This window comes from Pinus tabuliformis, chromosome 4_1 (assembly GCF_031772625.1).
Source record: "Pinus tabuliformis cultivar Carrire ecotype Pingquan chromosome 4_1, CPIR1, whole genome shotgun sequence".
NCBI lineage: Eukaryota > Viridiplantae > Streptophyta > Pinopsida > Pinales > Pinaceae > Pinus > Pinus tabuliformis.
The window spans coordinates 233,010,085-233,082,173 of NC_142303.1; positions in this window are offsets into that span (position 1 = coordinate 233,010,085).

Consider the following 72,089-nt stretch of genomic DNA (forward strand, 5'->3'; position numbering starts at 1 on the left):
TTCAAGTTTACTGTTTATTTATGGCGCGAACTTATATGAATGTGCTGAATAAGTAAATCTAATAGAAGGTATCTATTTATGCGAAGATAACTAATTGTTATAAGAAGATAAGTAAGATCCATGGGGTGACTTGGGGAAATAGTGCAGATTGCTGCTCTAGCAGTGCGAAATCCCCACAACCCCTAGTTAGGGCTACGCGAAGGCGAATATAACAGGGTGCGAAGGCCTCATAGGCCAGGGAAGGGCGCAAAGTAACATGTACGAAAGTATTCACAGTTGGGCTATATCAACCCCTCAGACATCTCAAGGGTGTGGAAACCTGGTTCCAGCATCCCCCCATACTACTTCGGGTGAGACCTCAGTTCGCGCTCCGCAGACTGTTGCCGAAAGGGCCGGTATTACATGGATTTGTTTGGCTAATTGACTCTAAACTTCGGTCAGGCCCCAACAAGCCAACAACAACATTGGTTTACCAACATCCACTCGAAGGAGGTGACAAAATCCTAAAGGAAGATATAACTTCCTTCCCTAGCACCACCTTTGCAACCATATAGAATAAAAGATAAAATAAAATATTCTTGGGCTATCGTACTAAGGACAATAACCCATTTACAATAACATTCAATAATTACACAATCTCGTCATTGTCCTCTTACTCACTACTTCTCATCAACTATTGCTAATTAACTTGTACACATGGAAATATCTGTCCTCATGGTGCTTTCTCAAAAAAAACTCAATGTTCCTTTGGTCTGTCCTTTGACCAACTTTTAACTACCTCAAACTCAACTATTGGAAATAATACTGAGAGGGGGGGTAAATCAGTATTAGCAAGTCAATAATATTTCATTTCCACAAGCATATTCATATACGCTACTTCAGTTAATGGAACTTGCGTGTATATGCAACTGTATTTAAGGCGACTAGCGTATATCTTGCAAACTTATGATTTAGTTAATTCATCATATGTTGATCTTTAATCAGTGCATCAGAACCATATAAACAGTAACCAGGGGCAGCAAAAACAGAACAGACAATCACACACATGAACACAAGATATAAGGTGGAAACCCAATGTGGGTGAAAACCACTTGCTGCGATCATCTCTATCTTCTTTTTAATAAGAAACTTCTTTTTAAAAAAAATTTACTGGTGTAGTCTTATACCAGTACGTAGGTTTCTACCTGCATAAGGCTACAACCTTCTCTAATTCTCCAAATTCTTCTGGAAGGGAGCCACAACCCCCTAGCTCTTGTACTAACCGATATGTTTACTAGTACATAGGTGCTAGCCTACAGAAGGCTAAAACCTTCTCTTTTCTTCCAGGGACCACGTTTCATAAATTTTCAAACTGGATCCATCAATAACATCATTCAATCATCAAATACATCTACATCAACCAATCTCCTTTGCACCAACCACAACTAAATCAATCAATCACTTTTTAGAATGTTGTAACTAGAATACAGTAACCAGAACCTATAACACTGCAATAGCAACTAGAAGTAGCTAAAGTATATTTTATGAGGTATACGCTACTTCAATGTGTTGAACCTGCGTGCATACGCACTTTTCTCAAGGCGAACCTGCATACACATCTGCAAATCAAATTTAAAATGTATACGACATTTTGATATGCAGAACCAGTGTGTATATGTACCTTTTCTAAAGTGAACCTGCGTATAGATCTATAAATGATGATTTAATCTTTACAACAATTCCAGACTTCAGTTATACCCATATCATCATATTTACAGTCTACAACATGCGCCAGTTATTCAGATAAAAGATCAAAACCACACAAAGATACTTCACTTCAAGCCTTGAGATCTTGACCCATCATTAGATATTATCCTTCATCAAGCGCTAAGTTTCATCCTTGATTCAGATCTAGCTATGCACCATAACCCAATAACTTGTATTCTAGATCTTTCTCTTCATTATATATTCAATACTTGAGTGCATTTTTCTAATGATCTTCTCCTCCTTTTATAGTCTTAGGCCTTACTCAATACCATGGACCAAAACCACTTAGAACCAATACCTTGGACCAAATACCTGGGGTCAAAACTTCAGACAAGATACCTTGGACCAATACCATGGATCAAAATACCATGCACCAAATACCTCGGACCAAAACTAAGTTTTCCAACATGTACACGCCTTTCCTTCCGTGAAAGTGAGTGTGTGCGCTATACGCACCTTTTGGTCTGTGAACCCACGTGTACACGCGGCTTGGTCAATGGGGAACCTGCATATACCTCTCTTTCTTCATTCTGTGAGTCTGAACTGTGATCTGTCATCTGAGTGGGTTTCCATCAAGGACAACACATGTGTCGTAGTGCCAAATCTGTGTCATAATGCCAGCAATCTCCCCCTTTGGACTTGATGGAAACCCCAAGTCACTCTCCCCCTTTGTCATCAAGGGCAAAGGGTTATGCTCCCCCTGAGTACATGCTAAATTATTTGTTATGCTGAAGTGTGCTAATTAAGCTCCATGCTCAAGTCCATGCTCCCCCTGAACATAAGCAAGCTTTGCAAAAAGATGTTCTAAAAGAAGAACATGACTCTATACATACATCATAAGTGACCTTCCTATCACCAATGACTCATACATACATCCATCTCCCAACCAGGTGGGGATATACCAAGTTTGACTCATCCACCCAACCAAGTGGGGATATACCAATTGTTTATACATGTCAAAACAAGAACATTATGTCATCCATCCCATGCATAGTGGGGAAACAAAATAGGTCATTTCATGACCTTGGCATTAAAATATATACATGACATAGAGACCAAATATCTGAAACAAAGACCATGATAGTCATTAGCAACTATCATCAGCAGCATCTGTCAATCACCATCCAGACCAGCAGCCATGATCTGCCCCTGAACTTATTCCACCTGAATCAAAAACAATTGTGAATTTGTACCAAGATCTTCTAAGATAATGCCAACAATGCATTATTAGAATTATATGCTCTCCCTAAACCTGTGCCAGATGATCACTCTCAGACCCATATCAGACTCCTTTCATCCTAAGTCTGGCCCATTGCTTTTCTTCAACCAACATATACACGACTGTATCCATAGAAACCGGCATATGTACGTGGATATGGTTCATGAAACTTGCGTATAACCACTTTTCTTTGAAACAAATAAGTTTTAACAACGGGATGATGCATTGACTACTCCCAGCTTCTGTCTGAGATATTGAAATATCTCTCTGGGCAGTGGTTTGGTAAATATATCAGCAACCTATTCTTTGGAGGGAACATACTCCAATTTTACCATTTGTTCAAGCACTTGTTCACGTAGAAAATGATACTTGATGGGTATGTGCTTGGTCTTGGAATGCATGATTGGATTCTTTGACATACTGATGGCACTTGTATTATCACATAGAATGGAGATGGGTGGAGTACATGTGATCTGAATGTCTTGCAATGTTTGCATCATCCAAAGGATTTGTGTGCAGCAAGATGCAACAGCCACATATTCTGCTTCAGCTGTAGATAATGCAATTGAACTTTTTTTCTTGCTGAACCAAGACACTAATATAGAACCCATATAGAATGCACCACCACTGGTGCTTTTTCTATCATCAACGCTTCCTACCCAATCTACATTTGTATATTCATTAAGTGTAAGATCTGTATCTCTAGGATGCCATAAACCAAAATTCTGTGTTCCTTGAAGATATTTGAAAATCCTTTTGACTACCTGAAGGTGTGATGCCTTTGGATTGGCTTGGAATCTTCAAACTATTCCCATTGCATGCATGATGTCTAGTTAGGTACTCGTTAGATAAAGCAGACTGGCAATCATGGATCTGTAGGTTGGTTGATGTACTGCTGCTGATTCATCATTTTAGCTAAGACTGCATCCTGTTACCATAGGGGTATATACTGGTTTAGAATCTTCCATGCCATATTTTTTCAAGATCTGCTTGAGATACTTAGTTTATGACAGAAAAATACCATCTTTATTTTGTTGAACTTGCAGACCAAGAAAATATGTGAGCTCACCAAACAAGGACATTTCAAATTCTTGCTGCATTATCAAAGCAAAGTTTTGACTCATGGCTTCTTCATTGCTGCCAAAAATGATATCATCAACAGACACACCAAGTATTAGCAATTTATTATTGTCAATATTTGTATATAGATTGCTATCAGTTGATCCTTTTGAAAAACCTTGTTGATGGAGGTATTTGTCAAGATGGTAATACTAGGCCCTTGGAGCTTGTTTTAGACCATAGAGAGCCTTTCTGAGTCTACATACAAGTTTTGCATCATTTCCAAGGATGAATCCATCTGGTTGCTAAATATATACTTCTTCTTCTAAGTCTCCATTAAGAAAGGCATATTTTACATCCATTTGCTATACTTTGAATTTCTGAAAACTAGAAAGAGCAAGGAACATTCTTGTGGCTTCCAGTCTAGCAACACGTGCAAAAGTTTCTTTAAAATCTATACCTTCTTGTTGAGCATATCCTTTACAAACAAGTCTGGCCTTGTTTCTAATGACTTCACCATTTTCATTCAGCTTGTTTTTGAATATCCATTTGGTTCCTATGATATTCTTATCATGAGGTCTAGGAACTAATTCCCAAGTATTATTCTTTTCAATTTGCTCAAGTTCTTCATTCATGGCCTTGACCCAACATTCATCTTTTCATGCTTCATTTACATTTTGAGGTTCGATGGAGGAAAGCAATGCTAGATAGCTTGAAGCTTCTGTAATATTTCTTCTTGTCTGCACACCTGCCTCTTTCTATCCCAAAATTTGAGTCTCTGGATGATTTTTCTGAACATACCTGGATGGAGTCTTTTCTTCTACCATTATCTGTTCTTCTGGTACTTCATTGCTTTCTTCTTTAGAATTAGTCTGATTTGATGTGGAAGGATAATCCTCATCTTCTCCACAACCTTCGGTTTTTACCTGCTTTGGATTTTTGCATGCTTCATCAACCACAACATCAACACTTTCAATAATTTTCCGAAGTCTTTTATTATAACACTTATATCCTTTACTTTGGGAAGAGTAACCAAGGAGAATGCCTTCATCTGCTCTAGGTTCAAACTTGCCAATTTTTCCATCGGTCCTTTTGATGTAACATTTTCTTCCAAAAACTTTGAAGTATTTTACAGTAAGAGTCTTGCCATACCAAAGTTCATGTGGAGTTTGAGTGTTGTTTACCCGAACATTTGCTTTGTTGAGAATAGTGACGGCAATGAATGCAGCTTCACCCAAGAAGGTTGCAAGAGTTCAAGACTCATCTAGCATAGCATGAGCCATTTGTTGAACAGTTCTGTTCATCCTTTCTACCACTCCATTTTGCTGAGGAGTCCTTGCAGTGGAGAATTACCTTTTTATTCCATGTTCTTCACAAAAGTCAAAAAATTCATCCGAGGTAAATTCCCCTCCTCGATCAGATCTGAGGCATTTGATTTTACGATCTGATTCATTCTCAACCAATGCTTTGAAGGCTTTGAATTTTTCAAATGCTTCATCTTTATGCTTTAGAAGTCCTATCCAACACATTCTAGAAAAATCATCAATGAACAATATAAAGTATTCTTCTCCATGAGGTGATGTTTTCCTTGATGGACAACATAAATCAGTATGAATAAGTGTTATAGCTCCAAATCTCACTCTTATGGTTTGTGATGCTGCACTCATGGCCTAGGGCAACCCCTCCTTCCAGACCTGGTCCTAAAATTTAAAAAACCGTGTTTTATCCCTTATACGCGACATTGCCTTGAGTTAAACACGTGTATACGTGGGTCTGTGTATACCCAACCCGCATATATGTATTAAAACACTTAAAAAAATATAAAACTTCTTATTTTCGGGCGGAGATCGCGGGTTTTACCTACTAATCACTTGTTAGTCCCCGCGGCCCAACTGTTCCCAACCAACTTTGTTATAGGCATTTTTGTGCCCTACAACTCCAAGCATGAAATGTCCATAAACCAAGGGCTCCTAAGTCCCTAAAAGTGTTGTTCTAACCCCTAAAGGAGCAAGGTCAACAGATTACAGCTTCTCCCAGAAGTTCTCCATGAAAAATTACTCAAAATTGGTCAAAACAGGATCATTGCAGCTGCTCCACTGGCTAGGTGTGTTGCTTCTCACCCAAATGCACTATGAGGGTGCGGTGCATTTCAAAACTCCCTTCTGTGGGGTGCGATGGGCGAGAAATGACAAATGGCAGTGTCATTCCGCGAGGTGGAGAGGCAATGGAAGCTTCCAGAATCTTCTCCTGTGACACTTGCCTCACTGAATTCGACCAAGGATGAGTAAGAGGCCCTCAGTCTCCAAGTGGAAGCAAGAACTGACAGAGAGAAGACACTAATCAAATCACAAGCTGACTCATCCTCCTTACAGATATCTATATATGGATCCCTCATCCCAGAGATCCAGAGGCTGGAATTTTGCATATTGTAAGGAATTGTTGTTGGTTTCTAGAGATAAAACATCAGATTGTTGGGTGATATATGCTTTGTTTGAGGTGAAGAGGGGCTTCTTTGCTGGGAGGTTGATGCTGGGTCGGAACAACTGGTTGTAACTCCTCCTGAATCTTTTCTTACTTATCAATAAAAGCTATTTGAGTTTTCCTCCATGCTTTTGTATTATTGATGCTTGTTACACTTGTATGGTCAATTTAAATCTGATCCTAAGTTGTTTATGAATATAGATCCATGTCTTTGTATAGTGCTATGCTTCTGTGATCTTACAGGTACTTTGTGAAGCTGGGCGTGCAAGGGAGCAGGTAGCTGGAGACTATCAAAGAAGAGAGGGATCGAATCAAAGGATTAGCGCAAGACAGAGGTTGGTTCTTTCTATTCCTCTCTATCTATAATTCATAAGGGAAATACAAAAGTAGCTTTTCTCTGTTTGTTTCTAAGGCAGCTGTCACACCTTAGTGGGATAGAGCAGTTCTAAATAAACACTTTTCCCTGTAACAAAATGGCAACTCCGCTGGGGAGATAATTAGTTTGTTTGTTTATCATTCTTTGTTGTTTGTTTCATAAACTTACAAGTAGCATTCGAACTGCATTTGCCATAACAAATGCAAAGTAGATAACTGCTGCTTCAATCCATTCACTGGATCTGTTTATGATTTAAACAGCTGATTCACAAACTATCTGATTGCCCTCGTGATAGCTCTTAGATCCTCCTTAGATCTACCCCTGATTGTTGAATTACTGATTGCTTTTTACTCGGCCAAAAACCAAGAACTGAACTGCAAACTGTGACCCGGAACCTGGACAGAGTCTCGTTTCTGGCCCAGCACAGGTACTGTTTAGAGATTCTGAATTTCAGCGCATTTCCCAAAGGGACAACCTGCACTGCATTTCAGATTCTCTGTGTTACAGGTGCGCTGATCAGACTAGCTCTATGCAGCTGTGGCTTCTGTGCTTCATTCTTCCCAGTTCTATTCCTGAATTTTGCTACCTGTGATCAGTATATGTCTGTCTGAAACTCCTTTTCCTTGCTGTTATTCTGCCTCCTTTGTACAAAAGAACTGTAGATGTTTTTTTGTGTTTGTTGAGTCGTTTACAGTTTTCCTTTGCAAAAGTAGCATAGTCGTGCTGTCGTCCTTTGATTTGAATCTGTCGCAAGTGTCGATTTCAATCGTAGGAAAGAGTTTGATTGTTGTTGATGGTCGATTATCCTGTTACTATTGCTTTTGGTCTGAATTTGTAATTTTCTAGTGTCAAAAACAAGTATTCATTTCAAAATCATAAGGTGTCGTAATCATCTCTATTTTTTGATTTCGAAAAGAAGCTTGTTTATATTTGCCACTTGAAAAGAAATTCAGATTTGTGAATCAACTTTCTTTTTAGCATCTATATACTAAGAAAGTCGAAAAACAAATACATGCATGTGCATTTGCATATAGACAGTCTGTTTGGCTTGATTTAGGAAAGTGCATTTACAGTGTGCTCTTTGTTCTTTGTGAAAAGATCCTGTCTTTCTTTTCCCTAGTAGCTAGGATTTTCATTGCACAAAAGAGATAAAAAGTTTGTTTATCATCTTTAGATTGCATTTTAGGAATTACATCTACATCTCATGGTGAACCCGAAAGGCAAACTTCATAAACAAGATCAACTTAAAATAAATTCAATGAATCTAACAACGCTTTGGAACTTAACGCACAACATTTAGAGGTCTAGGCTAGAGACGTATTCCGACGTCGTAAAGCCTGGTAACTGTTGTTCTCACTGATGGTTGGGTGATTCCTCCACTTTGAGATGATAAGTGCCAGTATGGACTTGTGCTCCCACGTACTGTCGAGTATATTTTGGGAGACCCCTATAGGCTTAAATCCTTTATCCATAGGAAGCCGTGTCTGCCGCCCTATCGATCGCAATGCACTGAACACAGCATTCGGGAAGATTGACTGCCGTACCGTAAAAAGTATTCTGCAGTTTTGCAATTGGTTTGGTACTCCCTCTACCTAGACTTCCAGAGTAGTCCCTTTCGTTCCTTTTCAGACTCCTTAACGGAAAAGGTCCATCTGAGCACTTGTCACTTCAGGCTCATTAAAAATTGAAGGAGACTAGAGTCATCTTTTGTTTTTTCTTGACTCTTAAAAATTGAAAAAACAAGTTGTGTCAAAGTGTCTAAAATTTATTTTAAACGGAATAATCATCACCTTTCCCTTGTTGGTCTTCGAAGTTAGTCTCCCTTCATCGCAAGTTCTTGTAGAATCGCTAGGAAATCTTTTGGATAGACTAGATATGTCTGAACAACCGTCGACATCTAGGACTGTGTCATCTGACACAGCAACAACAGAACCTCCTGCTGCTACTCCAACAATGTTCGCCGGTATACCATCTGTCCCGGCAAGTTATCAACAACAAGCCGGAGTCCAATCAGGGACTGTTTCGACGACATGGTCTGTTCCTATTTCTTCATCCGGATTATCATCTGGTATTTCTTATGTTGAAACTCAACAAATTGATCCAATGTGTCTTCAAAGGCCAATTTACCCTTTAAGTACTGGATTGCCACCATATGGAGGGCAGTATGCCTTTTCATTGTTCCCTCCTGGAGAACAACCATATGGGAGTTTACAACAAAGTTCAGGTCAAACTGGAATTACATCCAGCGGTTGGGTACCAATACTGCCTCAGCAACCAAGGGTTGTATATTCAATGCAACTAGTCCACCCTGTGTTGAATATTCCCACTATACCTGCTGTGGTGACTGCGTCGCAAGTACAAGTGCTACCTGTTGTATGTCAACCCCAAGTTTCTCAGGTTGTAATACAACAGCCTCTTGTCTCGACAGCTCAATCACAACCTCAGGTTAGTGCCTCCTTATCTGGAGCGACTCAGGCTCAAACAAGTACTATGAAACCTCATCTTGGTCAATCATCCAGTATTGGGCAACAACAAATGGTCCAACAACCATGGCTGGTTCAATCTCAACAACCCCCATTCCAGCAATCATATCAAGGACCTGAGCAACAAGTCTTTGTAAGTAATGGGCAATCACATTTTCAAAGCGGTTATCAATAACCATATTATAATGGTTATGCCCATCAACCTTGTCAAAGTTGCCAGCATCAAATACATTATGCTGGTATGCAAAGACCCACTGCTCAGGCGATTCCATCTTATCCTGGGTATGCTTCGCCTAACCTGAATCAACAGTTTCCCTTTGTAGCAACTCTAGAATTACCAGATCTAAACTGACTGACGAATGATCCAATTGCTTATGCCCCTTGGTGGCCGGCGATTCCGCATAAACTTCCGTCAGATATTCCTAAATTTAATGGAAATCTGGGTGAAGACCCGTTGAATCATGTGATGACATTTCATCTGTGGTGTTCATCAAACACCCTAAACGATGATTCGATTACGCTTCACCTTTTTCAGAGGACGTTAACTGGTCCGGCAGCAAAATGGTATATTGAATTGCCTAGAGCTTCATTCGACAACTTCAGTACCCTAGCCACAACCTTTTTAACCCATTTTCAGTTACCGATAAGGTACGAAACTGGAACGGAACTTCTTACCAACTTCAAACAAACGACAACCACTCACATATCTGATCATATACATGAGTGGCAACGTTGTCGTAGAATGGTGAAAACGTATGTTCCCGATTAGCTCTTAGCTGAATGGTTTATCAAGTCATTACTGCCTTCCATCACAGAAGATGTGGCAAAAGGGGGAGTCGTCACCGAAGAGTAGGTTATCGCTCATGCGCAATACTTGGACTTGATTTACACTCAGTTTGGCACGCTCTATGATAAAATACCTGACGCTCCTAGACCAGAATTCTTAGTTCCTCCCCCTCCTAAATCAAACAATGACTCTCATGCCGGTGATGGCGTGATTGGCGCAACAGACACGAAATCGACAAAGGCTACATCTAAAAAGGCCCGTAAGATTTCCAGTCAAAATGCAAATAAGGAACTTCTTGCCTCGGAAGTAAATGCCATGTCGGCCGACAAGGGCAAACAACTAAAGCAACCAGGGGGCAAGAAGAAAAAGAAAAGGAGAAAAAAGAAGCAGGATGAGTCATCTCCTGAAAAATCTTCTGCAAACCTTTCTGGGCAAAGGAAACCCCCTGTGGGGTGTCACATATGCGATGAGGATCATCGGACGAGAGATTGTCCACATAAAGCTGAAGTTAAGAAACTCTTTAAGAGTTCAAAAACCTCAGCGGTATTGATTGATCCGTTTCCAAACCTGAGAACCAAACTGGTTGCTAATCAAAATGCTTCCCGATCCCAAGTGCTTATGTTGTCTATCTCAAAGCAACAAAATGATGCTTTGACAAGGAATAAGGATTACGGGAATCCACAGCTGTCGAATAACAAGGCTAATGAACAACCTAGTAGTTCGACAATAACTTTGGCCAAAGTTGTGCCACCCATCATTCCTGAACCAATGATAAAGCTGCCAAAGGGGTAGTACACAAATCAACATTTAATCCTCATGCCAAAGTAGCACATAATTATAATATAGTAGAGGACCTGGCCCAATCGCCGTCTGCTATGTCGACACTTGAGGTACCGCAAAATTGCCCCTCCCAAGAGAAAGCTTTATTATCAACAATAGGTGGGATTGACCCAATGGATTCCAATCTTGTGGCCTTTGATCATAAAGGATATGACCCTCAATTACCAGCTCAACTAGCTTTCCTTATTCAAGTGAAAGCCCTCAACAAAACTGTTCATCGAACAATTATTGATGAGGGGGCATCTACATGTATTATGTCGATGAGTTGCTGGAAAAATTTAGGCTCACCACCCTTGTCGAGATCGTCGATGACATTAAAAGCATTTGATGGACGATCATACACTCCATACGGGATTTTGAGTAACTTGCAAGTTGAAATGGGGGGAAAAACAGTAGAAATTGATGTTAAAGTAATTGACGGAAACCTCGATTACAAGATCCTACTGGGAAGGCCCTGGATATATGCCATGGCCGCAGTTGTGTCGACCTACTTCAGGAAGATTGCATTTCCCTTTTAAGGAGGAATTACAATCGTCGACCAACAAACATTTCTCCCCAATAGTTCACAAGTTACGGGAAGCATTCCAATGATCCAGGGAAGTAATCATTCGCTTCAAAATATTGGAGTAGGCCTCCTAAAAGACCCTACCTTAATGGGTACTTTTGCCCTACCGCCTCCGAGTAATTTGGCAGAAGTGGCCACAGTGGAAGCCTACAATATGAAATCTTCTATATCTAATGGATTTGGAAGATTCCTAAACATTTTGTCAGCATCGATCATCGCCATTTTAGAAATATTGTAGCAATCAATTTTCTTGGCCTGGGGGGCAAACCCAAATCAACGCTCATTGAGTGTTTGGATAGATAGGTCTAAGGAATATGGCACCTCTTAAGATGCTTGGTCGCATGTACATTCTACAGACAAAGGGATCTTAGGAGAGGCACCATGGGAAGATTACCACCATTGCTCCCATCTTCCGATTTACCACGAAGATTATTCCAGCAACCTTAATCATCCATTAGTTTTTGATTTTCTATCAAATACTGTAAATACAGTGGATTTCGAGGATGGTTCTTATCTCGTGTCGACCTCGTTAAAAAATAAAACAAGGAGTCTTGAGGATGGTTCTTTTACTGTGTCAACCTCATTAAAAAATGAAACAAATCCCCTTTCTAAATCTCAAAGGTAAACCTTCATTCCAACCACCAAGTTGAATGCAATGAAGCTTGGGGGGCATGCACCTGATTTGCATTATTATGCTGGGGGCATGCAAACTTATCACGAGCAGTGTTACTGCAGGGTTCAAGCTCGTTAAAAAATAAACCCGCATCGAGCAGTTTTAGCACATAGTTCAAGCTCGTTAAAAAATAAACATTAGACATGAGCAAATGTTTCCCCCCGTGTTTAAGCTCATTAAAAAATGAACTATTCCTCGGTAAATAACCACCGTGAATGTAGTACTTCAGCCGTTAAAGCCTTGGTCGTGTTTGCATCGTCACCTCCACTTTTTCATTGGCCAATCATTCACCTCCATTTGATTGTTTACCCATTTTGAGGAACAGCTGCGAAGAGTGATTTAACTAGCCATCCTTGTGACACTGCCGTGATTGGAAAATTCCAAACCTTACCTGGAATCAGCTGCTACCCGTTTTATCACTCGTTCTTCAAAAGACGAGTCTCCTTTAAGCTCTTTTCAACTGACTCGTAAAATATGAAAATATTGCCGAGCCATTGGCCTCTCCAGCTCGTTAAAGGGACAGGAAGTGTTATCCCTCCTCTAGATTTTAATCTTTTTGGACCTGAGGGATTATTACACAAAAAGATCAAGCGCTTGTTTTGTTCGGCTCATTAAAACTATCGAAAATTCATCCCTTCTATATTGTTTTATACTTTTTCGGACTTAAGGGATTAGATGACGAAAAAGGAATTTTGGAGTTACCTTTACTTTCCTTTTCAGACTCTCTAAAATTAAAAAGGACCTAGTTATCTTTGTCATTAAACTCGTTAAAAAGATTAATAGCGACAAACTTGTCTTTAGACGAGAACGAGTTTGACTATCGCTAGGCTCGTTAAAACATAGCGATGGGTTTGCCCGAAGGGAAAATTATAGAACAAGCATATGTTATCCTCCTCAAGCTTGACAAAAATAAAGAGGTACTGGTCACCAATGACTGGGGAAAAATTGGGAAGAAAACTCAAAGAAAATTTGTTGGTAGCAAGTCGCTCTTGAACATGACACTTCCACTCCGTGTCCAAGACGGGTTGGGTTGTTTCATTCACCGATCACATCACCATGGTCATGCCATACCATCCACATTTGGGGTTAATGCTACCAATCCATCACATCAGTGTCACTGATATGTTCAAGAGAAGTCATCCAGAGAAGTCACCTGTGTCTCACCCACTACCATACATTATACTTCATTCTTTCATGACCGCCACCCTGAACCTTATATCACCAAATCGTTTTCACCTCAATCAAAATCATTTGCTCCGTTCCGTGTCATTGATGTGGGATTCATTAAGGCCCTCCTGTGATGGATCACTTCTTGTCGACATCAACTCATTATCCAAGAAGATCTAGGAACACCCCATTCAATACTTTGAAGCTTGCATGCCTCAATGGCAAGTTTCTCACTTCCGGCGACAGGTATACATCAATGGCCTTCGACCGAAAGATTTTGCGTGGTGTTCGACGCCAAGTCCTTTATTCACACCATGCGAATTGTACTGCAGTACCTTGAGGGTCATTATCATTATCGGTTATTCCTCTCGCGCTTGTTAACAGTGTACATCATTGACTAGTAATCAAGCGATGTCTTTCCATGTTCGACTTCAGAACATTTCTCACATGGATCGACTTGTACTTCGAGTGAAGATCGGACAAGATTGAAGACCCTGGATCTAGTTTCATCCATCCGGGATGCGATATATATTCAGGGAAATAAAGACATTAAATGTACAACATTGTAGCACAGATAATCATCCTACCAAAAGGATGATGGCTCTATCAGGATCATCAGTCTACACTCAGATGATTGTCTATCCTATGTACATGAAAATGAATTTATAAAGCTGAGCATGGGAATTCCTGCCTCATCTAGATCATGAAAATATTATGAAGATAATGTATTGTATTGTATCTTATTACAGGTCTCCTCCCAGCATTGAAAGAACTTCGGATCCTCATAATAAAGCATTTCACCCGACACCAAAAGGTTAACGGCCTCATACTTTAGGGGGCAACTGTTATAGGCATTTTTGTGCCCTACAACTCCAAGCATGAAATGTCCATAAACCAACGGCTCCTAAGTCCCTAAAAGTGTTGTTCTAACCCCTAAAGGAGCAAGGTCTATAGATTACAGCTTCTCCCAGAAGTTCTCCATGAAAAATTACTCAAAATTGGTGAAAACAGGATCATTGCAGCTGCTCCACTGGCTAGGTGCGTTGCATCTCACCCAAATGCACTATGAAGGTGTGTTGCATTTCAAAACTCCCTTCTGTGGGGTGCGATGGGCAAGAAATGACAAATGGCAATGTCATTCCGCGAGGTGGAGAGGCAATGGAAGCTTCCAGAATATTCTCCTGTGACACTTGCCTCACTGAATTCGACCAAGGATGAGTAAGAGGCCCTCAGTCTCCAAGTGGAAGCAAGAACTGACAGAGAGAAGACACTAATCAAATCACAAGCTGACTCATCCTCCTTATAGATATCTATATATGGATCCCTCATCCCAGAGATCCAGAGGCTGGAATTTTGCATATTGTAAGGAATTGTTGTTGGTTTCTAGAGATAAAACATCAGATTGTTGGGTGATCTATGCTTTGTTTGAGGTGAAGAGGGGCTTCTTTGCTGGGAGGTTGATGTTGGGTCAGAACAACTGGTTGTAACTCCTCCTGGATCTTTTCTTACTTATCAATAAAAGCTATTTGAGTTTTCCTCAATGCTTTTGTATTATTGATGCTTGTTACATTTGTATGGTCAATTTAAATCTGATCCTAAGTTGTTTATGAATATAGATCCATGTCTTTGTATAGTGCTATGCTTCTGTGATCTTACAGGTACTTTGTGAAGCTGGGCGTGCAAGGGAGCAGGTAGCTGGAGACTATCAAAGAAGAGAGGGATCGAATCAAAGGATTAGCGCAAGATAGAGGTTGGTTCTTTATATTCCTCTCTATCTATAATTCATAAGAGAAATACAAAAGTAGCTTTTCTCTGTTTGTTTCTAAGGCAGCTGCCACACCTTAGTGGGATAGAGCAGTTCTAAATAGACACTTTTCCCTGTAACAAACTCCCAACTAAAAAACTACTTTGGGAGAGGTATAAAAAGACCTCAAAGGGAAGGCCTAAGGGAGGAGAGAAGAGAGAGAAAGGTTATTATGCTGAGATTTTTCCCCTGACCAGGTCTGAAGTCCCTTGTGCCTTCTGCACTTCCCCCATTTGTACAGGAAACCCTTGTTTCCTTGTGTGTTGATGTTCATCCACCATTTATGACATCATGGAGTGAGTCATGGAAGGAGTTTGTTAAAGGCTTGAGGCTGGAATGGATCCGGAAGGAAGCTTTGAGCCTGCTGAAGGTGACTCAGGTGAAATTTTTCCTTTTTATGTACTTTATTTGTCTATGATAAAAGAAATACATGTCTTGGTTCCCGATATAAATCTTCTTTATGTTTATGATATTCATGTTTAGAATTCATATGTAAATGGTTGTTTGGATTTCATAACTAACTACCTTTATTTATAACATGAAGATGGTTTCTTTATAAGGTTTTGTCCATATATTGTTGTGTTCTTTGGAATTGGTTTTTTTGTAGGACAAAAGAGAACAAGGGAACTCCAAGAAGGGTTTGGACCCTAAGGGCCTTCTCAAACGTAGGACCTAAGGTATGTACACTTTACAATAGAATTTCCTTATAATAGCATAATGGCTATGTGAATGTGTGTCTCTTTGAATAGATAACTTTCAGTCTGCCAGGGTTTCAACCCAAAAAGCCCTAGGGAAACATTTCCCTCCAACAGAATTGGCGACTCTGCTGGGTACGACACTCTTGTTGTTCCTAGTTTGGGTGTTTTCAAGCCAATCAGGGCTCAGCTACCTGTCTGCTTGCTGTTGCTATCTGGTCTGTTTTTCAACTTTAAGCTTTGCCAGTTTCTTCAGTTTGTTTTTTATTTTTCTTGAAACCTGTTATATACACGGTTTTTCTTAGTTACAGAGGCGTATGTACGCATGTTTCTTTAAGTGAACCTGCATATACGCAGGTTTCCTTAGTTACAGTAGCATATACACGCAATCTGTACATAATTACAGTCACGTATATCTTGCAATTTTCAAGATTGGTAAATCTTTTTGTCACTGAAGGTTTGTCTGGTAGTTTGAGTCAGTGTGAAACAGTCATTTTCCAATATCAGTTGTTCTTTTTACAGCAAGCATCTTGTTCCGAATTCTCTCTGATTATAAGGAGTATTGGTCTTGTTTTTTGTTATTGGAAGCGTCATCTTTTCTTGTTCAAGCACGCAAGATTTCTTGTTTGGAATCTTGGCTGCTTTGATTCATCAGGGTAGGGAGATTGATCTCAATCGTCATGTCAAATCTTGCTTTTGGTGACTTTTTGTTTGCTTGACAAAACCGCTTTTGTGACCATCCACTTCTTTGTTTCATGAAAGTTGTTGATTGACACTTTCTTGAAATTTGTCCTTTTGGTCTTTTTGGTTATTGTTGCCAAAGCTTTCATTGTTGCTTTTGATTGTTAAGAGCATTCTTAGACACATCTCTTTTTGTTGAGTTTTCATCCATTGTGTGGTGTCAATTTGCGAAAGTGTTTGTTGCCTATTCTTCAATCACAAGTTTCAGTGTTGTTGAGAGCATTTTCGAAAAGACTTTTTTTTGTTGTTGCGTTTGAAGAAAATCTTTTTGAAAAAACTTAGTTTTGCTTTCTTGAACTTGGTTTTCATTGGTTTCCTTTTAGTGAATGAAAGTGCTTTATGTTTGTCGTAGAACTTGTTTTTAGTGTTTAGACGAAATGAATGGTAGCATCCCATATTCCATCTAGACATTTTAAGTGGCAAGATAAAGATTGATAAGCAAGCAACTTTCATTTTTTGTTTTAGAGTAGTTTCGAATCTTGCATCGGCATATATTTGTTGCATTAGGATAGATTTGCATACCCTTTTAGGCATACATAGCTTTGTTAGCTTTTGTGAGTGTGAAGCGTAAATTAACGAAAAGAAAAGAAAAATTTGTTTTATTAGAAGTTCCTCTGAACCCTATAGAAATTGCTCTTCATCGAAAAATGAAAAAAGTGCATGTGCATGTAGTTAAGTTTTTATTAATTTATTTTGCATCAAAAAACACCACTAGTTTCACTTTCGTTACCTTGTGAATTAAAGAACAACCTATTTTAAAATCAAGTGCTAACTAAAATTCACTAGAACGTTTTGTTTAAGTTAGTTACACCAACAAGTTTATGATTTTAGGGCCTTGGATTAGGCGAGTGGAGAGTTAACTCTCTAAGGCCATTTAAACGTCAAACGTAGGAGTCTGAATAGCGAGTGAAAATCCAATAGTGTTAGGAAGACCAGGAAAGCTCAAGATCTGGGAGTTAAGCACGAGGGTCTGTGAAGACAGGGAAGTGAGATACCCCCTCTCCTACTTTTCTGAACTTACCTCATGACTATTCCGCTTGGCTTCTGCGACGAGTTGGTATCCATAGTTGCTACACCTAGGGATCTACATAGGTGGCTGCAGAGGGGAATCCCGTGGCACCTGAGGTCAACGTTGCATCACTCTCGACAGTACTACTGGAGGGCACCCTTGCGAAGCTTGGGGGCTTGCACCGGCGCAGGCTGTTGTTAGGAGGTCAGTGTAACTTCCTCTAATACCTTCGCTGATAGGACTGGGGCCTCATCATCCCAGACTATCTTCGGAAGGCCCCTTAATTCACTTTCTTGTATTTTGGTGTCCGGTCCTAATCACTCGGAGCGAAAATACTAGGAAGTTGTTTGACTGGATGTTATATTTAGGGACTTTATAGTGTGTGCTCTGTGCTCTTAGTTGGCCTAGCTTTCAATTTTTTTTGAGTCTTTAGTTAGATCATAACAAAAAATTCAAAGTGGCTGGCCAATCTCCCAGACGGTCTCGAAGACTTCGTGGTCTTTCACCACCAAGTTTAGAGCCTTCTCCTAGAAGGCGCAGAGGTAATACTATTGGTGGGTTTTGTCCCACGGCAGTTGACGCATCGGGGATTGATCCTCCTCTCGGGGGCATTAGTGTTCAGGAAAGGGCTGACACTTCCGAACAAGAGAGGGACACTCCAGTCCTTTCTCGAGTTCTCTTTCAAGCGGAGAATAACATAGAGGTAGAAGAACTCTCAGAGTCGTTAGTGGCTCTGAATTCTCCACTACCATCTAGTCATCTAGACGTATTACAATACGTTGGGACTCCAACGCATAGACCATCAAGTCAAGGTTATGCTACGCGCTTACCATCGATGACCACTACTGGAAGCATGGCTTCTACAAGTGCTACGACTATGCAAACTCCAACATCGGTGCAAGGGGGAGGAATGATTTCCATCTCCTCTGCTTCCTTGTTTGGATCTTTTGCTAGCACATCTTTAGTTGGGTCTACCTCCATTCCGTTCATGAGTGGAAATACCCAAACCAATGCTTTTGGTACTGGATTCTTCCCATTTGGCACCCACTCACAGGGTATTCCATCAGTTCCGTTTAGTGCCGCTACGTCCATGATGGGCGGATCGGCTTCACTCCAGGGTTTTCCTTTCGGAAGTGGTCATATACCACATTCCAACCCGACGATAGGATCCATGGCTTTTTCTTCTGTAGGACAAAGCAGTAATCCTTTCCAAGGTTGGACTAACCCTGGGGTTAGTGGTGCGGGAACTGGGAACCCGTTTATCGGCCAATAAGGGAATAGGTCATACTCCACGGTTAGTTCATTTCAAAGTATTCCTCCCTTAGCTTCGGCTTGGAATCTATATCAGGGGTTATCAACTCCTTATAATCATTTAGGAGGAAACTTTGCTGGTTATGGAGGCTTTGTGGTCGGAGTTGGTCAAACTCTGAAATTTGCTGGATCACAAGGCTTGCCTTTTGGTTCAGCCGGTTCTACTAGTTACTTCGGGCTGTCTGGTGCCTTCCAAAATCCAAGCCAACCTTTTCAGAACTTTGAGAGTTCTGCCTAGTCTGGGTGGAATCCCCAAGGTCCTCCTAGGCTTCCGTTTATGGAAACGTTGAACTTGCCAGATCTCACTAAGTTAAGAAACGATCCAATCAAGTACAATCCAGCCTGGCCTCCGGTCCCAACCAAACTCCCTTTGGACATTTTGTGGTTCCTGGCCGGAAAGATGACAGTGCAGGAAAGAAAGAAAGTATGGTAAAATCCAAAGTTCGAAGGGAAGAGTGGTGAGGACCCAGGTGACCAAGTAACCACATTGCATTTGTGGTGCTCATCTAACTCCCTTATCGATGACTCGATCAGGTTCAGACTTTTTCAACGCACCTTGACTGGTAATGCGGCCAAATGGTATATAGAGTTGGCAGGGGGTAGCTTTACATATTTCGCTAACTTAGCTAATATTTTCTTAAATCATTTCCAGTTGCCTGTCCATTATGATGCCGGAATTGAACTTCTGGCCACTTTTCGTCAGGATAAGGCAACTCACATTTCTGACCATATTCAGGAATTGAGATGGAGAAAGAGGCTCATTAAAGCTAAAATCCCTCTGGAGTACCGTCTCGAATGGTTTTTGAAATCTTTACAACCCGAGATCTCCAAGGATGTCTCTATGTCTGGATTCTATTCTGAGGAGCAAGCCATTTTTAGGGCCCAACAATTAGAACTGATCTACTCTCAGTCTGGGATCCTTCAAAAATACTTGCCAGATGCTCCTGTGTCTAAGGTTGACATAGCTAAGTCGAAGCCAGATCCCCATGCGGATGGTATTGTTGGGTCGGTAGACACAACTACCGTGAACTTGTTGAATCAATTGCAGCAATTTTCTTTACAAACTGCTTCCAACAACCAAGTCACATCGTCTAATCCCCTGGCTTCCCAAACTTCTTCGATTAATGCCATCCAATCTGATAACCCCAAAGGAAATCAAAATTCCAATGGGAAAAAGAAAGGACAAGGTAAGAAAAAGAACCAGGATGGGAAGCCTGATGCAAATAAATCTGGCAACAACGTTGGTGGTGGTAGAAATGATTCTAGAAAGAAAGTCAAGTTTCCATGCAAGTTGTGCAGTGGAGACCATTTAACTCATCTCTGCCAAAAGATTCAAGACGCTCAGCGCTTGTTAGGGCAGCAAGGGACTTCTAGTTCCCAAGCTGTGTTAACCAACCCTTTTCCCCAAGGGCAGCAAATGCTTGCTGGCATGAGTTCAAACCCTGGTACCTCCGCAGGGGGCAACTAGGAAGGGGACAAGTCATCAAATGTTTTCATGATGGGTTCTCATGCTAATGTGGCCACACGGTCATGCGATTATGGTGAAGGTGAAACTTCCAAGGGTAAATCAGTTCCCGAAACTAACAACCCACTTCATATTGAGTGACCTTCTGTTGAGACTATACCTCGGGTACCGAAAGGTTCCGCTAAATGCACGACTATCAACCGTAATATTAGGGCAGCCCAGAATTACTCCATTGTTGAGGATCTGGCTTAGAGTCCATGTGCTATGTCTGCTTTATAGGTTCTCCAGTCATATCCTGCTCAAAGAAGTGCCTGGCTATCGGCAATGGGGGCAGTGGATCCAAGTAACTCCTTAGCTCTCACTTTTGATATGAATGATGTCAAAAAGATACTTCCTCATCACATGCATTTCTAGATAAAGTCTACCTACCAGAAAACGAATATTTTTCGGATGGTTATAGATGAGGGAGCTTCCACGTGTGTCATGTCTATGTCATGTTAGAAGGCCATTGGATCACCGTCGGTTGTTCCTTCACCTACCCTCTTGACAGTGTTTGATGGTCATTCTCATAGGCCATACGGTATTATCCTGGCCTTTCCTATATGTGTTAGAGGGAAGGTCGTTAAGATTGATGTAGAAGTCATAGATGCTAACCTAGACTACAATCTCCTTTTAGGAAGGAACTAGGTATACGAAATGGAAGCCGTTGTTTCGACTTTGTTTCATGTCATTTGCTTTCCTCATGAGGGGAAAATCGTTAAGGTTGATCAATTGGATTATTGTCCAGTCGATCCTCGAGCAACTTCTGACTCTACTGTCCCGTTAGTGGGTAACCCCCGTCCGCCTACTGAGAATTTAGGAGTCGGGATGTACTCTTCATTGATGGGTACGTTTGATCTTCCCACTCCTACAGCTGGAATAGATACAATTTCATCCTCCAGGGACCCTTTACAGAGAGATTTTGTTCAAACTGCTTATTCTTCGGATCCTGGAACCTTAGCTTCATCTGTGACCACACCAGATGATGACAAGGCGGGTGGAATAGAATCTCTTATGTCTGCAGTAGATCTTAGATGTGAATCTATCGATACCTCTGCAGATAACCATTCTATTACTTCCTCTGGGAAAGAGATAGATGGTTATGTGGCTCATTTTCGGACCCTTGATTCCACCTCTGCATCGGATTGCTCAGATATTGTTTTTCCATCGGACGAAGCAATATTCGAAGCAATGACGGCTGTAGATCAACCTTTGGACGATTTACATCGTCGGTCATGTTTTCATTCCCTTGTGCATGAAGTCGAATCTCGGTCCTCCAGTTCGACTAGAGATGTTAGTACGGTCCCTTTGGCTCCAACACAATTATTCGTCGAAGGAAGTATATTGATTGGTTCAATAATTGTACCTATAAACATCCCTAGGAGTAAGGTGGCGGAGCCCCCTGACGGGCTCTACCTCAGGAAGTGCTTTGCTTAACTTTGGCCAAGCAATGGCTTCTTTGTACTTTATGTATATTTGTACATATATCGTCGAGAGTTTTTTGATATCAGCACTTTTTGGTCTGCTGTGGCAGGTGTTGATGGATGACTTGGTCTATTTTGGGTCCATCGATGGTGCTAGTTGGCACACTCAGAATCTCGTTTCCGTAGCTTGGGTACTTTATTATCCAACTAGTCAATTGATGGTATCAAGAGGCGTATGCATCGGTCCTGCTTCAAACAATATGGCTGAGTATACTGCCGTTATTAATTTATTATCCGATGCAATCTCTCATGGGATCGACTCGTTGGTAGTGTATCTTGACTCTCAATTGATAGTGTCTCAATTAAATAACATTTATCGGGTAAGGGATCCATGTTTATATCACCAGTATTTAAGGGTGAGGTTGTTGCAAAGATCATTTACTTATATTAATTATTTGCACATTCCAAGATCTCATAATTGGTTAGCTAATTCTATTGCTAGTCAGGCATTAGACTAGCACATCAATCATTCATCATAATAAAATCAAGTATCAAAAAGTCGAACTGTATATATAGATATATATCTATATATATATATATATATATATATATATATATATATATATATATCTATATATCTATATATATATATATATATATATATATATATATATATAGATATAGATATATATATATATATATATATATATATATATATATATATATATATATATATATAGATATATATATATATATATCATAAAGCGTCTCGAGTGTACATATGTGTGTCCAAAAATATATAAAATTGGGACTCAAATGCCCATAATCATGTTTGGCATATCTAATACCCCGGCTCAGGATGAGCGGCTAAGTATGTAACTATCGCATTGGCCACACGCCGAAAAGTGCAAACCCAGTCACGTGGCATGCCAACCACATGACGCTACATATCGTCAGGAAGGTCCTCTATGGCAGCCATCGGTACTCGGCAGCTCAGTCTCGCCAAGTGTCGTTGGACGTTGTTTAGAGTCCATTCTGTATCAGCAGCCGCCTCTTCGGCTCCTCACCCACGCCGTCCATGCCACGGGAACCCATCTGGTCGTACCGGCCCAATGTCTGCAACATGATCATCATATCAGTCATTTGAATCTCATCAAAAATATTTTTCAAAATTCATCATTATATTTGAAAAATCCAAAAAAAATCATAAAATTCAAAAAAATTCTTACCAATATTGCCCCATGCTGCATTCAGTGGTAACGCTAGATGAGGATCTCCTCGGAAATCCAGCCCAGCATAGGGGTAGTCATCTAGGCGATGATCTGCTGATCCCACCAGGTGAAGAAGTCATCGTCGAAGGCAGTCCTTGGGACCTCCCCACCCCCCAGACGTTTCATCAGATCAGCCCACCGGCCCATGCATGAATCGCGTGGGGTGCTGATGGAAACTGCTACCCTGGGGCGGAGTGCGGGAACCTTCTCTAAAAAGAAAGTGCTCAGGATAGTCCCATATCCAAATTTTTTGGTCTGTCCCCTCCTGATAGAAGTGAGCTGGCTCTTCATGTTGGCCAGAAGAGGAGTACACCAGTCGAACATAGTAGTGAGACAGTCAACTGCCACGCTCATGGTCAGCGTGATGCCTGATTCAGAGAGGACGATCCATTCACTTGACCTATGGTGAACAGGATTATCCTCAGCAATAAACTCGCCACATGTGTGATGGAAATCTGGCTCCCAACCTTCTTGGGATGTCCTAGGCAATATATCTGTACATAGTCCTCTATTGTGAGACTACTCCGTGTCCTGCCCCGGGAATGTACTACCTCTCCCCTTCGGGAAAGGCTCGTGATGAAATAGATATCCTCCACTTCTACCCTGAGTAGCATCTGATCAATCATAAATGCTTCCTCCTCGACATCCCAATAATCAATGAGCATCTCAAGCAGACGTGTGTTTGCTTTCATATTCGGCAATTTGAAGAATTTAAGCAAACCGCATCCCTGTAGGGCATCTAAAGCTTCTGGACTGTTCATAACTTCATTATCCACTGCTGCGTGCTCTCTTTCACGCCACACGACAGGCATTCTGAGAAAAAAATGATTTGTAGTTCAGTTAGTTTTTGTTTAAAATTTGTTCGCAGCGTATACGCGGGTCCCTGTGCACACAGTCGCATATAGGGTCTGCGTGTACGCAGGTTTCATATTACCAGCCCACGTATATGCCACGGAGAAATTTTGGGGAAAAAATTCAATGGTGAAACATTAATCAAAAATCTTAAAACCAGTCACAATCAATTGCAAGCTAAGTATAAGAGTTACCTGGAGGTTTTTAACGAATTTGAACGGTTGAATCTGGCTATGGGAAGTTTGCTCCTTTTGCTCCAAATCCTTTGCTCTCAAACTCAAATGGTAAAAATGGTGAGTCCAAAATCTCTTTTATAAGTTTTGAAAATGCAAAATTTTTTCAAAATTTTATTTTGTTTGGCCTCATTTGAATTTTAGCTTGGGAGCTTGGAATGTCGAGATTGGTTTGTTTTTCAGGACATTTTGGACGTTTTTCAGTTTCGAGACGGTTCCATGACTGCTGACCCGTCATGGCAGGTATCGTTTTCTCACTGGCATGTAGGTTAGGGACACCATTTTTCGTTGCATTATGCGTACTAGCGTCCATTTTCCGATACATCTGCCATAGGGTCGACCCCATCGTGTTATGGTTCGTAAGCCATCTTCACTCGCCGATTCTTTAAATCATGACACGATGGTAGAGCCATCCTTTACATGGGCATCATAGTTAGCACCTCACTAACATTTTTGCCCATGCTGCTCCGATTTGAGTAGTCCCACCATGACTTATGCGTTGAAGACTCATTCCTCTTTGCTTCTTCGCTTCGTTCTAGCCTTATACCTCTAGAGGCTCCTTTGTGTTGAGTTGTACTACTGCATTGCATGTTGAACACTTGCACCTTTTGGCCTAGAGCCGGCTTCACTTGGACTCATGTTTAAGCCAACTTTTGACCATGACGACTGCAAAATCAACCTTGCATACCTATGACTTCTGCAACTTGACACTCCTTGACCTGTGGAAGGAACACACCTTTGAGTGTCACTGACCAGTTTTCACCTCCCTGCATTGAGCATAGGAACATCCCATTCCCAGGAACTAGATCATCTGTTTCACCAACACTCGTTCTTTCCACTATACCATAGCATTCTTTTATTCTTTTTCAAGCTTAATAGAAAAAGACAAAAAAATTAAATATTCCAAAAAGAGTAGGAATGGGACATTATTTCCATTTATTATTGGCAGCTAGAGTCAGTCGCGTCGCCCTTGAACAAAGCACTCAAAACAAAGTCTCCTCCGGGCGGGATTTAGTTTGACTTATGTACGCCTTAACCTTGTTATTGAGTCAGTTCTCCCCCGATTGGTTATCTCTTCCAATCATATGGAGGTTTCGTTCGTGCCTCCTGCATGACGAACTTATACAGAGTCATCATATGCTGCCACATAGTCACATTGAGTTGTGCTTTTGTTCAAGGGAAGTTAGCCTGAGTCAGCCTTTCTGCGGTGTCTCTTGACTCATTTTTCAGTCGGCCATCCCTGGTTGTCAGTATCATGTCTATCATCACATCAGCTATATTGGTCCTTTACTCGTGCCGGTTTGAGAAGGTCCCCATTGACTTCTTGCTGGCAGGTCTTGTCCTTATCGACGATGACATCTTGCTCTGAGGACAGGCCTAGAGCTGCACCCTGGCCCTATTTTCATTATTGATAGGTCACCTTGTGCTCGGCATCGATCAATATCATGGGTCTTTGACTGAGTGGTTTCCCTTTTGTTCGACATCAGCTTACATTATCACACATTGGGATTCGTGCAATACCTTGGTTTCCTTTTGACCCTATTGGTGGATACCTCGCCTCTGTGTCAGATTTCATTATTGGTTGGTTCAAAGGGTTTCTATCGTGCGCTAGCCACATCTTGTGTACGCCGGAAACGTACTTCTGTTTGGTTACTACATCTCTTTCGTCCGATTCCTTCCACATTATTGGCCTACGGGTTACACTCGCGCTAGATTGATGAAGGATGCGTTAATGCCTTCCTTCTAACGGATCTTTCCCTATCGACTCTGACTCATTGCTCTGGGGCAAAGATCTAGAGTCCATTTGGCAGTACCTTAGGGTTTGCAGTCATTAGTGGCAGATCCTTCGCTATCGACACTGGGAAACCATCATTGTCTCCTGATCGATAGATTCTTATAGGTGTTCGACTCTAGCTCATCTATTCACACTTGTTAGATTGTACTGGGTATCTTGACGCTCATTATCATTATCGATGAGTAGTCTCGCGTTTGTTAACGGTATACATCAATGACTAGTAATCAAACGATTTCTCACACGGTCGACTTCAGATCATTTATTCCCATGGTGTACAAATGTACCACGGCGGTCTATGAAGGCCTCAGGTTGTATCTGCATTCATTGGTTCACTTGACAGTTGCTTCTGTTGCTGCTAGTTGATACCACTCCACCTTATATGTTGCAGTCAGTCATGGCAACATTCTATATGCTGGCACCTGAGTTTGCAGTGTAGTACCATCCTATTCCATCATGTTCAGTTGGTACCTTTTGGGATCAGTCTTTGATATCAGTGATCCATTGCATCTTTTAGCATCATTGACAGTCTTATATGTGATATTCAGACATGTACTTGTTCATCACGATCAGATGATCCATTATGTATTTTCCAGTCATTTATACTTGTATACTTAGTGGATCCGCTTGTACTTGATATGCGACATGCTTTACTTTTTCTGAGCATGGGTATGCCCGCCTCAGACAATGTTTCTTTCTGATCTCCTTGGTGCCTTGGCAGGCTGAATTCTGGTGAAGTCCTCCTCAATTTTTGACAGATTTCCTTTCCATGTACTTGCATAATACATTTTGACCATCATGTACCCCTTCTGACCTCATATATTAGGGGGCATCTGTTATAGCTCCAAATCTCACTCTTATGGTTTGTGATGCTGCACTCATGGCCTAGGGCAACCCCTCCTTCCAGACCTCGTCCTAAAATTTAAAAAACAATGTTTTATCCCTTATACGCGACATTGCTCTGAGTTAAACACGTGTATACACGGGTCTGTGTATACCGAACCCGCGTATATGTATTAAAACACTTAAAAATATATAAAACTCCTTATTTTTGGGCGGAGATCGTGAGTTTGACCTACTGATCACCTGTTAGTGCCCGTGGCCCAACTGTTCCCAACCAACTCCCAACTAAAAAACTACTTTGGGAGAGGTATAAAAATACCTCAAAGGGAAGGCCTAAGGGAGGAGAGAAGAGAGAGAAAGGTTATTATGCTGAGATTTTTCCCCTGACCAGGTCTGAAGTCCCTTGTGCCTTCTGCACTTCCCCCATTTGTACAGGAAACCCTTGTTTCCTTGTGTGTTGATGTTCATCCACCATTTATGACATCATGGAGTGAGTCATGGAAGGATTTTGTTAAAGGCTTGAGGCTGGAACGGATCTGGAAGGAAGCTTTGCTTGGAGCCTACTGAAGGTGACTCAGGTGAAATTATTCCTTTTTATGTACTTTATTTGTCTATAATAAAAGAAACACATGTCTTGGTTCCCGATATAAATCTTCTTTATGTTTATGATATTCATGTTTAGAATTCATATGTAAATGGTTGTTTGGATTTCATAACTAACTACCTTTATTTATAACATGAAGATGGTTTCTTTATAAGGTTTTGTCCATATACTGCTGTGTTCTTTGGAATTGGTTGTTTTGTAGGACAAAAGAGAAGAAGGGAACTCCAAGAAGGGTTTGGACCCTAAGGGCCTTCTCAAACGTAGGACCTAAGGTACATACCCTTTACAATAGAATTTGCTTATAATAGCATAATGGTTGTGTGAATGTGTGTTTCTTTGAATAGATAACTTTCATTCTGCCAGGGTTTCAACCCAAAAAGCCCTAGGGGAACATTGCCCTCCAACAATAAGTTCAAGAGGCTTAATAGCTGATGCTTCCTTTTTATGGAATTGCGACCTAGTTTGCTTACCAAATTGACATGATTTGCATATTGTATTTTCTGGAACGCTAATATCAGGAAGATCACGAACGACCTGGAATTTGCTTGCTTTTCTTATTTGAGAGAAGCTTAGATGCCCCAATCTTTTGTGCCATAGCCAATGTTCATCATTTTTGCTTAGATAGCATTGTTGTTGTCCTCCCTTGAGTATGTATAAGTTGTTTGGAGTTCTTATACCTTTGATCACAATTTCTCCCGTATCAAGCTCACAAACAACACATCCATTTGATCGAAATACTACTTCATTTCCTTGATCACACATTTGACTGACACTGAATAGTTTATGCTTTAGACCATCAACATACATAACATTCTCATCTTTAACTTTTTCTTTTAAAAGAACAGAACCTTTACCTTTTATGACAGCAGCAGTGTCATTTCCAAATGAGAGCTTCTTTTCCTTTTCTAAGGCATTATATGACTGAAGTTTTTCTTTATCACTTGTCATGTGTTTCGAGCATCCACTGTCGATGTACCATTGATTTTCTTGTCCTTTTGCATACAGGGATATACCCCATATTTCTGTTTGTGGTTCTTTCTTTCTCCATATTTTGGGATTTAATGAAATTTGCTCCTTCTGAGATGTTTGCCGAAATTTACTCCTGCATTCAAATTCTTCGTGACCAAAGTTGTTGTAGATAAAGAATTCTATTTCATTTTCAAGAAGAGAAAGGGTATTGTACGTGCATTTAATGACCCCCGTCAAATTCCTTTGATTTCGTGCTTCTCTAGTCATGATGGTCTTGTAAGCAACACATTGAGTAGCTTTGTGTCCAAAGTTATGACATGAAAAACATTGGACATTAAAGAAGTTCCTGCGATTATCAAATATATTGACCTGGTGATTGTAGTTGTTGTTGATATTCATTCTTGAAGCAGATTGAGTATGATTTACTTGAGGTTAGTTGTAGCTTCTATTCATCCTTGAAGTAAATTGAGCTTGATTTACCTGGTGATCTGCTTTATGCCTTTGCTGCATCAAGATAGCTTTTAGTGGAGGTTGATGGCTTCTGTGCTTAGGATGCTTCTTCAGTATATCCAAGACCTGTCTTTATCAGAGGAGAACGCTGCACTTTGATAATTTCATTTAAGGTTTCCGATCCTTTAGTAAATCTAAGATTGAGAGCTTTTGTTTTCTCAATATCCTTTCTTAGACCCACAATTTCACATTCTAGTTTTCATTGTGTTTTTCTCTTTCAGCAAGTTGGAATGTCAGATTATCTATAATCATATTCTTTTCTTCTATACAGAATTTTAGTTTAGATATTTCTTCATAAAGGTCATCTTCATCTAAAGCATCCAAGAAATAATTATCTTCAAAAGCCATTAGAAGTCTATAGTCATTACCATTTTCATCTTCATCACTTTTTGATAAACCATCGTTATCTTCATGTGTACAGTAGCTCTTCTTACTGACACTTTGTTTTCTATTCCATTTTGTTGATTCCTTACCTTTATCAAGCTTATCTTTATGAGGACGTTTGGCAACATAATCACCAAGTCTTCCACAAGCAAAACATTTGAAAGGTAGTTTACCTCTGAATATTCCGAAACCCCGTTGAAGGTTCTTGACAAAGTTTGCTTCTTCCTCTCCTTTTGAAATATATCTTGATTCATTGAGTTCTTCTCTTCCTGAAGCTTTGAATGTGGCTTCTCTCATATTTTATGGACCTCCTTTTCTCATTTCGAAAGCAGTTAATATTTTGTGCAGCGGTGTCATAGTAATAGTATGAAGATCCTGTTTTTCTTCTATGGCAGATACTTTTGATTCAAACTTAGTAGACAAGGATCTTAAAACCTTTTCAACTAAACTAACTTCTTTTATCTCTTCACCCAAGTTCTTCATGCAATTAACAATCTCATCTATACGTAAGAAGTAACTAGCGATACTTTCATCATTGTGCATTTTGAGAGTTTCATATTGAATTCTGAGAGTTTTCAATTTTCCACGTTTTACCTGATTGTCTCCTTCATAGCCTAGAATGATATTGTCCCATATTTCTTTGGCGGTTTTCAGCTACATAACTTTGACAAATTCTGAATGAGATAGACTCCCCAATAATGTATTGATAGCCTTGGCATTGGTTTCATATTGCTTTTTACCTGCCGTATCTGTAAGAATGGCTGATGGAAATGTATATCCTCCTTCCATGATTTTCCAAACATCTGTTCCAAGATACTGAAGATAGGTTGTGGTTCTTACCTTCCAATAAATGAAGTTTCTCCCATCAAAGATTGGTGGTCTAATGGATCCCTCTCTTTCGTAGTTACTCATGACGATAGATCTTCCTTCAAGCGATCAAGCTTCTTCTGAAGGACTTGCTCTGATACCAATTGTTGGAAATAATACTGAGAGGTGGGGTGAATCAGTATTAGCAAGTGAATAATATTTCATTTCCATAAGCAGATTCATATACGCTACTTCAGTTAATGGAACTTGCGTGTATACGCAACTGTATTTAAGGCAACTAGCGTATATCCTGCAAACTTATGATTCAATTAATTCATCATATGTTGATCTTTAATCAGTGCATCAGAACCATATAAACAGTATCTAGGTGCAGTAAAAATAGAACAGACAATCACACACATGAACACAAGATATAAGGTGGAAACCCAATGTGCATGAAAACCACCTGCTACAATCGTCTCTATCTTCTTTTTAATAAGAAACTTCTTTTTACAATTTTTGTACTTGTGCGGTCTTATACTAGTATGCAGGCTTCTACCTGCAGAAGGCTACAACATTCTCTCGTTCTCTAGCTTCTCCTGGAAGGGAGCTACAACCCCCTAGCTCTTGTACTAGCTGATATGTTTATTATTACATAGGTGCCGGCCTACAGAAGGCTACAACCTTCTCTTTTCTTCCAGGGACTGCGTTCCATAAATTTTTAGACTGGAACCATCAATAACATCATTCAATCATCAAATACATCTGCATCAACCAATCTCCTTTGCACCAACCACAATTGAATCAATCGATCACTTTTCAGAATGTTGTAACCAGAATATAGTAACCGGAACCTAGAACACTACAATAGCAACCAGAAGTAGCTAAAGAATATTTTATGAGGTATGCACTACTTCAATGTGTCAAACCTACATGCATACACACTTTTCTCAAGGCAAACCTGCATACAGATCTGCAAATCAAATTTAAGATGTATACGTTGTTTTTATATACAGAACCAGTGTGTATACACGCCTTTTCTAAAGTGAACCTGCGTACAGATCTATAAATAATGATTTAATCTTTATAACAATTCCAGACTTCAGTTATACCTGGATCATCATATTTATAGTCTACAACATGAGCCAGTTATTCAGATAAAAGATCAAAACCACACTAAGATACTTCACTTCAAGCCTTAAGATCTTGACCCATCATTAGATATTATCCTTCATCAAGTGCTAAGGTTCATCCTTGATTCAGATCCAGCTATGCACCATAACCCAATAACCTATATTCTAGATCTTTCTCTTCATTACATATTCAATACTTGAGTGCCTTTGCCTAATGATCTTCTCCTCCTTTTATAGTCTTATGCCTTAATCAATACCATGGACCAAAACCACTTAGAACCAATACCTTGGACCAAATACCTGGGGTCAACACTTCGGATAAGATACCTAGGACCAATACCATGGATCAAAATACCATGGACCAAATACCTCGGACCAAAACTATTTTTTCCAACATGTATGCGCCTTTCCTTCTGTGAAAGTGCGTGTGTGTGCTATACGCGCCTTTTGGTCTGCGAACCCGCGTGTACACGTGGCTTGGTCAATGTGGAACCTACGTATACCTCTCTTTCTTCATTCTGTGAGTCTGAACTGTGATCTGTCATCTGAGTGAGTTGCTATCAAGGAAAACACCTATGTCATAGTTCCAAATCTGTGTCATAATGCCAACATAAAGATAAAATAAAATATTCTTGGGCTATCATACTAAGGACAATAACCCATTTACAATAACATTCAATAATTACACAATCTCGTCATTGTCCTCTTACTCACTACTTCTCATCAACTGTTGCTAATGAACTTGTTCCCATGGAAATACCTGTCCTTACGGTGCTTTCTAAAAAAAACTCAATGTTCCTTTGGTCTGTCCTTTGACCAACTTTTAACTACCTCAAACTCAACCTCTTAACAACCCAATGCCTTCTAATCAATTGCTCTAGATGTGCCTTAGAATAGACCATGGCTTGTGCTTTAGTAGCTCAGATCTCCCATGGGAACTTTACCTCATAAAAGATAATTCGTGTAATAGCCCTCGTGAAAATTCCATGTAATAAAAGTTAATAAAGGAAAAAATAAGACCACGAGTAAGGGACACATATTCCAAGTTGAATGTTGGGGAAAGATATCCTAGTGGGCATCACTGGATGTGTTTATGGTGAAAGGAAATTGGCAAAGGCAAATGTAAAGGTAGAAAAAGGAAAAAATGCATTTTTGGCACATTTATTTACGAAAATAAAGGAAATTAGGAGAAAAGTAAGGCGAAAGGTTACAAGTTTCATGTGAGGAGGAAAATGAAGAAAATAGAGGCCTCATTAATAAAAAATCTTATGAGGATCAGTTGGTAACCTTTTGTTAGTTTAGTTTTGGAGATCTCTCATTATTCTTTCTCTCTCTCACTCTTGGAAACTTGAGTTTTCTTGGAGCACTCTAGATTTGGAGTAAGGAAGGAAAAGCAAGCAAAGGGGAATGGAGGAAAGCAAGGATCAAGGAAGGAAGAGCAAGATGAAGCAACTTCAATAGGAATACTTGCAGGTAACATGTTGCATGTGTGATTTCCTAGCTGGTTTTGACATGCATGGCTTTGCATGTTTGTGTATGGTTCTCTTGCTATCACTGACATAGTTTTGCTAGGTTATGACAATGGTTTTTAGCATAACCTTGACTTTTCAAGATGCAATGGTGTGTTGGGATGTTTATCTGAGTTTTGAGCTTTGGAATTGCGAGAGGGATTTCAGAATCCGTGGTGGAGGTGGTCTTAAGATTCATTCCCAAAGGCCTAGGAATCCCTTGATCAGTTTTGGCAGGATACAAGGTAAAGCCTGAGGGAGGAGTCTTGGTTTAGGGCCTAGTGATATGGTGTGGATTGCGATAAAGCTTGAGAGGTTCGTGTCTTAGTTTAGGTTTTAGTGATACGGGATTAGATTACGATAAAGCCTGAGAGACAAGGAGACAGAAAACTCCTCAAGGATAATTATGGATTCCGGATGGCATTCCAAGTGTGGTTCTGTTTTGTGATTAGAGCCCCAGTTTTGGTGTGATTAAAGTTTGGTGATGGTGGAGGTGGTTTAACCTCTGGATTCCCTTGGTTATTTTTGGATTGGTTTATCCATGAGATCCCAGATTCATTCTTAGAATATGGCACGGGGGTGACTAGCTGAAAGAAATATTTGGTTCAACCATGTATATGGTTGGGTGGTACATGGAAGTCCCAAACCTGGTCGAATTTACCTATGGTTAATAAAAGCTAAGTTCTCTTTCTTTTGTACTTATTTATATGTGGATTTAATGATTGTTATCTCTATGTTATTTACATGGCTTTATTATGGTTATAAGCATGGTTAATTGACTAGTTCATGTCATGGTTACTTCATGTATTTACTTGTACTGGTTAAAATGATGGATGCAAGACCTAATTGATGTCATAATAGTTCAAGGGAGAAGGTGGTGATCCTTCTTGTCATGTTTCATAAGAGTTTTCAATTATTCATGTTCTGTCTTGTATCCGAGACTTGTAGATTGCATTGATGTCAAGTATTTGATAGAATGTCAGTCTCAATTGGGGATGGTCAGGCCTAGTCCTGAAGTTGATTTTTGGTTTATTAGTCTTGTCATCATGCATTTAATGGATTTTGGAAGTTACAACAATTTCTTGGCAGTGGCCAAAATTCTGGGCTAGAAAAGTGCCTTAAATTTCGCAGACGTTGGCACAGATCTGCTGGTAAAAGTCCCTAGTCTCATACATGCAGGCTTGTGGGAGTGTCTAGAACACCCTGTACGCTCGCATGCCCATAACATGTGAATATCGAGAGGTTAAGAGGTCTAAAAAATCAGTGGGACCCAAGGGCAGGATGCATGAGTAGCTAGGTTGCTTCCTAGGAGTGTTGTTGCTGATGTGGAAGGCATGGATGATGTGTTTCCATCGATTCCATTTCCTTAAGGTCACCAAGGAGGTTGAATGCTATCATAGTAGCCTCTCATCACATGTTTACCCCAATTGGTCGGTTACTTGGGTAGATGTGGGAGGAGGGTGGTTACAGATTGGTATTAGAGTATGGTTCACCCCTCGGACTGGATGGACTATGTTGGTCATGCATTCATGTCGGTTGCACATGTGTCAGTCATCCTTGAATGCTTGTTGCATATGCATGGTGTTGGTCATGGTCGTAGTGATGTCGCCATGGGAATAAGGATGTCATTGTGTGAAGTGTGTTGTCATGGGTGTATGATTGGGTACATGTTGTTTATGTTTGCGTACGATCAGTATACAGTGATATGGTTTTTGTTGTCATGCATGAGGTCATGGCATGTGTAGTTGATATGGTCATGCATTAATTACTAGACTCTAGCTAGAATGATGGACATATGATTACATGCCTATGTGTTATATTTTATATGTTGTCATAATTATATCCTACATGTGTCAAGCTGATTTTTTGATCTTGCAGACAAGGTAGCCTCCCTGAAGTATACTAAGGTATGTTGAATTATTGTGATTTGGTTTAGCTGACATAGTATGCCTTGCAGCGAAGAGATCAAAATGGCTGGCAATATGGTAGACTACAAAGACTCTCCCTATGAATTGGATGAGAAACGTGGTGTTGGGAACTCTTCTGATTTGGCAGATACATTGAGAATATTGAGGGAAGAAATGAGCTGTAAGGAAGACAGTGAAAAAATAATGAAGGCACAAGAGAAACAAGCAGAGGTTAATGCAATACTACTTCAGAGTTTGTCAGAATGGCAGTGACATGGACCACTTAGAATCAGCCATGAGCAGGAGGACAAAACTATTGGGGCATATGGAAGCAAGTCTTATGGTGGTCACAGGTCGGACATAGATGACACGATCAGATATGACAGGTTGTTGGACACTACATATAAGAGAGGTGATTGACATAGGTACTATTCTAGTTATGGTTCGGATAGGCATCGTGATTGTCATCGTTATCATCCTTACAGGAGGAGTGATAGGGGATATTTTTTGGATGAGTTTAAGAAATAAAAACCACCTACCTTTGATGGAAATTTGAAGAAATCATAAGATATAGAGGCATAGTTCCTTGGTATGAGGAAGTTCTTCAGATTGCATGAGTATTCAGAAAACATGAAAGCAAAGATAACAACTTTCAGTATCAAAGGTAAATCATATATTTAGTGCTAAGATGTGAAGAATGTTAAAGGTATACATGAGGATGATTTAACTTGGCATGAGTTTTGGAGGCTCTTCAAGACAGGGAAAATTTTAAGGATCGAAAATTATCTCGAAGTTTAAAAACATTGGCGAATATCACTAGTCCCTAATATGCAAACTATAAAATGTGTAATGATATATTTGTAAAATTATTCAAACTTATAATAGTTTTATATATAGTTTCTATATAATGTTGGCGATTTCTAAGGTAAGATAATTTTATATTGTAAAATTTGGGCGAATCACTTTTATAAAAAGCAGAAATTGGCAAATAGTTTTTGTGGAAAAATCGTGGAAAACTAGCCCACCTGCGAATATTAGCCGCTAAAATTTTCCATGCTTCAAGAATAAGTATTTGTTAGAGAGATACTTTGATGACAGAGCTAAGGAGTTTTATGAGTTGCGGATGGGTTCCATGAGATATGATGAGTATACTAGAAGGTTCTCAGAGTTGTTGAGATGTGTGCCTTACCTCAAGGAAGAGAAGGCTAAGGTTGAAAGATTCATCAGTGGACTGCTAGTAGCATACAGAGACCAGATTGAGTTCGATGAGCCTAGATCATTGGAGGAGGCCATCCGAAAGTTGAAACATTGTTATGAGAAGTCAAAGTGCAAAGTTGACCCTAAGCATGACTTGAAAGGAAATAAAAAATCTAAAGCAAAATGGCCACCAAAGCAAGGAAGACCTCAAGATGCAAGTGAGAAAGAAAATGTAGTCCCTTACAAGAAGGTCAATGCAACTGAGAAGGGATATGGAGAGCAACAGGTTATAGGTGGTGGTAGAGAACCGTTGCAGTGTTGGATATGTGGCAAGGATCAACGTAAGAGGGGTTGTCTGTAGTATCATGGTGGTAGAGCCCAAATCTATAGTGCTCAAGAGGCACATAAATTTAGTGATGTTGGTCATAGCATTCCTCGGATCTATGCAGATGTGGACAACAAATAGGTGCATCATCATGCATCTACGATTGAGATGGGCAGTGAGCTATGTGATCAAGTTATTTCTATTTTTATTGATTCTGGATCTAACTATAGTTATATTATTTCAGATCTAGTGGATAAGTGTGGTTTGTGAAAAAAAGTGCATGTAGAATATTGGTTGGTACAATTGGCTACAGGTACAAAGAAGAGAGTTCACCATTGGGTAAGATATTTTTCATTTGAGTTAAATGGTATGCATACAACATCACATTTGAATGTACTACCATTGGGATCGTATAGTATGATTTTGGGTATGGATTGGTTGTACGTTCACAGGACCAAAGCGGATTGTTTCGACAAGGCCATTTAGTGTGTTGATGATAGTGGGGAAAAGATAACTTTGCAGGGGAAGAAGAAGCCTACATCAGTGAGGATGGTTATCGCTATGCAAGCTAATCGTAGTTGCAGAAAAGGTTGTGTGATGTTTGCAATACTTATATCTAGTGACAAGGGAAAAGATATTGAGGATGTAGAAATATTCAAAAGGTACCCCGTATTGCAGCAATATTAGGATGTGTTTCCAACATAGATTCTAGAGTTACCTCTTCAGAGGGAAGTGGATTTCTCTATTGAGTTGGTGCTAGGGGCAGCACCAGCATCGAAGGAACCTTACAGGATGAGCACTCTGGAGCTAGTAGAGTTGAAATTGCAGTTAAAGGGGATGCTTGACAAGGGATACATTATGCCAAGTGTATCACCTTGGGGTGCAACAATGTTGTTCGTAAAGAAGAAAGATGGTACTCTCATATTGTGCATTGATTACAGGTAGTTGAACAAGGTAACAATCAAGAACAGGTACCCATTGTCGAGGATCGATGATTTGTTTGATCAGTTGAAGGGAGCAACAATGTTCTCTAAGATCTGACTTAAGATAGGAATACCATCAAGTAGGAATGAAGGAAGAGGATATCTTCAAGACTGTGTTTAGGACCAGGTATTGGCATTATGAGTTTGTTGGAAATCCATTGAGTTTGAATAATGTTCCAGTTGCATTTATGTGCTTGCTCAATGTTATGTTGTGTCCTTATATAGACAAGTTTGTTATTGTATTCATTGATGACATATTGGCATATTCTAAAAATGAAGAAGAACATACTGAGAATTTATCAGTAGTGTTCATATTGATAAGAGAGCATCAGTTGTATGCTAATATTAGCAAGTGCAACTTCTTTCAAATAGAGGGGCATTATTTGGGACATGTCATTTCCAAGGAAGGCGTAGTAGTAGATCCAGAAAAGATAAGGGCCATCATGGAATGGACAATTCCTAAGAATGTGGATGAGGTGAGATCATTCATGGGATTAGTAGGTTACCATAGGAGGTTTACCAAGAACTTCTCATGCATAACATATCTGATCACATCATTGCAAAGGAAAGGTAAGAAGTTTGAATGGACAAAACAATGTGCAGCTGGTTTTGAGCAACTCAAGCAGTAGTTGACACATGCACTAGTACTAAAGATTGCAGATCCGAACAAGGAGTTTATAGTGTGTACATATGCTTGCAAGAGAGGCATTGGTGGAGTTCTCATGCAAGAAGGACAGGTAGTGTAATATGAGTCATGGAAGTTGAATGAGCACGAGCAAAACTATATGACACATGATCTTGAGCTAGCAGCGATCATACATGCATTCAAGATGTGGATGCACTATATTCTTGGAAGGAGGTTTGTATTGATGAGCTATCATAGTGGGTAGAGGTATTTTTTTGACCAACAAAATCTAAACACCAAGAAAGCTAGATGGTTGGCCACCCTTAGTGAGTTCAACTTTCAGATCAGATACATCAAAGGAAAGGAGAACTGGGTTTCGAATGCTCTTAGCAAGAAGTTACAGGTAAATCATATAGCAGTTATGAGCTCTTATGGGACAGAGTTACAGGATAGAATCTTGCAGGAAGGATAGCGGGATGAAAAGTACATGGCGATCATGCACAAGTTACAATAGAGTATAGGTACATGCACATCTACAAGTATAAGTGCAGGTACATGCATAGGTATAGGTACATTTATAGGTGATTAGGATGCAGACTATCGTCTCACAATATATGGTTTGGTGAGATTTAGGGATAAGATCTATGTGCCAAATTGCAGTGAGGTCAAGAAGCTTATCTTGAGGGAGTTCACGTGAAGCCATACTTGGGTCACATAGGATATCAAAAGACATTGACAATGGTGAAGAAGTTCTACTATTGGCCAAATTTGAATAAGGAAGTGGCAGAGTTTGTGGCTAGATGTTTATATTTTCAGTACGTAAAGGCATAATGTAAGCATCCAGGTGGTCTACTACACCCTATTGTGATTCCAGAATGGAAATGCAAGGTCATTTCCATGGATTTCATTACAGGTCTTCTGAAGACAATGAGACAACATGATTTTATTATGGGCATGGTTGACAGGTTGGGCAAGGTAGCTCACTTCATTCCAATGAAGACTGCATATTTAGCCAATGAGGTGGCACAGGTTTTCTTCATAGAGACAGTGAGATTAAATGGTGTTCCGTAGAAGATTGTGTCGGGCAGGGATGAAAAATTCACTTCCAAGTTCTAGAAGGTGTTATTTGTAGGTATGAGTACAAATTTGACCTTCAATACAAATTATCATCTGCAAACAAATGGACAAATAGAGAGGGTCAAAAGGATCTTGGAGGATATTTTGAGGATGTATGTGATGCACCATCATAGGAAATGGGAGGAGTATCTTCCATTGATTGAGTTTTCATACAACAATGGTTATCAAGGGTCATTAAGGATGAGTGCTTTCGAGGTATTGTATGGACGAAGTTGTAATACTCCCATCAGAGGGAGTGATCCAATGAACATGGTACTTAATGGACCAAAGATGTTGGCAAACATGGAATAAGAAATGCAGGTTATAAAGAAGAATTGAAAGGTAGCATAGAATAGACCAAAGATTTATACACACCAGCACAGGGTATTCAAGGCGTTTCATGTTGGGGAGCACGTGTATTTTCACATCAAGCCCAAGAAGAGCTCTTTGAGGATTGGATCATGTGCCAAGTTGGTGCCACTGTATTGCGGGCCTGTTGAGATCCTTGAGAGGATTGGACCAGTGGCCTATCGACTTCCACTACCTCCAATAGTGAAAGGTCATGATGTTTCCCATATTTCATTGCTTAAGAGGTATATAAAGGATGTTTATCATGTTATTGATTGGTCTGTATTATAGGTGGAGAAAGAAGGAGAGTTCGAGTCGAAGCCTCAATGCATATTGTATCAGAATCATATCATGCTTAGGAAAAGAGCCATAGAGCAAGTCAAAGTGCAGTGGAAACACTTTGGGCCTGAAGAAGCTACATGGGATATGGTAGATCAGATGCGGGCCATGTATCCTTCGTTGTTTGCTGATTGAGGAAAAGTAGTTTTGGTTTGATGTTTGGTATATGTTTGGCATATGTTTTGCTAATGTTTTGGTATATGTATATATATGGATGTAAATATTTCTATGAGCTAAGATATAAAGATCCAATAAGTGATATGGTTCTTATCCTGTCATGTTGTTATGATGTTTTGATTTTGAGCAGGTCTTTCATTATAAATACTGCAACGTGCTAAGTTATAAAGCTCCATGGGAAGTATATTTACCTCTCAACAATTTTGCTGAGGTATTGGTGTGGTTTAACACCGAGGATGATATTCTCCAAGTGGGAGGGTTCTGTAACAGCCGTGGTGAAAATTCCATGCAATAAAAGTTAATAAAGGAAAAAATAAGACCACAGGTAAGGGACACATATTCCAAGTTGAATGTTGGGCAAAGATATCCTAGTGGGCATCATTGGATGTGTATATGGCTAAAGGAAATTGGAAAATTCAAAAAAAGGAAAAAATACATTTTTAGCACATTTATTTATGAAAATAAAGGAAATTAGGAAAAAAGTAAGGTGAAATGTCACAAGTTGCAGGAGATGGTGATGGCCCAATTATTTGATGTACTCCTAATTTCTTTGGATGGTTGGAATGTCAGATCATTATGATCATGGAATTTTCATATGAAGGCATGGATAACATGGGTGATCCATATATCCCACTTTCAGCTAGAATGAAATGGGGTATCTTAGGTAAAAATTTCACATTTTTGTTGTTTTGTGTTTTCAACTTTTATTTTTTTTTGGCATACAAAAATAACTATTCGAATAATCACGCAAATGTGGGCCCACTGAGACTAGTAGTACTATGTTGATTCGACAAAAACGATGAGCATCTAGTAACTCCTACAATACGTGGTGTTCGATCAATGTAACCCTACAACGATTTTGCAGCCCTCCTGCATCTATGGCTACCTGTGGCACAAGAAGGGGGATCCTCTCTAGAGCGAATGACTTCACAATGGCACCATACCCATAATTTTTGAGTTTTCTAGTTTTCATTCTAGTTAGTTTCCCTTTGAGGTTGGAAACTACCCCTTCACACTAGTCGAATATCATAGGCTATGAGCACTCAACAAAAATCTACATTTGAACCTTGGTGAGTAAATTAATTGTTGCGCTTCCACATAATCGTGCAATAGTAAAAATAATAGTCCTCAAAGGAAGCCTCTCAATGGTTTTGATATCAATTCATCTGTCTTTGAGTTCAGACCTTGGAGAACAATGTTGCACTAACATCTATGCCCATACAAAGAAATGTAAACTCCATGGTTTGAGAGCCCAGTAAATAAATAAATGTCATCAACATCTATGGTGACTCTATGATCCCCAATTTGGAATCACTCTTCCCGCACATTCCATTTTCTCACCATTCATTCCAGCAAATCTAGCTCGGCCGTGATGGCTGGGATTATGAAAAGTTTGTATAGGTGATAGTCTCTCAAATTATGTAGTGTTTATGGATTATTCTAAGCTACTACATCATGTTGTTCATGTTCTCTCTCCCTCCACTCAATTTTTGTAGATCAAAACCATGCAAATAAAGATGGAATATCATTAGAAAACATTGTGATGATTTTTGCAAAGAAATTTGGGCATTTTATTTAATTTTTTCAAAGCCCTCGGTGTTGTGTGTGGCTGCCTTTTAAGAGAAGTTTGAATTTGCATAGTTCTAGCTTAAGAAACCACACAAAGCTTGATTTTACATATAAAAATCAGGTCAATGTGTACGAACCTGATGAAGAGAGATTGTGCACACCGAGGGTGATTTTTGAATTAATAAAACCCCCTAAAAAAATACATGGTGAAAATAAAAATGAAAGGAATCAAAATGAAGATATTAGATATATATTTTACCTAGGGAAATTGGCTCATGATTTGGTCCACCAGTTTGTCCAGAATCCACCTCTGAAGGTTTTGATGAAAAATGCACTCAATCAATCTCACATGGTAAAAAACACAAATGGTAAAAGTTTTTTTACTTTTGGATTTTTTTAAGTTTTTTAGGCCCACTAAAATATTAGTTATTTCCTATTAGCCTCTGAAATCCAATTTTTTAAGGTTTTTACTATATTTTTGAGTAGTGATGATAATTTTTGAGTTTGAATGTGTAGAACACATGTTATTTACAAAAATTAATCATTTTGGCGATGAGTACATTTTTATCGCTTTTTCGAACTTGTTAAAAACTTATGAAAAATTAAAAACCCAGGAGTTCCCTTTAAGCCCTTTTCAGACTCCATAAACATGAAAATATCGTTGAGTACTTGACTTTTCGAACTTGTAAAGTAAATGGACAATCATGTATTAAGTATAAGTTTACCCCTTTTACAGACTGAACTAAAATATTTACGGAAAATGTATATGTTGACTAATCATGGTCAATAGAGTTTTCTCCTGCATTATTTTACCCTTTTTCAGTCTTGAGAGACTAAACTTACAAAAAAGGGATGTTATGGAGTTTACTTATGTTTTTCTTTTGACTCCCCAAAAATGAAAAACATCGAGCTTTACTTTCTCCAGGCTTATTAAAAATTTACATTGAAGTAACTAAACAAGTTTTCTTCTTGTGTCTTTCAAACTATTTAAACATGAAAATGACATCGAGTTACCGCTTCACTGGACTCGTAAAAATTAAACAGTGTAGGACTCGTTAATAATAATGAGACCGAACCACTTAATTTTATGTAAAATTCTACCAATTCGGAATGTTGTTTCACTGATATGTTGAAAGGAATTCCAACCTAAATCAAAATTACCTTGCAATTCATAGCCTTCAATCACATCGGCCATCTTGAGTTAGTCCTAGATTACTCCAACATGTTGTTCTTCAAATCTTCACATTAGTTTTGTTTCCTAGGCCATCTTAGAGCGGGTTGATTCCTATCGGCTTCAGCTCACTATCTAGTAAGTTAATCTAGAAACCTTCTTCAGTATCTGTGAGCATGCATGCTTTAATGGTAGTTTTCTTACCTTTGATGATAGGTTCTCGTCATTGACCTTTGATCCGATTAATCTATGAGTGTTCGACTTCAGAACATATTTTCACTCTTCATAAATTGTACTGCAAGTACCTTGAGAACCATTGTCATTATTGGTGGTTTCTCTCACGCTTGTTAATGGTTTACGTCATTGACCGGTAATTAAGTGGTTTCTACCATGTTCAACTATGAGACATTCACTCACATGGTTAGATTCATACTGCAGATTGAGAGATGGAAATCAAGACATTGGATCTAGTTTCATCCATCCAAGCTATGTGTGGTTATTAAATACTCAAGATTTAAAACAGAGATCCATTGATGGTTGCATCCATACTGTGTCTTCTGTTGACATGGATCTTTAGGTGTATTTTTGTACTAGTTCTCTAAGACATTTATGCTCTCAGTATGGGAATGCCTACCTCAACGATGATTTTATATTTCATTGTAACATTGGATTAAGTTTTTCAAGTCTCTAACTACTGTATCTAACCCAAAACTTGGCATGATAAAGTGCTTGACACTTCAAACATCTCTTATGAATTTCCACTTTAGGGGGGAATCTGTTACATGTCATTTGTTTGCATTAGGAAAATGACAATCAGTCTGGATCTTTCTCTATCCATCAAAGATTTCCAAAACATCCCCTTGGAAGGCTAGGAAATAAGCAATCCCAAAGAGAATAAAATTCTTGGATATCAAGGCCCAAAAACCTATTTTTGATTTCTTGCGCAATTCCCTAGTTATTTTCTGGGCATATGCAGAAGTGGCCATTAGAGTCAGCGCAACAGTGCACTCTGTCTTACACTATGGCCTGAGAACAAGACTTAACACAAGTAAAAACTAAAAAGTAAAGTCTAGAACATTTGTTAGTCATATCTTTCCCAACTAACAACTTCAAATTGATGCTTACTCAATCTTTATCCCTCCCATCATGGAGTTACTTGTCTCTTTTGTGGATCCCCTATCCCACCATATGTGGATCTTATCCCTTATGAAGAGGATCCCAAGCCTCCTTGTCTTGGCCTATAAATCAAAAGTAGGCTACAGGATTGGGGAGGACCATTGAAGGTAAGACTATGTTGTAGAAATAGGGCTAGAAATATTTTCATCTCAGGAGAAGGTTGGATATCATGGGAAGAAGCTTGTAACATAAAGGCAATGAGGTTGTAAGTTTTTCTCCTTTTTATTCAATAAAAAACAATTGTTCTTTCATAATCATGTCTAATATTCTAATATTGTTTGTGAGGTTCCTTGATCATTCACATTTTTTATGTTTGGTTATTGATTCAATTTATGATGTATGATGAGTTAAAAACTTCATTTATCTTTGCTTCTATATGCTAGATACTTTGATCCTTTGTTTGTTTCTGTCTATGCATATCTCCTTTGAAACATCATGGAGAAGTTGTTAAAAGCACTGGAAAGGCCTCTAAAGAATCAAGGAGAATCTGGTTGTGGAAGGCGCTGAAAGGATTTCAATAGGAACTTTGTTAAATCAATAAGTGATCCCTCACATATTAATTGTTTCAATCAATCATAAGCTAAGGAATGGTAGCAATTATTTTCTTGTTTGTTACTAGATTTTGTTTGAGATCTAGGGAGATCCATCTTGTCCATAAGAAGGATTAGTCTACCTAACACAACTTTTGGTAGGATTGTTGTCATTGATTTCCACTATATATCATGGATGTTTGTCGGAGCAAACGTTGGATTTGATGTTCCATAACCTAGCTGTGATGGTAATTGTGCTAGTTTTATGTGCTTGATGTGTTAGGTCCCTATAATACTAGTGTATTCCCTTATTTTTATTGTCAGTGTATCCCCCTTATTTTTATTTTTGTGCCAATGTAGCTCCCATATTATGATTATTGTGCCCCATAGAAGCCCACTATTATTATTGTTGTGCCCCTACATTGTTATTGTTATGTCAGCTTTGATTATATTGTGACCCATTAGACTACTATATATAAAAAGGAGGTTTTGTCATCTGAATCATCCAAGAAGTTTTTATTTTGTAATGTAAAGGAGGTTTCCCCCTCAAAGAGGCTAATTTTTAAGTCTTTGATCTATCTCTTCTTCTATTTTATGACCTGGTCGCATAACATTTGGTATCATAGGTTTGGATTCTAGGTTTTTGCTACTTCTAATAGGACATCATGGAATACTCGCTATAAATTTTTTTCTACGAAGCTTCAGAAGCTAAATTTGAAACCATGTGGAGATGAAATATTGGCGAACCTTGTGTATGAATTTCAGATCTTTTCTCCCTACATGTTTGGAGATATGATCCGAGGAAGTTAGGGTTTTTGTAGGCTCCATAATTCCATCTCAAATAGGTGACCTTGGGAAAATTTCCATCACTTTCTCTCTGAGCATTGGATTTAAATTTCATAAAAAGTCACAGAAAGTGGACTGGCTGTAGTTTGTTGGTTATAATTTTTAGGGCTGAAGGTATAAACAATGACACGTGGCACGCCGCACAAGTTCGCTCTACTGAACCCATCTATAGTAAGGTGATCATGGGATATTGGGAATAACTATTTCTTGAAGAGTCCAATCTTGATCATAATTGTGGGGCTAGAAAGAGGACTAAAAGGGATACCACAAAACAAAATTTCAGACCTTGGAGATCCAAAATTACATAGATACAAAAAATTCAATATCGAGATCCTACAAAGAGAAATAAAAGGTGTGTAGTTTTAAAAATTTGCATAAGTTTTGTTTGAAAAAATTAGTTTGAAGTGATTCAAATGACATAGTGAAGCATAATTGCCATTAATTGATGCCTCGAAGAATGAAAGTGGAAGCACTTAGTAAGAAACTTGAAATCTCTACTATGACACGTGAATAAGAGGAAGAAATGCAACATGACATATCAAAATTGCGAGACCAAGTGCCACAAATTTTGCTCTCACAAAAAGTAAGATAAGCTAAGATGGATGGTTTGAAAAATGACATCGAAGCTAATATCGATAGTATAGAAGTAAAATTGAAAGGAAATATGGAATATCTGAAGAAATACTTGACAAAGTTCCTACAAGAAACACTTCCTACTGGCGAAAAGGTAGTAGAGGAAACTCATGATGAGAACAAGACAAATGTTAATCATGATTTCATAGAATCTAATGTTGGATTGAAGACCCACCATATTCCAAAGATCGATATGAAGAATTTTGATGGAAAGGATCCCATAACCTGGATATTATAGATGGAGCAATATTTTGATCTCCATAATGTGTAAAACACACAAACGATACACATTGCAACTTTATATTTACAACCCAATCAATTTGTATGGTATCAATGACTTTTCTCTCTTTAAAAAATTGTCACTTGGTTGATTTTTACGGAGGAAATGATAGCACATTATGAGGATAAAAAGAGAAACACCTTCTTTAGCCAATTGATAAATCTCAAACAAAAGGGTTCAATGGTAGAGCACATTGAGGACTTCCAAAAAGTTAAATATAAGGGTAAATGATATTCTAGAGGATCATAGGATTGATTTCTTCATAGGTAATTTAAAGGATATCATCCAACATGAGATTCACCTTTGGGAACCTTATTCATTGGAGAAGGCATTCAGGTTGGCAAGAAAAATTGAAAGCAAAATTATGGAAACAAGGAAGCCTAACACTCACAACTATAAACATGGAAGTGTTGTTGCTGCTATCCTTCCACAATTTACAATGTTGATACCACTAAAATTCAAAGAAAAAAAAAACACTAAGGTGATAAGTGTGCTGAGAAGAAATTAATTTACATAGATTGTGAAGAGGAGGAATACAATGAATAAGAAACATCAAAATAAGAGGATATACACCAAGAACCAACCCCAGAGAAAGAAGAAATGAATATGACTATATCTTGTAATGCATTGGAAAGAATTACCACTCCTCAAAGTGTCAAGATAGAAGGACATATCAAGAAAAAAAAGGTAATAGCGTTGATTGATTTGGGTAGTACTCATACTTTTATTAATTGTAAGATAACAAAGGAATTGAATTGCTTCCTATATCCAACACCAGAGTGTGAAGTGATGGTTGGAAATGGAGGAACCATAAATTTCTCTCGAAAGTGCCATAATATCAAGCTATTCATGGGAGAATATGTATTGCATAGTCCAATTCTTTCCATTGCAATGGGTAGTGTTGATGTTGTAGTACGAGTCTAATGGTTACAATACTTCGGTACAATAGCTTTTAATTTTTAAGAACTTTTCATGAAGTCTTTTTGGGAAGGAAAGGAAGTTGAATTAAGTGGTATGATGGGGAAACCAGGAAAGATAATCAGCTGTAAAGGCATGAAAATTTTCTAAAGAAAGAACAACGGGGGTAATTGCACAATTATGTTCACTAGAGGTTCAAACATTGAAATCATCTATTTCCCCAAATCTCCAAAAAGTCTTATACAATCATTATAAGGTTCAAGAAGTGGAAGATTACATTGAGAATCAACAAAACATTCTCCAAATCTTAAAGGATAACCTCTCTTGGGTGCATAATTGTTATGAAACCAACTCACAAAAATATAGAAAAGATAGATCAAACACTTAAAAATCAGCCTCTTTGATGTGGTATCCTCCTTTACATTACACAAATGAACAATTCTTGGATGATACAAATGATAATACCTCCTTTCTATATATAGGAATATAAGTGGTCCCAATATAATCATAGCATACATAACAATAATATTGTAGGGGCACAACAATAACAATGGTGGGCTTCTATGGGGCACAATAAGAACATGGGGACTACATGGGCACAACAATACCATAAGGGGGTTGCACTAATAACAATAAGGGGCTACACTAATAGTATGGGGACCTAACATGACCCTCTCCTTCAAAACGTGTTGTCCTCAATGCTTGAGTAGTTCTAGATGCTTTTGTATAAAATTTGTTTCCTCGCATGTGGAATCTTCAACGAGTAAGTTCTCCCACTTGATGAGATACTCTGAAATTGATCGATTTCATAGTTATTGGTTTTTTGTTTCTGTGACTGCTTCAGGTTCAAATATGATTTTTCCTTCCTCGTCATGTTCCAACAATATTGTTGGAATTGGGACCTTGTCACCTATAAACTTGTTTAAGCATGAAACATGGAAAACTGGGGGCACTCGGGAAGATGCAGGAAACTCCAATTTGTATTCCATAGTACTAATCCTTTGTAGCACTTTATAAGGACCATAGTACTTTGGTGATAATTTATTATCCTTCTTAGCCTGCTTGAGGGACATTTGTTTGTATGGTTGTAGTCGTAAAAATACCTAGTCGCCTATGTCAAAACCTCTTTCGCTGTGATGTTGATCCGCCTATTGTTTCATTCGATTCTACATGAAATTTAGGTTATCCTTTTCCTTCTTGATATGTCCTTCTATATTGAGATTGTGAGGAGTGGTAATTCTTGCCAATGCATTACAAGATGTGGTCGAAATCAATTCTTCTTTCTTTGGGTTTGGTTCCTGGTGTATATCTTCTTCTTTTGACATTTCTTGATCCTTTTCTTCGTCCTCTTCACAATCAATGTAAAATAATTTCTTCTCCTCGCAGTTATGACCTTTAGTGTATTTTCTATCACAACTATAGCAAAGGTCATTTTCTCCTTTGTCTTCCATTTTTTGTGGTGTCAACCTTGTAGGTTGTGGAAGGCTAGGAGAAACAACACTTCCATCTTTATAATTGTGGGTGGTAGGATTTCTTGTTGCCATAATTTTGCTTTCAATTTTTCTTGCCAGCCTGAATTCCTTCCCTAATGAATCAAGTTCCCAAATACGAACCTCATGTTGAATGTTATCCTTTAAAGTCCCTATGAATACCTCAATCCTCTGCTTGTCTGGAATATCATTTACCCTTATATTCAATTTTTCGAAGTCCTTAATGTGCTCTTCCATTGAACCCTTTTGTTTGAGATTTATCAATTGGCTAAAGAAGGTGTTTCTCTTTGTATCCTCATAATGTACTATCATTTCATATGTGAAAATTGACCAAGTGATAAGTGGTTTACGAGAACAAAGACCTTTGTACCATAAAAATTGATTTCGTTCTAAATATAAAGATGCAATATGTACCTTTTGTAACAGTTGCACATCATGTAGATCAAAATATTTCTCTATCTGTAGTATCCATGTTATGGGATCCTTGCCATCAAAATTCCTCATATCAATCTTTGCAATATGGCAGGTCTTCAATCCAATGTTAGATTCCATGAAATCGTGATTAACATTTATTGTTTTCTCGTCATGAGTTTCCTCTACTATCTTTTCGTCATTAGGAGGCCTTTCTTGTAGTAGCATTGTCCCACGTTCCTTCAAATCTTCCATGTATTTCTTCAAATATTCCATGTATTTCTTTAAATATGCTTCCATACCATCGATATTAGCTTCCATGGCACATATAAAACCATTTATCTTAGCTTTGATCACATTCTTCAAATCATCCATCCAATTTTTCTTACTAGGTGTTTCTATTTTCTTGATTCGAGTCATTCCTTTTCTTGCTTTTAGCAGCTCGATCTTAAATCTGTTGTATCTCTAAAATTTTGGATCTCTAAGATTTAGAATTGTGACCTTTAGTAGCCCTCTAAGTCCTCTTTCCAATTCTTCCTGGTTGTTTGATATTGGATTCTCCAAGATAGAGTTATGCCCAATGTCCCAAGATGACTTGATTATATACTTTTTCAGTAGAGTGAACTTGTACAAAGTTCCATGTATCCATGTTTCAACCTTCCGGCCTAAAAACAATATACATAATAGTATAGTCCGTCCTCTTACTGTAACTTCTTACAAAATTTCAATCTGATACTCAGAGAGAATGTTATGATGATTTTCCCAAGGTCACATGTTTGGGATGTAACTCGGGAACCTACAGAAACCCTAAATATCTTGGAACTTATCTCTAAAAATATAGGGAAACAATATCTAAAATTCATTCCTAAAGTTCACCAACATTTTGGCTCAAATGGGTTTTAATTTTAGAGTCTAAACCTTCGTAGAAAAAAATTATAGCAAAAATTCCATGATTACCCATTTGAGATGGAATTCAGGAGCTTGAAATAACCCTAACTTCCTCATATCATATCTCCAAAAGTATAGCGTGACAAGATCTGAAATTCAGATCGATGGTTCATAACAATTTTGCCTCAAATGGGTTTGGTTCTTAGCTTCTCAAACTTCGTAGAGAAAAAATTATAGTGAAAATTCCAGGGTGACCTATTTGGAGCAGCGAAACTCTAGAATCCAAAGCTCTGATGCCAAATGTTATGAAAACAGCTAACAAAAAGATAGAAAAGTTAGATCAATGAATTAAAAATTAGGCTTTTTGAGGAGGCAACTTCCTTCACATTACACAAATGAAAAATTCTTGGATGATACAAATGACAAGGCCCCCTTTCTATATACAGGAGTATAAGGGGTCCCAATACAATTAGAGCCTACATAACAATAATATTGTAGGGGCACAAAAAAAAGATAGTGGGCTTCTATGGGGCACAATAACAACATGGGGACTAAATGGGCACAACAATACAATAAGGGGGTTGCACTAAAACAATAATGGGCTACACTATTAGCATAGGGACCTAACAATAATAGAATGAAGCAATAGGAAGATCAACATCGTAGTGAAAGAAGTTTTGATGTAGGTGACTAGGTATTTTTACGGCTACAACTATAAAAACAAGTGCCCCTCAAGCAAGCTAAGAAGGATAATAAATATAACCAAAGTATTGTGGTCCTTACAAGGTTTTGCAAAATATTAGTACCATGGAATACAAACAGGAGCTTCTTGCATCTTCTCGAGTGTGCCTAGTTTTCCATGTTTCATGCTTAAAGAAGGTTATAGGTGACAAGCTCCCAGTTCAAACAATATTTCTAGAACTTAATGAGGAAGGAAAAAACATATTGGCACGTAAAGCAAACATGGAAAAAGGAACTCAACAAGTATGAAATCAATCAATGTCAGAGTATCTCATCATGTGGAAGAACTTACCCGCTGAAGATTCCACATGGGAGGATGAGAATTTTATACAAAAGCATCCAAAACTACTCAAGCGTTGAGGAAAATACTTTTTGGAGAGGGGAATGTTAGGTCCCTACAATACTAGTGTATTCCCTCATGTCTATTATCAGTGTAGACCCCTTATTGTTACTTTTGTACCCATGTAGTCCCCCTATTATTATTATTGTGCCCCATAGAAGCCCACTATTCTTATTGTTGTTCCCATACATTATTATTTTTATGTCAGCTCTAATTATATTGTGACCCCTTAGACCCCTACATAGAGAAAGGAGGTTTTTTCATTTTAGTCATCCAAGAATTATTTATTTTTTAATGTAAAAGATGTTTCTCCCTCGAAGAGGCTAATTTTTAAGTCGTTGATCTATGTCTTCTTCTATTTTGTGAGCTAGTTACATAACATGACATGTCAAGCTCGAGGGGAGTCTCATGGTTGTTGTAGTTCTCTGTAGAGAATCATCATAGTAGCAAACTTATTGGAGAAGAAATAAAATGATGAATATGGTCGTTGGGAGTTTATGATTCTAGGCACAAGGAGAAGAGCCACGATGGAAAGAATGACAGAGAGTTTGCAGCAATTTTTCAGATATAAGATGGGTTGAAAGCCTACGTTAGACCTTGTCCATTGGAAATTTCTTTGAAAGAGCTTTCCAATGGTATGTGGAAGTCCATGAATGGCCATCGAGATCCAAAGGGATCAAAGCCTATATCAAACCTTCTCCACTCGAAAGTTCTCTGAAAAACATTTCCAATGGTATGTGGAAGCCAATGAATGGCCATCAATATCAGAAGTTACTATTTGTTGAATTTAGTCCTAAGAAGATCAAAATATCGACGTAGGATGGCATATCGAGACCTCAGAAGGTCAGAATTTCAGAGCATTGGAATTTCGGGAGACGATTCTCAAAACCCGATATTGGAAGGAAAGAGTAGGAAGAATATCAAAATTGAGAGCCTAGGAACCTCGGAAGGCTGAATATCGAAGAAAGTCACATCAGAAACTTAGAGCAGCGAAATATCGAAGAGCGAGGAGGACCTCAGAGCTTTGAAACTTTGGGTTTTCAGAACCTCGTAAGTTCTTATAAATGCAATTACTTGAAAGTGCTAAGGGATGCAGAGGAGGAAATATGAAGGAAATAATTGAAAAAACAAGAACCAATTGACTCTTTCTCTCTCCTCTAATTAGACACATGGCAGCAGGTGATTGGCCCTAAGGAGTGGACATGGTAGATGCCGCCAGCATGACGTGGCTGTGCGGTGGATACATGGCGGTTTGATTTAGAATTTCCAGTGGCCTAGTGGGGAAAATCTCAGTGACACATGTCACCACTAAGGAGATGCCACATTGAGTTGATGATATCATATCAACGCCATCTTGGAGATTGGAACTTCGTAAGTTGGAGTTTTCCTAACTCCCTCATAATTTCATTTGAATAAAATTTCCAGTACCAGTGGCTCCAATTTCGTGTTAGCACTTGGTGGTGGAATTCAAAGAACTGAGGATGGGGAGCAGGTCTAGCACCTAAGTGCTATGAAGTATTTCAGAGGTAGGAATTTTGGAACTCCTCCGAAATTGAATTATGAAGGAAGTCTCGATACAGGGAGCTCCGAGGTGGTGGCACTTGGTCATGGGAAACCTAAAGGACCAAGGGCACAGAGCAGGGTTAGCACTTAAGTGCTATGAATTATTTCAGAGCTCAGAGTTTTGGTAACTTCCGTGCAAATGCTTTATGAAAAAGTTATGATGAAAGGGGCTCCGATGTATGTTGGTGCCTGGACGTAGAAACCCAAAAGTACCATGGGCGAGAGCACTCAACAAAGTAATATAGGCCCCCGACAAGATCTGAAATCCTTATCACCCTAGCGCTAAGACACTGGTTACAACTCTCCATTACATGGTGTAAAACAAGAAAGGGCCAAGCTAAAATGGGTTAAGAAAGAAGGCCCCAAAGGAATCCGAATAGTCTGATTTCATAACATCAAAATAATAAGAGTTACAAAATGTTTGGGCTCTGAAATTGCACTCTGGAGCAAAATCTCTGAAATGGAAGCATAGAGGTACCATAGGATGAATGAGTTGGTAGCTAAAGAGTAAATGAGCTCATAGGAGATGGTGTCACATGAGAAATGACGATTGTAGAGATCGATGGGTCAAGATAGAGAGGACGATGGTTGTACAAGATGAAGTGATGGGCCTATTGTGAGATGAGACACGCCTTATTGAATTAAGTGAGTTGAGACAAGCCATCCTAAAGTACCTGTCAAGCTCTATGCGAAATTAATAAGTATGTGGAACCCCATTGAGTGTGCAGGAAGACTAAGGATTTATTTTGTCAGTATACATAAGTACTCAAATGTGCATTCTCACTAGTTAATGAGGTAGCAGTGGTCAAGTCAGATGTATTAGCAAGATGGAGAAGTCATGTAGAGGTACACTCAGGTAGAGTAAATGACATAGTGATGCATAGAAGAGGAAGCATTGACTATTGTACAGTTGAGGAACAAAACACATTAGTGCAATTGAGAAAAGTGGGGGAATGAAACATTGTTGAGAGAGTTGTGTGGAGAGATCTGTGCTTAGTGTGCATTGTTATGTGTGAGGCTAAGTGATCTTGTTCTATTGTGAAAGGCTAAGACGGCCTAAGAGGAAGAAGGAGATCATGAGAGAGAGCCAATTTTGTTGTGTGAAAGGCCGAAGGTTCCTGTGCAGAGGAATAAGGCTGAGAAGAGTGTGATGATGTGTGTAGTGGCCAAAGGGCCTAGAGCATAATAATGTTGTGGTGGTGATAGTAGGTTGTTGTAGAATGAGTAGAGTAGAGATGTAGTTTTGCATGGGCCAAGGGATGATGAGAACAGAGATTATATCAGGGATAGTGGCAGCCAATCACAGTTAACATTGAGTTCCTATTTAAGTGTGGGTTCGAGCCTGCATACATGAAGTTGGTGATTCCATCTCTAGTGGGTTCTTCAGAAGGCTTGGGGGTTGGTGCCTCCTGCAAGTTGGTGCTTTCATAAATCCAAGGAGTTTTAAGTTGCATCTTGCAACAAATCTGTGAAGTTGGTGCTTAACATGGTGCTTCTAGTAAGCTGGATAGGTGTCTACAAAAGGAGGGAGTTGGTGCTTCCAACTAGTGGGTGCTAACAAAAAATCAAAGAGAGTTGGTGCTTCCTATGAGTGGTGGCTCACAAAACATATTGATGTAATAGAGTATGCTCTCTTATTTTACATCAATAACAATAACAAACTTTGGTGGTTTTTCCCAAAAGGGTTTCCATGTAAAACCTCCATGTTCATGTGTTTGCTTCTCATGATGTGTATGCTTGTGTTGTGATATGGTTTATAGTATGGTTGTTAATGGTTTCTCTCATATAATGGATTCCAAGTTTGAATGACGAAAAATAAATTGGCTTAAAATTAAAATGAAGAATACAAGAAGATAATCATGAAAGGGTTGTCTAAGCTAGATATTGATAAAGTGAGGCATTGTGAGTGAGCAAAGGAAATGTTTGATAGATTGTGATGTCTTTAAGGAGGAGAAATATACATAGCTTAGGAGGAGGTGGAAGAACCTTGTTTCTCAAGTAGTGAACCAAAACATGCAGATTTTGGTGTTGGAAATGATAAACAAAAGAAGAGAAGGAAGAAGTCGAAGAAATCATCCCAGAAATGAGTTGCTGACAAGATAGAAGATCTTCCTCTTAATGTACAAGTTGTTTCTCATCACTCTTAAGAGGTTGAAGAGATAGAATAAGGGTCATGCTACTCAGAAGGTAAGCTATTTCTTTGTGACGAATGTAAGGAAATAGTGTTGAGAAATGGAAACAAGAAATTCTAGTTTAATTTGTCCTTGAATTAAACTGAGAATTAAAATCGAATTCTATTCTCATATAAACTTGTAAATAGTTAATTAAGTTTAATTAACTAAAGTAACTTAGGAATTTCAAGTTGGAAGTATTTTTGTAGTCATGTATATGTTCTCCCTAAGTTTTAGGGGTCTAGTATGAGTTTAAATTGAGTCGGAAATTAGATCACTCAGATTACTGAATTAAGTTCTGTTAAATTAGTTCCAAACTATTTGAGGAACTAATAGAGAGTTAACACTCAGTTGTTGCACTAGTGCATCCACTAGTGTCACTGTAGTTAATTGAACATTCCATCATCAGAAACTCATGCATGTCGATTCTGAGAAAGACCCAGTTGAGACTAGAGTGTAAGGATAGTGTACTATCAATTGTATTTTTTATTGGAGTGTATATATCATGCATGCATCAAATATTGCTCCTATGATTGTATTATGAATTTTTGGAAGCATGAACTCTCTTTAAATACGGGCTATTCATACTAGGAATTACGCAAGAGATTAGGGACTTGGTGAGCTGCAGAATTGGATAAGTGTTAGCCAAGAGCTTGCTTGTGAGCTGAGAGAGTTGAGTATACTTGTGCAGAATTGTTCTAGTGAGAACAAGATTTGTATCTTCACTCATTTTGGATATATGCAATACAGATAGCATGGTTTTGAGCAGTGGATTTCCCCAGATACATATTGTGTTATGTGTAATTGATTTATCCTCTTCTTCTTCATACTATTTTCGTCGATCTATTGGCTTCCGTTGGTTGAAAGTAGAAGTAGATTCTTGTCTTGTGCTTTAGTACGTTGCATAAGGTTGTGAATCTAGAGGATTTTCTACATGGTATCAGAGCTAGATTTGTAGAAAAATATACATGACATCAAATTTGATGACAATATACTAGAGGAGATTTTGAAGTTTTGATTTTTGGGTTATAGTTCAAATTTGAATTTGCAATACATACTTTAGGATCGGTAGGTAGTGTTCTACAGTTTGTGGTTCAAGTATGCCTTGGAAGAAAATTGTTGTAGCGGCCACAACGACCCTCCAAAATTTTGCCTTAGCCTGGTTTGTAGCCTCCCTACCAACCTTTACAGCAGCTTGCCTTGCTTCATCAAGTCCTCAAGCTTCAGTATCTTTTTTGCTCAAAGGCAGCTTGTTTATCATAGTTTGATCTTTTCCCTTCATAGGTTGCGCACCCGGACTTGGTCCAGCTGCAGGCCGAGAAAATTCCAAGTAAAATTTGTGCATTTGTGGAGGGAAACCAACCTTCCCTCTAGGAATTGTGCAATTCCCTCTCACAACCTGGTGGGCTCTAGGATTGTGCAATCCTGCCAGCCAACCCTCCCAGCAAGATTTGCTCAATTTTTTCCATCAAAAGGTTGTTCAGCCTAGCATTTGCACAAATCTGGGCAGCGATCAGCTGCTCTACCAAGAGATTGCGCAATCCCCTTGGGCAGTCATTCCAAATTACAGCCAGAAATGCACATTTTTCTCCAATGTTCGAGTAGTCGCTTGCATGTGCAGTTGAGTTGACCATTCCCTCCTGGACCGAGCAAAATATACTTGCATACATAGGCTGCTTCTCCCAAGGCAACATGGAAAGGCATGCCTTGTTTCAGGGATCTATGTTTACCAGTTGGAAGTTACATGCAAGCAGTAATTCCAAAACCTCCCACTAAGTGTCACTTCCCCCAGATTTGTGGCATGCATGTCACAACCTCGATGTTATCAAAACTCATCAATCGGATGCTCCAGAGCTCATTCCTCATATCAACCTTGTAGCTTTGAGATCCCACATCACATCTGGGAGCAGTCGACACATTCAACTCAGTTGTTCTAGGGTAAGCTCACTTCCCATGCCTTGTCTTGCATTTTTGTCACTTTTGTGTATTTTCTTCTGTGATTGTTGTTTGTTTGATTTCTTTGAGCATCTAATATAATTTACATGTATTCTAGCTTATCCTAGCTCTGTTTCAATTTCCATTGCTATCTCACTGTTGTCGCATGCATGAAACTATTTTGCATGGATGTTCACCCAACCGGCGAATGGCCTCACCCACATGCATGTTGATTTGTTTTCTCAATCCTCCATTCATGTTTTGCATGCACTATTTATCGCTTCTACTATCACTTAGTGTCGCCATGCATTTCATCGACTTACTTGCTTTCAGTTGTCCGTCAACGAGTCAGGCCAAGCTTGGCCCAGTCTCTGCCTTCACCAATGCTACATTGCACAATCTGGAGAAGGAAGCCTCACCTTCCTCTCCAAATTTGTGCATTCTGGCCCAGCACTAGCCTCCTTGACTGAAATACGCATTCTTGGAGGTCAGTGGCTACTTGGCTCAAAAACTTGTGCAAATTTGTCCCTATGCCAGCCATCTTTCCCAATTGGAATCACGCATTGCACAATGCCAACAACCAACTACCCTTCTGGATTGTGCATTTTGCAATTCCAACAGTCAGTTAGTCTTCCAGTAGCCTGGACTATGCCTTATGTAGTCTTGGCAGTTGGTATCTCGACCTCCCGGCTGAAATTGCGCAACCTTCGTGATCATTCACCCAGGTATGTTGCAAGTCAATTCTCATGTTCATTTTGGTTTTCGACTGATAGATTGCTTGCTATGAGTGTTGCCATGTCTCCGGGTATCACAAGTGTTCATCTGCCTCAGCAGTACATGTAAAATGGTTTCCAAGAGAGTAGAGACAAAGACATCGTTCAGATCATGCTTGGGGATGCAGTCGAACAAGTGTCCATGGGCTTACCTACTCACAAAGACATCAAGTTGTTCTTGGACAAGGACATCAAGCAGCAGCATCACAGTGAGCAGCATCATGAACAACAACTGAAGGCATCATACCAAATGCAGTGAACGCAACAAATGAAGTAAATAGAGTGAATGCAAGAGGAAGGTTGTTGACAACATAGAGGTGGAGAAAAGTTGCAAGATCAAGCAAATCCACTGATAATGAATGAAACTTTGGAGACTCAGGCTATGAAGTGACGACGCAACATGAGGATCACATAAAGGCAAAAGATGGAACAAAGAAGGAGTTGGATGTGCTGAAGAAAAAACTCAGGAAGAACATGACACTGCACAGACAGTCTAATGAGTTGCTGCTGGAACAGGAACAAAAGTGGGTGCAACATGCGCTTATGGATGAAACTGCACCAGTACAAGTTAAGGATCCATCCCAGCAGCTGACACAGCGCAAAAATGGTAAGCAGTTTTGTTGATCGCATGCAAAGGATCCATCGACATGCATATCATTGAGCGCACACATGCAATCCAACCCATTCAACACAATCACTAAGGTGAAGACAAGAAGCAATTCCAACTGGGGCTGAACATGCACTTCTACAAGTTGATGCACATGACCACCAACACACACTTGAAGATAAGCACGGACATTATGCATCAGTGTGCTTTCGGTTCAACCATACCCAAGAAGACCATGTGTATGTTAGTAGATGAGTTGGATGAAGGGGTTGAACCAATGCACCAGTTGCAATCGAGGCAAGAGTTCTATTCAGCAAGATGTCACCGTGAGGTGCATGCACACCATCATGGATGACCAAGCATGGAATCAACTAACCAGCTTCACCATCATAAGCATGTCAAAGAGTTGGTCTCACCATAGTAGACCGAGTTTTAGTGATGTCTTGCAAGGCTTTCTCAAGCCATGTTGTCTCACATGAGTACATGTGCATTGTAATGTTCAGTCATGTCAAGTGTAAGTCGCATCTCAAAAGTGGGATGTAACCATCATAGATTAGGTGAAGAGTCATGAGGGTAGTCGAACTGTCACAAAGGGGAATGTCAAGGGTCACCCCACCCTTTGCTATAAATAGTCCCTCATAACTCATTGTAGAGGCTTTTGGTCAGCCAAGATTCTACTAAGACTATCTTGAAGAAGGCTTGGATAGTATTGTAACGCACCTTGGCTTCTCCACTGCACGGAGCTAGTACATCTCTTTGGAGGAGCAGGTGGATGTGGTCGTAACGTTCCACTGACGGGGCTAGCAGGTTTACATGGTGTATTGTATGACTATCACTTACACTTATTTATATAATAAAAGCCAACACATTTTCATGCATATGTTGTTATTGTAGTTGGACTGCTTCGGTTGCCTTAATGATATATGTTGTTTAACTTACGTACTTGTATATGAACTAATTTGTATGCAATTATATGAATCTTGTTGTTAATGTGTTGCATATGTTGTTAATGTTGTCACCGTCTGTGTCATGTGCTCTTCCAGACATCAGACAGACCTTTCTCTGAGCCTTGTTATATCAACTGTCACACTCATCTTAGACTGATCCATGAGTGTCTTATGTGTTATCTTACCTTGTATGTTGCCATTGTCGCATTTGTGTCGATTGCTCTACTGGAAGTTGTGCATGTCCTTTGTGTTGTGTGTTCCTATCTGAGTTGGGACTGGTCCCTTTAAACCTAGAACTCACCTTCACCTTCCTCTCCCTTTGAAGTGTTGGAACCTCTCATCTTCATTCCTTGACTCACTGAATTAGACACACCCTTGCTACTGATAGAATTATCTTACTTGCATCTGTGTGACATCGTGGTCAAGGAATTACCTTACGACCCACTCCTGGGACTCCTACACCAAATGGTCTGAGGTCTAATTAGGACTTCTTACCAGGGAGATCCCCTTGACATGTTGGTGGGTCTAGCACCGTCAACATTTCTAGTGCTAGAAGGAGGGCCTAATGACAAGCAGTGTCCTCTCATCTAGTTTTGAACCTTTTCATATCTTTCATGGAGTCTTGCATTCTCCTTCCCCCGAGGTGTTTTTCGAATCGTGAAAATATTTCCATCTCAGGGAAACTTTTCAATCTCTTTTCCACTCACACGTATGATGGTGAAGTCGAAGTGGTCTAGCCTGAGCACTTACATAACTTTCTTTCCATGATTATGAGGAAGATGAGTTTACTGACGAACATGTCGGTATGCTACTTACATTCACACTTTGCGAATCCCCATTTCATTGGGTGCTCAGCCTATTGGTTGACACCATGCACTCATGTGAGCACTTCTATGATCTTATTGAAGACATGTTCCATCATTTTGATCCAAACCATCTTGACCGAAAACTGTTACAGCAATGGAGGGCTCTGCATGAATCCGTTATTGATTTTTTGTAGCACTTCCGTGACTTACATTTTCAAGCTCAGAGGAGCCAGATGAAGTTCACTTATCTCTGGGACCAGTTTGAGTACTATCTTAAGAAATCCTCCCGTCCCAAGAGAAATCTTGATATCAAGCCTTGCTCAACCTTCTTTGTTGATGGAACTGTACAATCCCATGTGGGAGCAAGCATTCTCTCAATGGACTATCTACCTCCCTCTTATTCAAGAGTTCCACCATCACCCTGTGATGTTGAGGATCATGTTCACACACCTGTTCAACCTTCACACCCTCCCAACATCACTCCACACAATTTTTGCACAGATTTGGTTGTAAGTCCTTCAATTTCTCATATGCATTCTTTTTTTCAACCTCTGTCTTCGCACCCAGGTGTTCCTCTTGATGATGTTGTCTTGGGTTCGTCCATTCCGAACTCTTCACTTGTTGTGAACGAGGAACAACCCACTAATGGAGTCGGTGTTACACAACCAACATGTGTTGTTATTCATGAAGAGTATGAGTGGGAGCTTGAGCATCAACACTCGGAAAAGGATGACTCCCTTCCTTCTGAGCCCCCTGCATTCTTTCCTAACATCGTTGGTGAACCTTCCATCCATGATTTTACATGTGTGTCCTCATCCACGGATGCACCTATTGTTGCTCTTTTGTAGGACACACCGTATGTTAGCCCATTATCTAACAACGGAGAGGACCAATCATTCATTGAAAATCCACTTTATCTTTCATCTCCTTTTTCCGGAAATGTAGAGGGTGAACATCCTTCCTTCTCATCTACCCCTCTGTGTGATTCGTCAAATCATGAGGATGCCAACCAACATCCTGAATTTTCTGATCTCGGTTGTCATGATCTCTTCACCTCATCATCCGATCATGATGTTGATTCACTCATTGTTAATCCATCTAAGCCAGTAGTCTATGAAGATCCATCTATCAATGAATTCGAAACCCCACAGACTTTCGAGGTAGTTCAACCCGAGTTGGGGGTTATGTCAGACCCTCACTATTCTAAGGTTCGTTTCTCTTCTGATCAGGAAATTGTTCAAACACTCAAGGCTCCTCATCACTCATCGGTGTTCACTCAAGATCAATATAACACTCAGATCACACTTCCTCCACTCAAACTACACGATCCCATTTCTCACGTGTTGGAGGAGTCTTATATTGCAAGAACTCATGCACGATGCAAGTTATCTTTGTTTCTTTCATTTGCTTGCATGTCACAATCAAGAGTGTGCTTGTGCTTCAAAGTTGCAAGTAGTGTCACACAACACCATGATAATTCCACAGAGTGTCTGTCATGCACTTGCACTCACTTATGTCTCATGGGCACTTTGAAACATGAATTGTGACTATATTCACTCTTATATCTTTCTTGTATGCTAGTCCACACAACTGGGTTACTCACAGACCAAGCCTTCACCCACAAGGGTCTACCAATGCGCCAGTGGCTGCATTAGAAGTATGACTTCACATGATCAGGCCCATGCACCGTTAGTGTAGGAGTAGGAGTAGTGTTTTCATTCAATTGTTTGCTTGCATGCTTGTTTGCTTTCATGCGTTGTTTGCTTGATTATTTGCTTGCTTGTTTGTTTTCTTTCTTTTCTCTCATTTTTCCTTCTGCTTTTGCTTGGCTTTGTTGTTAGTTCGTTTGCTTGTTTCATTCGTAGGTTAGTTCGCATGAAACCATGTGTGACTCATGCAACGAGCTAGGTGAAGTATAAGAGGGCTTGTACAAATATCACTACTTTGTTATCTGTCATCTTGCCTCTGTATGATGAGCTTGTCGTCGAAGGAAAATACATACTATTCGAAGTGATCCTTGGTGAAAACACAACGCTTGCGCACTAACTAGTGTCACCTACTCTAGTCGGTTGTTTTTGGGTTAACCCTTGTGAGCTCAGTAGATTAGAGAAAGGTGAGGGGGAAAACCTTAACAAGCATGCCAGAGATACAATAAACTACTTCTCTGCTGGAACAACCTCTTATGCTCTCAATAAGTTGGGATCCCTCTTCTACCTCTGAAATGAACAAGTGTTATGCACAATGAAAAAAAAAAAATTAAAAGTCAAAAAATTCAAATGAAAAATGAATAAGGCGAAATAAGAGAAAGGATTTTTGTGTAGGGAGGTGATGCAAGTAACTCCGTTGGGGTACTGACGAGGGTCGTTGGCAGCAGAGCCATGCTTGTGTTCCTATGTGACTCCACCGGGGTACTGTCCAGGCCTGTCGGCAGTCAAGCAACACCAGAGGTGAAACTTAGACTCTGAATATTATACTGCTTGTGCACTTATATACCCCTCAACCCTAATCGAAAAAAATATGTTGCCTTGGCTTGGAATGTGTGTCAATCAACCAAGACTCTCATAGATGCTACATATTACAATCAAGCTAGTGTTAAGCCAAGACAAGCTGAGAGCTTAACAATACTTCCGAGGTGTTAGAATTGCTTTTCACAAATAAGGTCCATTCAGAGAGCTCGTGTTCTACCTATGTGTCACCAAGTGTTGTAGTGGCTACAACCACCCTCCAAAATTTTTCCTTAGCCTTTTTTGGAGCCTCCCTACAACCTTCACAACAAATTTCCTTGCTTCATCAAGTCCTCAAGCTTCAGTGTCTTTCTTACTCAAAGGCAGCTTGTTGATCACAGTTTGATATTTTCCCTTCACAAGCTACTGACCTGGACTTGGTCCAGTTGCAGGCTGAGTGTCTTCCTAGTGAAATTTGCACATTTCTCGAGGGAAACCATCCTTCCCTCCAGGAATTGCACAATTCCCTTTGATAACCTGCTGGGCTCTAGGATTGCGCAATCCTACCAACCAACCCTCCCAGTAGGATTTGCGCAATTTTTTCCCTCAACAGGTTATTCAGCTAAGGATTTGCACAAGTCTATGTAGCAGTCAGTTGCTCTACCCAAAGTTTGCATAATCCCCTTGGGCAGTCAGCCCAGCTTACAGTCAGAAATGCACATTTCTCTCCAGCAGTTGAGTAGTCCCTTGCATGTGTAGCTAAGTTGACCGGTTCCCTCCAGGACTGAGGAAAATAGACTTGCATGCATGGCTGCTTCTACCAAGGCAACATGCAAAGGCATCCCTTGTCTTAGGGATCTATGTTTAGTAGTTGGAGGTTACATGCAAGGAGTAATTCTGAAACCTCCCATCAAGCGTCGCTTCCCTTAGATTTGTGGCATGCGCGTCACAACCTTGATGTTATCAAAAATCATTAACTGGACACTATAGAGCTCATTCCTCACATCAACCTTGTAGCTCTGACATCCCACATCACATCTAGGAGCAGTCGTCACATTCAGCTCAATTGTTCTAGGGTAAGCTTGCTTCCTATGCCTTGTGCTGCATTTCTATCGCTTTTGTGTATTCGCTTGTGTGGGTTCTATTTGCTTGATTTATTTGAGTGCCTATTGTTGTTTACATGTATTCTAGCTTGTCCTAGCTCTATTTCAATTTTCGTTACAATCTCACTACTATCACATGCATGAAACGATTTCGCATGGACGTTCGCCCAACAGGCGAATAGCGTCACCCGCATGCATGTTGATCTATTTTCTCAATCGTCCATTGACGTTTTGCATGCACTGTTTACCACTTTTGCTATCAATTAGTGTCACCATGCATTTCATCGACTTACTTGCTTTTAGTTTCCCGTCGGCGAGTCAGGCTAACCTTGGCTTGCTCTCTGCCTTCACCAAGGCTACATTGCATAATCTGGAGAAGGAAGGCTCACCTTCCTCTCCATATTTGCACATTCTAGCCCAACACTCACCTCCTAGACTGAATTGTGCATTTCTCGAGGTCAGTGGCTACTTGGCTCAAAAGTTTGCGCAAATCTGTCCCCAAACCAGCAGTATTTCCTAACTGGAATCTCGCATTGCACAATGCCAGCAACCAACTACCCAACTGGATTGCACAATTTGCAATTCCAGTAGGCATTCAATCTCCCAACAACCCAGATTGTGCCTTGTACAGTCTTGGCAGTTGGTCTCCCGAGCTCCTAGTCGAAATTGCGCGACCTTCATGATCATTCACCTAGGTATGTTGCAAGTTAGTTCTCATGTTCATTTTGGTTTTCGATTGAGAGATTCCTTCCTATGAGTGTTGCCATGTCTCCAGGTATCACTGGTGTTCATCTTCCTCTCAGCAGTATAGGTACAATGGTTTCCAAGAGAGCAAAGATGAAGACACTGTTCAAAGCACGCTTAGGAATGCATTCGATCAAGTGTCCATGGGCTTACCTACTCACGAAGAAATCAAGTTGATCATGGACAAAGAAATCAAGAAGAAGCATTACAGTGACCAGCATCATGAACAACAGCGAAAGGCAGCATACCAAATGCAGTGAATGCAGCAAATGAAGCGAAGGCAGCAAATGCAAGAGGAAGGTTGTTGGCAAAATAGAGGCAAAGAAAAGTTGCAAGATCAAGTAGATCCACTGATAATGAAAGAAAATTTGGAGACTCAGGCTATGAAGTGACAGCGCGACATGAAGATCATGCGAAGACATAAGATGGAACAAAGAAGGACTTGCATGTGCTGAAGTAGCAACTCAGGAAGAACATGAAGCTACACAGATAGTCCAATGAGTTGCAGTAGGAATAGGAACAATAGTGGGTGCAACAAGCACTCACGGATGAAACTATGCCAGTACAAGTTAAGGATCCATCCCAGCAGCTGACACAGAGTGAACATTGTGCTCAGTGTTGTTGATCGCATACAAAGGATCCAACAACATGCATGTCATTGAGTGCATGAATGCAATCCAACCCATTCAACACACTCACCAAGGTGAAGACAAGAAGAAATTCCAACTGGGGCTTAACATGCACTTCAATAAGTTGATGTGCATGACCACCAACACACACTTGAAGATCAGCATGGAAAGTATGCATCAGTGTGTTGTTGTTTCAACTGTACCCAAGAAGACCATGCGCAGCTGATGAGCCCCAAATTTGGTAACATTTTGGGCTCATTTGGCCTAACTACCCTTGCTCAATCCTTCATTTTTCATAACTTATGCATCATTTTTTAGTATGTTTATGTCATTTGTACGAATAAGGGTAGTCACTATTCCGAGGTGGCTAACACGTGCTCATTTCAGGTTTTTTGACACATGTTTGAGCAAAACTGAGCAGATAAGGGCTAGGAGATAGCCAAGATGGGGTTGAGGATTCGTAGGAGGGTTGTCCACGGCATTAAATAGCCTTCCTCGGGATCTTCACCCCCAACTCCGAGATCCAAAAGCCACCACAACCGGATCTAGAAGGCAGCCAAACGGATTTTGTGGAAGCAGCTGTTCACTCCCAGTTTGGTCAGCCAAGTCCCATAGATTTAGGAGGCCAGCTTGGGGCCTCATGATGTATAAATGATAAGGCTTCAGCCTTGGAAAAGGACTTTTGGAAAACTGTTGCACATTCTGCACTACGAGCTGCTAGCTCTGTTTTTGCTCTTTTGTAGCCATCATTGGCATACCTCTGGACTTATGATTATTATTTTTTAATGAGAAGCAGTCAGATTTCATCTCAGCTCTGAGTTTCTAAAGGAGCCATAGCTCTCGGGGTTGGGCCCAACCTGAGAGCCTAGGGCCTCCTTCTTTTGTATTGATATCTTTCCTTTCAGCAATATGGTTTTCTTTACATGCATTTGAAACGCAGTTTCTTGAGTTAGATTTCGTGGTGTGGTTAAGTAGGTCATTGTTAGAAGGTAGAGTTGCTTCAGATGTTTAGAATAGAGTAAAGAGATTAGAATTGATAAAAGTTCCAGAAAAGGGTTGCCTGCACTCTCATTTTCACCTCCTTCTAGGGGCTGGAATTGCAGACAGTGTTACCCACCAAAAACATTAGTTTGCGTACTCATGCAATCTTTGGTGCAATATTTTCATTTGTAGAAGTTATCCATGCGCTCAGACCTCTTGGAATGTTTCTTTTATTCAGTACTGTACATGGTTCTCTTTGGAAATAACGTTGTTGTTCATTGGTTTCATTAAACAGTTAGGATAGATTAGGAATATTTTGATTATGTGCAGGACGTGGATGATTTGGTTCAGTTTACACTGTGCAGTGCAACTCCATCACTCTCTCGTCCTTCTAAGCTTCGTCCAGGCCAACTTCTCATCTCCAAATTAGACCCCTCGTCTCACAACTACTCTACTGCCCACGTAATCCTACCTTTTTGGCCTGCCGTTCCCTCTGCCCTCTTTGAGAAAAACTAGCTTTACACACCCTCTCATCACCTCATCTCTCTGTCACTAAGTCATTACAAACCCCTCTCCTACCTCCCTATCCATCCATGCAGCCTCTTCCACTCACCCATCATCCAAAATCCAATCGTAGAACATCCTGTAGGAATTACTGAACATCCTGTAGAAATTCTGAAACATCCTGTAGAACCCCTGCAGACTTCCTGTAGAAGCTCATAAACGCGGTTTCTTGGCAGCCAAACTTTGTGAAACTCTCTGGAAGGATGTTAGGGACCCTTAGACCCTCTCTGAACCTTCCCAACCTCTTCCAAGCATTTCTCCTCTGTGATCCGCCTCTGCACAGTAAAAAGCCAGTTACAAGCACATGCATGATAATTCTAAATAACTTGTTCAAAAATGCAAAAAGATGTTTTCTTCAAGTAGAAGTAGTCTAGACACATGCATCTCACCTTCATAGAAGTAATGGCATCTCTTTCAGTAGTTTGCATTCCCATCTTTGCATCAGTAGGACTAGCTGGTAGAATTAGGGTTTGCTAGGGTTTGCGTTTCTTGTTGGCTTTCAGTTCCTTTCTGCAAGTAGATTAGCTTCCTTTGAGTTAGCTTTCGTCCATTAGTTAAAAAGCTTCTTCTAAGAGCTCATAGAAGTTGGCTTGAGCCCCTAGCGGACTTGTGCCAGCTAACCAAGTGACAGCTGCGGCAAGAGCTAGTACTTGTGCATATAGCACCGTCGCTTCCAAGTTTGTTATGAACTACCGGGTTGATAAAATTAAAGAAGGAAGCTCCAGGAGTTGTAGCATTATTGCTACAATACTGGAGCCCACCAGTAGCTTAGTAGATGAGTTGGATGAAGGGGCTAAACCAATGCACTGGTTGCAATGGAGGCAAGAGTTTGCTTCAGCAAGATGTCACCAGGAGGTGCATGCACACCATCATGGACGACCAAGCTTGGCATCAGCTTACAAGCTTCACCATCACAAGCATGTCAAAGAGTTGGTCTCAACATGTGGACCGAGTGTTAGTGATGTCTTACAAGGCTTGCTCAAGCCATGTTGTCTCACATGAGTACATGTGCATTGTAATGTTCAGTCATGTTGTCAATAGTTGGATGTAATAGTCATAGAGTAGGTGAAGAGTCATGAGGATAGTTGAACTGTCACAAAGGGGAATGTCAAGGGTCACCCCACCCTTTGTTATAAATAGTCCCTAATAACTCATTGTAGAGGCTTTTGGTTAGCCAAGATTCTACTAAGACTATCTTGAACAAGGCTTGGATAGTATTGTAACACGCCTCGGCTTCTCCACTACACTGAGCTAGTACATCTCTTTGGAGGAGTAGGCAGATGTGGCTGTAATGTTCCACTGATGGGGCTAGCAGGTTTACATGGTGTATTGTATGATTGTGACTTAAACTTCTTTGTATAATAAAAGCTAGTACATTTTCATGCATATGTTGTTATTGTAGTTGCACTGCTCTGGTTTCCTTAATGATATATGTTGTTTAACTTACGTACTTGTATATGAGCTGATTTGTATGCAATTATATGAATCTTGTTGTTATGTGTTGCATATGTTGTTAATGTTGTCACCGTCCGTGTTGACTACTCTGCCAGACATTAGACAGAACTTTCTCTGAACCTTTATATATCAACTATCACACTCGCCTCAGACTAATCCATGAGTGTTGTGTGTGTTATCTTTCCTTGTATATTGTGGCTGCCACAACCGTGTCGACTGCTCTGCCAAAATTTGTGCATGTCCTTTGTGTTGCATGTTCCTAACCGAGTTGGGAGTTATCCCTTTCAACTTGGAACTCACCTTCACCTTCCTCTCCCATTGAAGTGTTGGAACCTCTCATACACATTCCTTGACTCACTGCATCAGTCACATCCTTGCTACTGATATAGTTATCTTACTTGCCTCCGTGCAACATCGTGGTCAAGGCATTACCTTACGACCCACTGCTGAGACTCCTATACCAAATGGTCTAAGGACTAATTGGGACTTCTTACTGGGGAGATCCCCTTGACATGTTGGGGGGTCCAACACCATCAACAGAAACTCAAATTTTATAGCTTGGAGGGACAGAATGGAGGCTATGCTAGAGGATAATGGCTTGAAGGAATTTGTTGATCAAGAAATTCCTAAGCCAGCAACATCGAATGCACATAATTTGGCCGAATGGAAGAAGCGTATGGCAAATGTCAGGTGGATAGTCCTTAATGGAGTTCGAGATCACATTCTTGAGTCTCCATGGTAAGGAAACTCTGTATGATATGTGGAAAACATTAATGGACTTGCTTCAAAACAAAAGTGACCAAAAGATGTAGGTTTTAACCCCGTACATAAATTACTTGCATATGAATTCTAAAACAAAGAAAATAAACAATGTGAGAGCATAACACATAAAACACATATACACAGAGATTTTCCCTTGGATCCCAAAACCAGGACTACCAGCTTGATTTTTCATTATGTTCCTTTCAATGTTACAATACATATTCATACATGCCAAAGCATCCAATACCATGGACAGAAAACCATCATGTCCAAAACCATGGACCAAAAACCATCGCATCCAAAACCATATGTGAAATCAATGACAAAACCATAGGTAGGTGTGCCCAACCTAATATAGGGTCCAAAAATCATCTCTAAAACAGAAAATCATTAAAAAATTAAATCTGTGAAAATGAGCTGTAAAGATCTAGTCACATGTCCCAAATCATGACACCTATGAATAAACTGAAAGCGGTTTTTGTTATATGGCAAGTGGTTAACAAAAACCTCCGTGGGTTTTGAAAAATTACTTTCCATCTGTTGTAAAATAGCACCGCACTAAAATTACTAAAACAATAAAATAAATCAAAAATTTTCTTTGTTTTAATGCAGGCTCCAAATATCACTGCATATCTCCCACATAGTAGCACTTGTGCGTAAACTGAAGGACTTTTTTGTTATTTGGTATGTGATGGACAAAAACCTCTTTCAATTTTGTAAAATTCCTGTCCAAATTGATTTTGTAGTAAACGTGTCCCTGTGTGCAACAACTGACCTCAAAACATGCATAACCAAGAATCAATCATTCATTTCGATCATATCTTATGATCCAGAAACCGTTTACAAGAGTGTGATATACCGTTGGAAATATTTTTCTGAGCTTCTTCTGATGGACACATTTGTGACATGTTTTGTGTTGAATATCATGTGCAAAACATCTAACCAAATCAAACCTAGTAAGAGCTCATGTTGATCCCTAGTGACAGGCTGCGAAGACCAGAACTAACACCTCACAAAGTGATACTGAACATCAATGTTCTTTGTCTTTGAATCATAAGTTGGGTTCTTCACTAAGAAAATTTCACTTTGGCTGTCACAGTCTATCCTTATATCTCCCTGTACTAACCCCATACTTGAACACAATCTCTGCAACCAAACTACTTCCTTGCTTGCATGAGTGGCTGCCATGTATTATGTCTCTATAGTTCATAATGTCACTACAGATTGTTTCTTACTCATCCAGTTGATTGCACCTCCAAATAGGTTAAACACATACCCACTTGTAGATGTTCTCTAATCTAGATCTCCAGCCGATTCTGCATCAACAAAGCCATGGATATCTAAAATTCTATCCAATCCTTGTCTTCCTTGGTAGCACACACCATAATCACTAGTGACACACAAATACCTTAAAACCTGCTTCACTACTGTCCAATGCTCCTTTCCTGGTTTTGACATAAACCTGCTCAATACTCCCATTGCATGTGCAATGTCTGGTCTAGTACAAATCATTGCATACATCAGGCTACCGACTGCACGTAGGCTAGTCGTGGAAAGAAAATAACACAACCTAACAAAAGAAATTGGAAGTGAAGGAAAAACTTCGAAAAATCAAAATGGAGAAATGTAAGATGATTCAAAAATACTTGACCAAGTTCACTCAGTGTCGCGATGAAATTGTAAGTGTTAGAATCACGGTTGCCAAGGATGATATGGTGAGTCTTTCTCTTCTAGGATTTCCAAAGACTTGGAATAGTTATCAAGACTCTGTCAATGCTCAGGAGAAGTTGTCAGATTGGGAATGACTGTGGTCAGATTTGATGCAGGAGGAGATCAAAAGGAATGTTGGTGATGGCTCTTCATCAAAGACGGATGATGAAGAGAATTGTTCCTTAGCGATTAAGGCGAAGAAGCATAAAGGGAAAGCTTCCCATTCCAAATCAGATTCTTATCATGGAGGTAAGAAGAAAGACATGAAGATAGTAAGTGCTTTCATTGTCATGAGTTGGGCCATTTTTCTACAAATTATCCACTCAAGAAGTCCAAGAAGAAGTCCTTAGGAGGAGTGGAGGGTGAGGCTTCGGCCTCTCAATTCGAATTGGACTTTTCCCGCACTATATGCATGGTGTCATCAATGATGGGAAGTGTATGGTACTTAGATAGTGGAGCTTCATTCCACATGACTGGCGACAAAGAGTTATTGAGTGACTTAGAGGAGAAATATCTCCAAATGCATATTGAGATGGGTGATGATGGGAAGTATAGTGTTACCGGATTGGGAACAATTAGTTTTTAGAGGGAGAATGGTGCTCCACTCACCTTGAAGAATGTTATGTATGTTATGTGGCTGAATAAGAACTTGGTACCTGTTGCCATGCTTGAGGATAGAGGCTATGATGTGATATTCTCGAAAGAAAAGGCCTTCCTTTGACACATAGCCACGAGTCAGGTAAAGAAGATAGGGATTCGGGTGAAGAATCTATATAAGATGGAGGTAGAGAAGTGTGATGATTTGATCACAAAAGTAGAAAGGGTGTAGAGCTAAGATGTTGGTGAGTTGTGGCATAGGCGATTGGGCCACTTGCATTATGGTGATTTGAAGATATTGCAGCAAATATATATTGGTCTTCCCAAAGGTATGCTTGAGCAATTTGATACATGCAAGGGGTGTACTTTGGGAAAATACACCAAGTCTTCCTTTCACGATAGAGGCAGTTGAGCAGAGGCTATTCTAGAGTGAGTCCATTCAGATGTGTGTGGACCATTCTTGACATCATCCATGACCAAACATAGGTATTAGTTTATATTTGTTGATGAATATTCTCGTAAATGTTGGATATTTTTCATGCATAAAAATGATCAAACTTTCACAAAGGTTTGTGAGTTTAAAGCATTGGTGGAGAAAGAGTCAGGGAAGAAGGTTAAAGCTCTATGGTGTGATAATTGTGGTGAGTATGTCTTAAACAAGTTTAAGAACCTCTATGCAGTGGAAGGGATTAAACGGGAGTTGACGACTGATGAGCCTCATAAATGGGTAATTATATGGGCTCATTCTACCTCCTAACCTAGTCAAATCAACCATTCTCTTAGCTTGTTGTATGATTTTCTAATTATATTTATGATTATAGAGTGAGTTGAGTTAGTTATGATGCCATGTGGTCTAATATGTGTTTAATGCAGATTATTGATGAATTTTGTGGTCAAAGTCAAGGATCCAGTGGAAAAATGGCAGCAATAACTTGAAGTGGACAAAGGAGAGTACTTATAGGAGGGAATCCCCCTCATTTATTACTCCTCACTTCGAATTCCCCTTCATTCAGCTCGGAGTACAAACAACCAAGTCATGCATTAGCAGGCAGCCGATCAAGTGGAGGATACTTGATGATTATCTCGACTTTTGGGAGCCAAGCCTCCCTGATTTTGAGGAAGCTATTGCTAGCTTCATTTTTATAAGTAGAGAGGCCTAGGGCCTCACTAGGGTCAGATTTTTGTTGGATTTTTGCTGCAGTATTGCTTATGTAAACTCCGCTCAACTTCGAGCTTATTATCTTGATAGTTCATGTAATCTTGTTATTGTTTTGAGAATAAAGATGGAATCCTTTTTGAGTTAGCACTGAGTTACCTCAGAGGGCTGAAGCACTTGGGTTAGGGCCCAGTCCAAGCATCCAAGCTCCTCTTTACTTGTATTTGTATGTTTCATTTCAGTTTGTATAATAATTTGCTCTTAGATGTATTTCTTTTATGGTTAAGAATAGGTTTCTCTTGATGATTCAGTAGTTTTCTTCCATTTGTGCTTTCTATAGTA